The 72,089-nt window shown below is 44.3% G+C and overlaps 1 protein-coding gene across 1 annotated transcript; it reads right to left on the bottom strand.

Moving 5' to 3' along the window:
- Positions 1-12,903: 12,903 nt before the first annotated feature.
- On the bottom strand, positions 12,904-65,195 carry LOC125535438 (putative serpin-Z5). The gene is made up of 2 exons (XM_048698489.1): positions 64,938-65,195; positions 12,904-13,710 (listed from the first exon to the last, which is right to left on the bottom strand). The coding sequence occupies exons 1-2, from the start codon at positions 65,193-65,195 to the stop codon at positions 12,904-12,906; spliced, it is 1,065 nt and encodes a 354-aa protein (XP_048554446.1).
- Between the last annotated feature and the right edge of the window lie 6,894 nt (positions 65,196-72,089).

Here is a 72,089-nt window from a genome sequence, read left to right as displayed (position 1 = left end):
TTCAGTTAGAGCCCAACGCCTCGCTCGGGTTCAGTTAGAGCCAACGCCTTGCACACACGCACGTATGTGTATGAGAGAAACGCGCATTGCTCAGCCCCCGACCTCCCACCGTAATCGGGAACTCCCTGAAATTTTCCTCGCCCTCGCTTCTACCATGGTTTTTTCCATCATGGACGGCCCAAAGAATGTCATACATCTGCGTCTCCGGCCCGCCCAGGACGAAAAGCCCATTTTCTGTCATGATTTTTTTTCATAGAAGTAGGAGCCCACCACATCTATGATGATACCGAGTTTTGTCACAATTATCGTCATAGAAGTGTCATATGTATGACAGAAAAAAATTCGTTCGGCCCAAAATGTCACGGATGTGTCTTTTTTTTTGTAGTGAAAGGCCCAAATAAAAAATAAAAAATAAAAAAAGAGAAAAAAAAGAGAGAAGGGACAATGTTACTATCCTTTTTCCACACTTGCTCTTCAAAGTAGCACCATGATCTTCATGATAGAGAGTCTCCTCTTTTGTCACTTTCATATACTAGTGGGGAATTTCGTTATAGAACTTCGCTTGTATATTCCAATGATGGGCTTCCTCAAAATGCCCTAGGTCTTCGTGAGCAAGCAAGTTGGATGCACACCCACTTAGTTTCTTTTGTTGAGCTTTCATACACTTATAGCTCTAGTGCATCCGTTGCATGGCAATCCCTACTCACTCAAATTGATATCTATTGATGGGCATCTCCATAGCACGTTGATACGCCTAGTTGATGTGAGAATATCTTCTCCTTTTTGTCTTCTCCACAACCACCATTCTATTCCACCTACAGTGCTATGTCCATGGCTCACGCTCATATATTGCGTGAAAGTTGAAAAGGTTTGAGAACATCAAAAGTATGAAACAATTGCTTGGCTTGTCATCGGGGTTGTGCATGATTTGAATATTTTATGTGATGAAGATGGAGCATAGCCAGACTATATGATTTTGTAGGGATGGACTTTCTTTGACCATGTTCTTCTGAGAAGACATGATTACTTTGTTAGTATGCTTGAATTATTATTATTTTTATGTCAATATTAAACTTTTGCCTTGAATCTTTCAGATATGAACATTCCTGCCACAATACAGAAAATTACATTGATAATTATGTTAGGTAGCATTCCACATCAAAAATTATGTTTTTATCATTTACCTACTCGAGGACGAGCAGGAATTAAGCTTGGGGATGCTTGATACGTCTCCAACGTATCTATAATTTTTGATAGTTCCATGCTATTATATTATCCATCTAGGATGTTTTATATGCATTTATATGTTATTTTATATGACTTTTGGGACTAACCTATTAACCTAGAGCCCAGTGCCAGTTTCTGTTTTTTCCATGTTTTTGAGTTTTACAGAAAAGGAATATTAAACGGAGCCCAATTGACCTTAAAATTTACAGGGATTATTTTTGGACTAGTAGAAGCCCACGGAGTATTGGAGATGGACCAGGAGTCCCGAGGCACCCACGAGGGTGGGGGGCGCGCCCTACCCCCCTAGGCGCGCCCCCTACCTTGTGGCCGCCTCGGAGACCCCCCCTGACTTGTTCCCGGTGCCAAAAACTCCTATAAATACAGAAACCCACGGAAAGAAACCTAGATCGGGAGTTCCGCAGCGGCAAGCCTCCGTAGCCACCGAAAACCAATCTAGATCCGTTCCGGCACCCTGTCGGAGGGGGGGTCCCTCTCCGGTGGCCATCTTCATCATCCCGGCACTCTCCATGATGAGGTGGGAGTAGTTCACCCTCGTGGCTGAGGGTATGTACCAGTAGGTATCTGTTTGATCTCTCTCTCTCTCTTTCTCTTGTTCTTGATTCGCCATGGTCTTGATGTATCGCGAGCTTTGCTATTATAGTTGGATCTTATGATGTTTCTCCCCCTCTACTCTCTTGTGATGAATTGAGTTTTCCCTTTGAAGTTATCTTATCGGATTGAGTCTTTAAGGATTTGAGAACACTTGATGTATGTCTTGCATGTGCTTATCTATGGTGACAATGGGATAATTACGTGATCCACTTGATGTATGTTTTGGTGATCAACATGTGTGTTCTGTTGATACGTCTCCAACGTATCTACTTTTCCAAACACTTTTGCCCTTGTTTTGGACTCTAACTTGCATGATTTGAATGGAACTAACCCGGACTGACGCTATTTTCAGCAGAATTACCATGGTGTTATTTATGTGCAGGAGCAAACGTTCTCAGAATGACCTGAAACTTCACGGAGCCACTTTTCAAAAAATAAGAAAAATACCTGCAAAAGATGAAGTCCAGGGGGGCCACCACCTGCCCACGAGGGTGGGGGCACGCCCCCCTACCTCGTGGGCCCCCTGTTGCCTCTCCGACTCCAACTCCAACTCCATATATTGAGTTTCGGGGAGAGAAAAAACAGAGAGAAGAAATCATCATGTTTTACGATACGGAGCCGCTGCCAAGCCCTAAAACCTCTCGGGAGGGCTGATCTGAAGTCCGTTCGGGGCTCCGGAGAGGGGAATCCATCGCCATCGTCATTGTCAACCATCCTCCATCACCAATTTCATGATGCTCACCGTCGTGCGTGAGTAATTCCATCGTAGGCTTGCTGGATGGTGATGGGTTGGATGGGATCTATCATGTAATTGAGTTAGTTTTGTTAGGGTTTGATCCCTAGTGTCCACTATGTTCTGAGATTGATGTTGCTATGACTTTGCTATGCTTAATGCTTGTCACTAGGGCCTGAGTGCCATGATTTCAGATCTGAACCTATTATGTTTTCATCAATATATGAGTGTTCTTGATCCTATCTTGCAAGTCTATAGTCACCTATTATGTGTTATGATCCGTTAACCCCGAAGTGACAATAATCGGGATACTTACCGGTGATGACCGTAGTTTGAGGGATTCATGTATTCACTATGTGTTAATGCTTTGTTCCGGTTCTCTATTAAAAGGAGGCCTTAATATCCCTTAGTTTCCGTAAGGACCCCGCTGCCACGGGAGGGTAGGACAAAAGATGTTATGCAAGTTCTTTTCCATAAGCACGTATGACTATATTCGGAATACATGCCTACAATATATTGACGAACTGGAGCTAGTTCTATGTCACCCTAGGTTATGATTGTTACATGATGAACCGCATCCGGCATAATTCTCCATCACCGATCCATTGCCTACGAGCTTTCCATATATTGTTCTTCGCTTATTTACTTTCCCATTGCTATTGCTATCATCACTACAAAATACCAAAAACATTGCTTTTACTACCGTTACCTTTTGTTACTGTTATCACTACTATCATATTACTTTGCTACTAAATACTTTGCTGCAGATATTAAGTTTCCAGGTGCGATTGAATTGACAACTCAGCTGCTAATACTTGAGAGTATTCTTTGGCTCCCCTAGTGTCGAATCAATAAATTTGGGTTGAATACTTTACCCTCGAAAACTGTTGCGATCCCCTATACTTGCGGGTTATCAAGACTATTTTCTGGCGTCGTTGCCGGGGAGCATAGCTCTATTCTTTGAGTCACTTGGGATTTATATCTTCTTATCATTATGAAGAACTTGAAAGATCCAAGAACTAAGATTTATCCCTCAACTATGAGGGGAGGTAAGGAACTACCATCTAGCTCTGCACTTGATTCACCTTCTGTTTTGAGTAAGCTTGCGACACCTACGCCTGCTTCTGCTATTCGTTCTGATATGTCGCATGTTATTGATGATGCCACTTCTACTACGCATGATACTTATGATGAAACTACCTCTATGCCTGATACTACTATGCCACTTAGTGATTTTCTTGATGAACAACTTGCTAGGGCTAGAGAAATTGAAAATATTGAATCTGATGATACTGATGAAAGTGATGATGAAGAATCACTTGTTATTCCTAAGGGTTATGTTTTTGATCAAGAAGCTTCTTTAGCTATTTTAGCTTGCAAAAATAGAAATGAACTCAAAAGGTTATTAGCTAAATGGAGTAAGCAATCTCTAAATGCTAGAATGAAACCTGACCCTTCTTTTGCTACTTCACCTATCTTTGTTACTGATAAGGATTATGAATTCTCTCTTGATCCTGATATAATTACTTTGGTTGAATCTGATCCTTTTCATGGTTATGAATCTGAAACTGTTGTGGCACATCTTACTAAATTGAATGATATAGCCATCCTGTTTACTAAAGATGAGATAACTCGCTACTTTTATATCCTTAAAATATTTCCGTTCTCATTAAAGGGTGATGCTAAGACATGGTTTAATTCTCTTGATCCTAGTTGTGTGCGTAGTCCCCAGGATATGATTTATTACTTCTCTGCTAAATATTTCCCTGCTCATAAGAAACAAGCTGCTTTAAGGGATATATATAATTTTGTGCAAATTTAAGAAGAGAGTCTCCCACAAGTTTGGGGGAGGCTTCTCCAATTACTTAATGCTTTGCCTGCCCTCTTAAGAAAAATGAAATACTTGATATCTTTTATAATGGACTAACCGATGCCTCCAGAGATTACCTGGATAGTTGTGCTGGTTCTGTTTTCAGGGAAAGAACACCGGATGAAGCTGAAATTATTGAATAATATGTTGACAAATGAAAATAATTGGACACCTCCGGAGCCAATTCCTGAGCCTATTCCTAAACCAACTCCGAAGAAGAGGGGTATTCTATTTCTCAGTCCTGAAGATATGCAAGAGGCAAAGAAATCTATGAAAGAAAAAGGTATTAAAGCTGAAGATGTTAAGAATTTACCTCCTATTGAAGAAATACACAGTCTTAATGTACCGCCTGTTGAAGAAACATATAATCTTAATCCATTACCTATTGAAGAAACTCATGGTCTTGATAACCCGACACAGGTAGTAAAGGTAAATTCTCTCTACATATATGATAAAGTTGAAATCCCATTTACTAAGTTTGCTAGCCCATGCTTAGATGAGTTTGATAAATTTATGGCTAAGCAAGAAGACTTTAATGCTTATTTTGGTTGACAATTGAAATACAATTAAAATATGCTTAAACACTTGGGTGATTATATGGCTAATGTTAAAGGTGAACTTAAAATTATTAGTAAACATGCTTCTATGGTTACCACTCAAGTAGAACAAGTACTTAAAGCTCAAAATGATTTGCTCAATGAATTTAATAGTAAATATAATGATAATGTTGTTAGAGTGGCTACTAGAACTAGTAGAATGACTCAGGAACCTTTGTATCCTGAAGGCCACCCTAAGAGAATTGAACAAGATTCTTAGAGAAATAATATAGATGTACCTAGTTCTTCTAAAAAGAAGAAAAAGAAAAATGATAGGACTTTGCATGCTTCTAGTGAACCTATTACTGAAACACCTGAGAATCCAAATGATATTTCTATTTCTGATGCTGAAACTCAATCTGGTAATGAACCTGAAACTGGTGATAATGTTAATGATAACGTTCATAATGATGCTCAACCTAGTAATGATAATGAGATATAAATTGAACCTGTTGTTGATCTCGATAACCCACAACCAAAGAATCAACGTTATGATAAAAAGAGACTTTGTTGCTAAGAAACATGGTAAAGAAAGAGAGCCTTGGGTTCAGAAACCCATGCCTTTTCCTCCCAAACCATCCAAGAAAAAGGATGATGAGGATTTTGAGCACTTTGTTGAAATGATTAGACCTATCTTTTTGCGTATGCGATTAACTGATATACTCAAAACCAATCCTTATTCTAAGTACATGAAAGATATTATTACAAATAAAAGAAACATACCGAAAGCTGAAATTTCCACCATGCTTGCTAATTATACTTTTAAGGGTGGAATACCAAAGAAACTTGGAGATCTAGGAGTACCCACTATACCATGCTCCATTAAAAGAAATTATGTTAAAACTGCTTTATGTGATCTTGGAGCCAGTATTAGTGTTATGCCTCTCTCTTTATATCGTAGACTTGATTTGAATAAGTTGACACCTACTGAAATATCTTTGCAAATGGCTGATAAATCAACTGCTATACCTGTCGGTATTTGTGAGGATGTGCCTGTTGTAGTTGCAAACGTTACTATTTTAACGGACTTTGTTATTCTTGATATTCCCGAGGACGATAGTATGTCTATTATTCTTGGAAGACCCTTTTTGAATATTGCAGGGGCTGTTATTGATTGCACTAAAGGCAATGTCACTTTTCATGTTAATGGTAATGAGCATACGGTACACTTTCCGAGGAAACAACCTCAAGTTCATAGTATCAACTCTATTGGAAAAATTCCATCGATTATATTTGGAGGTTTTGAATTTCCTCTTCCCATTGTCAATAAGAAATATGATATTCTTATTATTGGGGATGTGCATATCCCGTTGAGATAACATAGTGTTATTCGAAATTTCTCTGGTTCCATGTTATTCGGAATGAGTTCGTTAACAAGACTTGATCAACCTTGTTAGTGGATTCCTTTTGATGATCATGAGATGGATGAAACTAGAAGGCACAACCTTTTGTACCCCACTTTCACTTTCTGTTATTTAAATTAAATAAAATAAAAATGAATATTTTTCTGTCTGTTATCTGATTATCCGTGCAATATAAAAATACCTCGAAAATAAAAGTTCTCCAAATGCCCTAAAATTTAAATATGATTTTTTCCAGAATATTTGGCACAAAGAACACAGCAGGGGGGGCAACCACCTGCCCACGAGGGTGGAGGGTGCGCCCTACCCCCTGGGCGCGCCCCTGCCTCGTGGGCCCACGGTGGCCCTCCTCCACTTATCCTTTCACCCATACACTCCTTCCTCCCCCAAACACGAATATCCAGCCCAAACCCGAGTCCAAGCTCGTTTTGCTGCCATTTTCAATCTCCTTGCTCAAAGCACCTCTCACAAAACTGCTTGGGGAGATTGTTCCTTGGTATGTGACTCCTCCATTGGTCCAATTAGTTTTTGTTCTAGTGATTTATTCATTGCAAATTTTTGCTGCTTAGGTCACCCTGTTCTTGAGCTTGCATGTCAAATTTATATGGTCAAAAGTAGTTTTGATGCATGATATAGGCCCTAGGCACTTGTAGGAGTAGTTGCTATCAATATTATTGAGTTTCGTTTACTTTTATTTTGAAGTTACTAAAAATTTCAGAATTTTTCAGAAAATTATGAGGAGACTTTTGAGGGGCTCATCGAGCCAAAGCTCGAAGGAAAAGGCACCAAAGCCTAAGTATAATCTGCCTCGCACCGCGGAGATTCGGGCGTGTGAATGGCCTTCCGATGATTTCTTGAGAGGAGCCGGGATTTATGAAGATTTTCATGAATTGGCTAAAAATGTAGGCCTCACCGCTTTCCTCCACGACCAATGCGATCAGTATCTCTTACTCACAAATACCTTTGTGCAAAACTTTCATTTCCATTCTAGGAGCTCACCACCTACGGTGGAGTTTCTTTTATATGATGAGCATAAGGGATGTCACTTTATGATTTTTGCCGGGTTTGTTTAGTGCCTTTTGAGGGCAAGACAGAAGAACCACATCAAGATGATGTGGAGGGGTTTATTGATACTATCACTATAGGGAAAACAAGGAAGGTTTCCAATGCACGAATCACTAGCATACATTTTCCTGTTTTACGTTATTTTGCATTATTTGCTAGTCGTTGTTTAATTGGTCGCGGAAACTGTTGAAACCTTAGTATCCCTGATATTATTATTTTGCTCCACATTTTATATGGTGATAACTCTGTTAGTATGGGCGGCATTATTGCTAAACGGTTAAGTCTGAACCGTACAAAGGTCCCCATCTTTGGATTCACGCCTAGCTGCACATTTTAACATACCTGTTAGGCATTATGAGAAGGAAGAAAAAGTGCTGCCTCGTGTTTATCTAGATTATAAAAGTATGGTGGCACATAATTTTATTATTAAGAATAGGGAAGGAGAGCTTAAATATCAATTGTTCTTTAATAAACATCATCCTGAGACTATTACCCTGCCTGCTCCTTCTTTGTTTGATTTATCTGTAGGCATGTACCTTGTTCCGCTGAAGGCTATTCATGCCTACCGGAACCCTGCACCAGCCGTGGAGCCAGAGCCGGAACCACAAGTTGATCCTTCACGACAGTCTAATTACCAGTGGGATCCGGAGATGATCGTCATCCAGTGGCAAGCGGAGTCTTCCTCTTCTTCTTCTCAGTACGACCCCAACTATTATTATGGATATCCGCCAGGCCAGCCGTGGCCATAGACCAACTTAGGCCAAAAGCCTAAGCTTGGGGAGTACGTATTTCCCACCGACATTACATTTATGTTCACACACTCATTGCTAGATGTCGGTGCTCATACTTTTTCATTGTATCATCCATGCTAGTTTATTTTCCTTTTTATGCTTTCTTCTTGTGTGTTTGATAAACCTTAAGAAAAACCAAAAAAAATAGTTGTAGCTTTTAATTAGTTTACTTTCCATGCTTGTAGTAGTAATTAAAAAGAAAATCCAAAAAGATTTCTTGTTCTTCTTTTGCTTGTTGGGGGCTTTCCCTGTAAATAGTTTTGTTTCTTTTCTTTTCTTTGGGGATCGATAGGAGAAGACCATAATTAAATTGTTGAAGTGGCTCTTTTATGCATTATTGTTTATCTGAAAAAAGAGCCCATATTGCCTTGTCTTCTCCTGTTTATTGAATGCCTGCAGATTCTAGCTTAGTCCAATGCACGTGCACTATTATTATTCACACCATTCGGTCGTGCAAGTGAAAGGCAATTATGACGATATATGATGGACTGACTGAGATGAGAAAGGCTGGTATGAACTCGACCTCTTTTGTTTTTGTAAATATGACTAGTTCATCGTTCTTGATTCGGCCTATTATGAATAAACATGTTTGCAATGACAATTAGAGATCATAGTTTCTTGTGCCATGCTTGATTAGCTATGAGTTATAATGGTTTACCTTGCGTGCCAACATGCTATTGAGATAGTTATGATGTGGTATGATAGGGTGGTATCCTCCTCTGAATGATTTAAGTGACTTGACTTGGCGCATGTTCACGCATGTAGTTGAAACAAAATCAACATAGCCTTCACGATATTTATGTTCATGGTGGATTATATCTTACTCATGCTTGCATTCGGTGTTGATTAATTTTAATGCATGTTCATGACTGTTGTCGCTCTCTAGCTGGCCGCTTCCCAGTCTTTTGCTAGCCTTCACCTGTACTAAGCGGGAATACTGCTTGTGCATCCAATCCCTTAAACCCCAAAGTTATTCCACATGAGTCCACCATACCTACCTATATACGATATCTACCTGCCATTCCAAGTAAATTTGTATGTGCCAAACTCTAAGCCTTCAAATAAATATCCTATTTTGTATGCTCGAATAGCTCATGTATCAACTAGGGATGTCCGTATCTTCCATGTTAGGCGGGTTATTCTCAAGAGGAGTGGACTCTGCTCCTCACTCACGAGATAAATGGCTGGTCACCGGGATGCCCAGTCCCATGCTTTATGCAAACTAAATCAAAATAATTGCAAACAAAACTCCCCCTGGGACTCTTGTTAGTTGGAGGCACTCGTTGTTTCGAGCAAGCCATGGATTGATGCTGGTTGGTGGAAGGGGGAGTATAAACTTTACCATTCTATTTGGGAACCGCCTATAATGTGTGTAGCATGGAAGATATCGCCATCTCTTGGTTATTATGTTAACAATGAAAGTATACCACTCAAAATATTATTCACCTCTTTTTCAAAACCGAGCTCTGGCACCTCTACAAATCCCTACTTCCCTCTGCGAAGGGCCTATCTATTTACTTTTATGTTGAGTCATCACCCTCTTATTAAAAAGCACCAGCTGGAGAGCACCGCTGTCATTTGCATTCATTACTGTTAGCTTACATTGAGTATGACTTGACTGGATCTCTTTTACCATGAATTACAATGTCTAGTAAGTCCTTGGTCTTTAAAGGTGCTCTGCATTTATGTTTTGCGGTCTCGGAAAGGGCTAGCGAGATACCACCTTGTTATATCATATTATGATTGTTTTGAGAAAGTGTTGTCATCCGAGATTTATTATTATGGCTCGCTAGTTGATTATGCTATTGATATGAGTAAACTTGAGATCTATGCGTTATTGTGAATGTGGTTAGTTATAATCTTTGCTGAAAACTTGAATGCTGGCTTTACATATTTACAACAACAAGAGCAAACAGAGTTTGTAAAAGTTTTTCTTTATCACTTTCAGTTTGTCATCCGTGACCTCGTGAACTTATGCATAGAGGTTGGCACACATTTTCTTCTTGACTCTCTGGTAGAAACTTTGGGGCACTTTTGAAGTTCTTTGTGTTGGTTCAATAGATGAATCTGAGATTGTGTGATGCATATCATATAATCATACCTGCGGATACTTGAGGTGACATTGGACTATCTTGGTAACATTAGGGTTTTGGTTGATTTGTGTCTTAAGGTGTTATTTTACTATGAACTCTATGGTTGTTTGTGACACTTATAGGAATAGCCCAACGGATTGATCGGAAAGAATAACTTTGAGGTGGTTTCGTACCCTACAATAATATCTTCATTTGTTCTCCGCTATTAGTGACTTTGGAGTGACTCTTTGTTGCATGTTGAGGGATTGTTATATGATCCAATTATGTTATTATTGTTGAGAGAACTTGCACTAGTGAAAGTATGAACCCTAGGCCTTGTTTCAATGCATTACAATACCGTTTTCGCTCACTTTTATCGTTAGTTACCTTGCTATTTTTATATTTCCAGATTACAAAAACCTATATCTACCATCTATATCGCACTTGTATCACCATCTCTTCGCCGAACTAGTGCAGCTATACAATTTACCATTGTATTGGGTGTGTTGGGGACACAAGAGAATCTTTGTTATTTAGTTGCAGGGTTGTTTGAGAGAGACCATCTTCATCCTACGCCTCCCACGGATTGATAAACCTTAGGTCATCCACTTGAGGGAAATTTGTTACTGTCCTACAAACCTCTGCACTTGGAGGCCCAACAACGTCTACAAGAAGAAGGTTGTGTAGTAGACATCAAAGAATAGATGTTTACTCAGCAAGTGGTTGTTTAAGCTATCTGTAGAGACGGATGCCACGTGGGCACAAATCCTGCGAAACAAGTACCTTAATTCCAAAACATTATCCCAGGTGACAGTGAGGCCGACTGATTCGCCTTTTTGGAAAGGACTGATGAGAGTGAAATTAGCCTTTTTCAACAGGACAAAATTTGTAGTTGGAAATGGTACTGCCACGTGGTTTGGGGAGGACACATGGCCAGGGGGAGATGCCCCTTGCACTCCAATATCCCTCTGTCTATAATATTGTGCAGCGAAGAGAAGCTTACGTTGCAACAGTATTATAGTCCAGTCCTCTGAATATCCAATTCGGGAGGACTCTAGTGGGAAATTGTTGGGAAGCTTGGCTCCACTTAGTGCAAAGATTGATGGAGGTCCACCTTTCTCAACAACCCGACTGATTGAGCTGGAAACTAACAAAGAATGGAGAGTTTTTGGTTAAATCCATGTATTTGGATGTTATCAACTCTAGTGCTATTCCTCGTTCGAAACATGTGTGGAAAGTCAAAGTGCCTTTAAAAATCAAAGTGTTTATGTGGTTTGTACATAAAAAGTCATTCTAACTAAGGACAATTTGGAAAAACACAATTGGACAGGATCTACAAGATGTAGTTTCTGTGATAAGGACGAATCCATCAAACACCTCTTTCTTGACTATCCCTTGGCAAAAAAATTGTGGCAGACAGTGCACTTAGCATTTAATATTACTCCTCCGAATACCATAAACACGTTATTTGGGACGTGGTTAGATCGGTTAGATCCCGAAACTGTGAGACATGTCCATGTAGGAGTATGTGCTTTATTGTGGGCAGTCTGGAACTGCAAAAATGATTTGGTTTTTAATAGAACAACAAAAATTCATTTCTTGCAGGTTATCTTTCGGGCCACTACTCTCATCCGTATGTGGTCGCTACTCACTCCGACAGAGGACAGGGAGAGTTTGGTTACTGGATGTATCCGATGGGAGACGGTAGCTCGGGATATCTTCAACCGGTTTGGATGGCGGTCATGTAATAGGGTAGGTTTTTAGTTTCCTATCTTATATTTTTGCCTGCCAGTTGTGGCTTTCCTGTCATGTTGCTTATGCTCTTTGTGAGAATTTTTTGCTTTTGAGACCTAAAGACCTTTGTAGAACATTTTGCTTATTATTAATAATATGGTCGTATGCATCGTTCTGATGCAGAGGCCGGGGCCTGACCCCTTTTTCAAAAAAAAGAAAAAAAAAGATGAAACAGAGGGAAACCCATTTGTGTGTTTGAGTTAATATAATTGCAGTAGGAGCCTATTTATTCGGGGTGAAACTGGAAAAGTATGTCGAGCTTCAAGAAAAATGACGTGGGGGGGGTTAACATATCATGACATATATTTCATGTGCTTTTCCATTCCGAGTGTATGAAATCATGGGAACTTAGGAAACCCTACACCATGTCACATTACCTGTCAGTTCTCCTTTCCGATCACGCCTTACATATTGGTAACTCCACTCAATACATTGATACATCATTGGAGGTGAAGGGGCACAGAAACAAATTAATAAAAGTCGTCATAATGCTACCGTTCTATTGTTCTTTTCAAATGAACAAAAAGCACTAGAACATTAAGCAAATTTTGAACCACGACTGCATATCATGATGACATGGTACTGGGTGGGTGACACAAAAAATGTGAGAAAAGCTGCTTGACGCCTTGAACAAGCTTTGTTCTGGCGTCGTATTGAACAAGCTAGGCATATAGATCACAGAATTAACTATGGAAATGAAATGGCAGTTGTAGCACAAACATAGAAATATACCTAATTAAAAAGTAATAGATATTACTCGATGCAAAGGCTGGTCATTAGTGTCACTCCATTGATGGGTCAAGGACGTGGCCCGCGAACAAGATTGCACCCGACACCTCCTCCCTCACAAAGAAGACAAACGGGTGATCAGCGACAAAGTCCACCCTCGGTGGCCGTCGGTAGCCCTGTGCACATCCCACCATCCCCTTTCCATAGGTAACATCAGCCGCCTCGGTGCCTTCCTCATTCACCTCGATGACTGCCTTATGCAATACGTCCTGCAGCGATAGAGGCCTTCCGGGGCCCTCCGCCATGTCAGACAGGTCGGCCTTCCCCGGATCGAAAGCGTCCTTGAGTCCCAATTCCTGGAGATCGCTGGACAATTTAGTGGAGAATTTGAGCTTGAACTTGGGCACATGAAAGTCACCGACCAAGACAGTGCTCGTCGGCAGGTGCTCGTCTAGAAAGTCGGGGTTGCGCGCGATCTTGTTGACCAGTCGCCACAGTCCATCATAGGCGTTGGGGAGGAAGACGCACATCGAGTAGCGCGCCCGCGGCTGAGTGGGAAATAGCCGGCCTCTCTGGTAATAAAGCTGGAGCACCTTGAACCCGTGGTGGCAGGCAATGAGCTGCCTGTTTCCGTCTTGCATGAAGGGCACATCCATGGTGCTGCCGTCGAGGCAGTGGAACTTCTCCTCCTTGGTGAGTCTCTTGTTGAAAGGCTTTCCCCACTTTCCCTTGAAGTAGATGGCGTTGGCGACCACCAGGTCAGTCAGGCGGGATAGCTCGCCTGGATCAATGACTGAGGGGATGAGGTCGTTCGTCAACATCACCACCAATGCGTTGATCTGCTCTGCTGCTTCCTCGGGCTGCCACACAACGTAAACATATATGAAGGCGCGCGCACGCACACACACATATATATAGGGTGGGTCTATTCTAACAACACTCCTTAAGATCTTATTCTAACAACACCGGCCTTATTCTGCTAACACCCCCGCAGCCCCGACCAAAAAAAGCAGGTCAACCCCAACCTAGACACACCCGGCCACCCCCACTCCTCCCACATCTCTCTCGCACCCACCTTCGTCTCCCCCCCACCACACTGCCATGATTCCTCCCACCAAACCCCACCTGCCTCCTCCGGCGCACCCCACTGCCATGATTCCCGTCCCCCCGATCCACCTTGTGCCCTGCTTTGCCGTGTCGCGCCGCCCCACACCACCCGGCTTCTTTCGCCGCCGGCGCCGCCCCACCAGCATCCGTCTTCTTCTGCCGCTGGTGCCCTGCACGAGTCGTCCCCTCCGCACCTTCTTCCACCTCAAGGCGGCGGATCCGGGCCGGCAAAAACATGCCCCTGCGCGGCCACGACCAGCCCCATCCGCAACATCCGGTGATGACGGCCCGGTCCATGGAGGCGTGCTAAGGACTAGATCTCGACTGGGCGGCGGATGTCCACGGCGCGGCGACGCGGGGTCGTGCTCCTCCTGGAGATCAGCCCGGTCGGCGGCGCCGGCCAAACCTCGCCTAACCCTGGATCCACACCGCCCCCACGGGAATCAGGTGGAGGGAAGCCAGGTTGATACGGCGGTGGCTGCTTTCCACTGCAGATCCCACAGCGGTCCCTCCCCACGTCGACGAGCACCATGACAGCGAGATCTTGCCTGGTCCTCCCTTCCCACGACTTCCAGCAACGCGCTTGCAGTTCACCGCCCTTAGACAGTCCCACGGAGGAGCTATGCTATCCGCGCCGTCCCGCTCCCCTCTCTTCTCACTACCTCCGGCTATGCAGCTCACCTCGTCCGTACGGGTGATTTTTTTATTCAAATTGCAGCTCACTTCGTCCGTAGCGTCTCGGAACAGCGTGAGGGTACGGGTGCCCCTTCCCTGCAGCCCGGCGACTGCACCCATGCAGTCCACGAACGAGGTCGTCAAGTTGAAGAGCGGCCGATATGGCGCCCCTATCCAACGAGCACATCATGCAGTGCTGTTGAGCATGGCGTGTAGTGCAGCTCGACCCTAGTGTGCAGTATACAACCCTCACCTTTAGCTCTCTCCGGGTGGCCGGTGACATACTTATTTTTTTAGTAGTTCATCTTTCCTGTATACATTTTAATTTCCTCATCCGTTTTGTGGTTCCCTTGTGGCATCCTGCAGTATGGATTGCAGACGCGTGTAGTTTTTTAAATGCAGAGATCGAAATGATGGTTAGAGCATCGTTAATAAAAAAGCATAAATGCAATTAAATTAATGAAGTTCACTTGTCTTGTCAAGCAGTTTGGACGCGGTAATATAAAAAGTTTGCCGAAGGGCTGCTGTGCCCGCCAGCGCCGCCGTGCAGTTCGCTGGCAACACCAGAAAATGCCACGTACGTGAGCAGTACATATGGCCCTGGTGTGCAGCTCGGATGGGCAGCGTGCGCGATTCAATTAGATTTTTATTTTGTTCTGATGATTGTTTTGTAAAACTATTCAAGGATATGTTTATTAAAAATGAAAAAAAATCCCTAACGCAGTCGATTCGTAAAATGGCTCATGATTCACTTCATTAAAAAAATGTTCCTACTGTTTCAGCAAAAAGAGAACATTAAAAAAGAAATATTTTATGTATGTTTTGAAGCTCACTTTGTTCTCTCATGCGGTTTGCTATAAAACTCCTCTGTGGTTCTGATACGTCCATTTTGCATCATGCTTTTATATCAATATTTGTTGCATTATGGGCTATTATTACACATTATGTCAAATACTTATGCCTATTCTCTCTTATTTTACAAGGTTTACATAAAGAGGAAGAATGCCGGCAGCTGGGATTCTGGCTGGAAAAGGAGCAAATATTAGAGACCTATTCTGCACAGCTCCAAAAGTCCTGAAACTTCACGGATGATGTTTTCCAAATATATAAAAAACATTGAGCGCAAGAACTTCACCAGGGGGGCACACCCTGCCCACGAGGGTGGGGGCGCGCCCTACCCCTTGGGCGCGCCCCCTACCTCGTGGGCGCCCTGGTGGCCCTCCGGTGACCATCCTCTACTATATGGACTCTTTCGATGGGAAAAAATCATAAGCCATCTTCTCGGACGAAACTCCACCACCACGAGGCGGAACCTTGGCAGAACCAATCTAGGGCTCTGGTGGAGCTGTTCTGCCGGGGAAACTTCCCTCCCGGAGGAGGAAATCATCGCCATCGTCATCACCAATGCTCCTCTCATCAGGAGAGGGCAATCTCCATCAACATCTTCATCAGCACCATCTCATCTCAAAACCCTAGTTCATCTCTTGTATCCAATTCTTGACTCCAAGTCTGGGATTGGTGCTAGTAGGTTGCTAGTAGTGTTAATTACTCCTTGTAGTTGATGCTAGTTGGTTTAATTGGTGGAAGATCATATGTTCAGATCCTATATGCATATTAATACCCCTCTGATTATGAACATGTTTATGCTTTGTGAGTAGTTACTTTTGTTCCTGAGGACATGGGAGAAGTCTTGCTATTAGTAGTCATGTGAATTTGGTATTCGTTCGATATTTTGATGAGATGTATGTTGTCTCTCCTCTAGTGGTGTTATGTGAACGTCGACTACATGACACTTCACCATTATTTGGGCCTAGCGGAAGGCATTGGGAAGTAATAAGTACATGATGGGTTGCTAGAGTGATAGAAGCTTAAACCCTAGTTTATGCGTTGCTTCGTAAGGGGCTGATTTGGATCCATATGTTTCATGCTATGGTTAGGTTTACCTTCATACTTTTGTTGTATTTGCGGATGCTTGCAATAGAGGTTAATCATAAGTGGGACTTTTGTCCAAGTAAGGGCAGCACCCAAGCACCGGTCCACCCACATACCAAATTATCAAAGTACCGAACTCGAATCATATGAGCGTGATGAAAACTAGCTTGACGATATTCCCATGTGTCCTCGGGAGAGCTTTACATCATATAAGAGTTTGTCCAGGCTTGTCCTTTGCTACAAAAGGATTGGGCCACTTTGCTGCACTTTATTTACTTTTGTTACTTATTGCTCGTTACAAATTATCTTATCAAAAAACTATCTGTTACCACTTATTTCAGTACTTGCAGAGAATACCTTTCTGGAAACCGCTTATCATTTCCTTCTGCTCCTCGTTGGGTTCGACACTCTTACTTATCGAAAGGACTACGATAGATCCCCTATACTTGTGGGTCATCAAGACTCTTTTCTAGCACCGTTGCCGCAGAGTGAAGCGCCTTTGGTAGGTGGAATTTGGTAAGGAAAAATTTATATAGTGTGCTGAAATTTACTGTCACTTGTTACTATGGAAAGTAATCCTCTGAGGGGCTTGTTCGGGGTATCTTCACCCCGACCAGTAGAGCAAAGAGTTGCTCCTCAACCTATTGAACCTACTGAAAATGAAAATGCTTGCTTTGAAATTCCTTTGGGTATGGTAGAAAAACTGCTAGCTAATCCTTTTTTAGGAGATGGAACAAAACATCCTGATGAGCATCTAATATATGTGGATGAAGTTTGTGGATTATTTAAGCTTGCAGGTGTACCTGGAGATGTTGTTAAGAAGAAGGTCTTCCCTTTATCTTTGAGGGGAGATGCATCGACATGGTATAGGCTATGTGATGATATGGAGTCTTGGAATTACAAGCGATTGAAATCGGAATTTCATCAAAAGTTTTATCCTATGCATCTTGTTCATCGTGATCGCAATTATATATAATTTTTGGCCTCACGAAGGAGAAAGCAACGCTCAAGCTTGGGGGAGGCTTAAATCAATGTTATATTCATGCCCCAATCATGAGCTCTCAAGAGAAATGATTATTCAAAATTTTTATACTCGGCTTTCTGATAACAATCGCACCATGCTTGATACTTCTTGTGTTGGCTCTTTTATGATGAAGACTATTGAATTCAAATGGGATTTATTGGAAAGAATTAGACGTAACTCCGAAGATTGGGACCTCGACAATGGTAAGGAGTCAGGTATGACACCTAGTTTTGATTGTGTTAAATCTTTTATGGATACCGATATTTTTCGTAAATTTAGCACTAAATATGGACTTGACTCTGAGATAGTAGCTTCTTTCTGTGAATCTTTTGCTGCTTATGTTGATGTCCCCAAGGAGAAGTGGTTTAAATATCATCCTCCCATAGAAGTAAAAGTAGTTGCACCTATTAAAGTTGAAGAAAAGACTATTACTTATAATGATCCTATTGTTCCTACTTCTTATGTTGAAAAACCACCTTTCCCTATTAGGATAAAGGACCATGCTAAAGCTTCAATTGTGGTTCGAAAAAGCAATATTAAAACATATATACCTCCTGGGCAAGTTAAAGTTGAACCTAATATGCTATTGTTAAAGATCTCTTGTCTGATAATATAGATGGGCATGTTATTTATTTCTGTGATGAAACTGCTAGAATTGCTAAACCCCGTGATACAGATAAACCTAGACCTGTGGTAGGCATGCCTGTTATTTCTGTTAAAATAGGACATCATTGTTATCATGGCTTATGGGATATGGGTGCTAGTGCTAGTGTAATACCTATTGACTTATACAATGAAATTATGCATGACATTGCACCTATTGAGTTAGAAGATATTGATGTCACAATTAAACTTGCTAATAGAGATACTATTTCACCAATGGGAATTGTTAGAGATGTTGAAGTCTTGTGTGGGAAAACTAAATATCCTGCTGATTTTCTTGTTCTTGGTTCCCCACAAGATAGCTTCTGTCCCATTATATTTTGTAGACCCTTCTTAAATACTGTTAATGCTACCATAGATTGCAAGAGAGATGTTGTTACTGTCGGTTTAGATGATATGACTCATGAATTTAATTTTTCTCAATTTAGTAGACAACACCATGAAGAAGAATTATCTAGTAAAGATGAAATTATTGGTCTTGCTTCTATTGCCGTACCCCCTAGTGATCCTTTAGAACAATATTTGCTAGACCATGAAAATGATATGTTTATGAATGAAAGAAGGGAATTAGATGAAGTATTCTTTAAACAGGAACCTATTCTGAAACATAATTTACCTATTGAAATCCTAGGAGATCCTCCTCCACCCAAGGGTGATCCCGTGTTTGAGCTTAAACCGTTACCGGATACTCTTAAATATGCTTATCTTGATGAGAAAAAGATATATCATGTTATTATTAGTGCTAACCTTTCAGAACATGAAGAAGAGAGATTATTGAAAATTCTGAAGAAGCACCGTGCTGCTATTGGGTATACTCTTGATGATCTTAAGGGCATTAGTCCCACTCTATGCCAACATAAAATTAATTTGGAAGAAGATGCTAAACCAGTTTGTGATCATCAACGCCGTCTGAATCCTAAAATGAAAGAAGTGGTAAGAAAGGAGATACTAAAGCTCCTTGAGGCAGGTATAATTTACCCCGTTGCTGATAGTCAGTGGGTAAGCCCTGTCCATTGTGTCCCTAAGAAGGGAGGTATTACTGTTGTTCCTAATGATAAAGATGAATTGATTCCTCAAAGAATTATTACTGGTTATAGGATGGTAATTGATTTCCGCAAATTAAATAAGGCTACTAAAAAATATCATTACCCTTTACCTTTTATCGATCAAATGCTAGAAAGATTATCCAAACATACACATTTTTGCTTTCTAGATGGTTATTTCGGTTTCTCTCAAATACATGTGTCAGCTAAAGATCAATCAAAGACTACTTTTACATGCCCTTTTGGTACTTTTGCTTATAGACGTATGCCTTTTGGTTTATGCAATGCACCTGCTACCTTTCAAAGATGCATGATGGCTATATTCTCTGGCTTTTGTGAAAAGATTTGTGAGGTTTTCATGGACGATTTCTCCGTCTATGGATCTTCTTTTGATGATTGCTTGAGCAACCTTGATCGAGTTTTGCAAAGATGTGAAGAAACTAATCTTGTATTGAATTGGGAAAAGTGCCACTTTATGGTTAATGAAGGTATTGTCTTGGGGCATAAAGTTTCTGAAAGAGGTATTGAAGTTGATAAAGCCAAGGTTGATGCTATTGAAAAGATGCCATGTCCCAAGGACATCAAAGGTATAAGAAGTTTCCTTGGTCATGCCGGTTTTTATAGGAGGTTCATTAAGGACTTCTCAAAAATTTCTCGGCCTCTGACTAATTTATTACAAAAAGATATACCATTTGTTTTTTATGATGATTGTGTAGAAGCATTTGAAATACTTAAGAAAGCATTGATCTCTGCACCTATTGTTCAGCCACCTGATTGGAATTTACCCTTTGAAATTATGTGTGATGCTAGTGATTATGTTGTAGGTGCTGTTCTAGGACAAAGAGTTGACAAGAAATTAAATGTTATTCAATATGCTAGTAAAACTCTAGACAATGCTCAAAGAAATTATGCTACTACTGAAAAAGAATTCTTAGCAGTTGTATTTGCCTGTGATAAGGTTAGACCTTATATTGTTGATTCTAAAGTAACTATTCACATTGATCATGCTGCTATTAAATATCTTATGGAAAAGAAAGATGCTAAACCTAGACTTATTACATGGGTTCCCTTGCTTCAAGAATTTGATTTACACATTGTTGATAGAAAAGGAGCTGAGAACCCCGTTGCAGACAACTTGTCTAGGTTAGAAAATGTGCTTGATGACCCACTACCTATTGATGATAGCTTTCCTGATGAGCAATTAAATGTTATAAATACTTATCTTACTGCTCCATGGTATGCTGATTATGCTAATTACATTGTTGCTAAGTTTATACCACCTAGTTTCACATACCAGCAAAAGAAACAGTTCTTCTACGATTTTAGGCATTACTTTTGGGATGACCCACATCTTTATAAAGAAGGAGTAGATGGTGTTATTAGACATTGTGTACCTGAGCATGAACAGGAACAGATCATGCGTAAATGTCACTCCCAAGCTTATGGAGGGCACCATGCTGGAGACAGGACTGCACATAAGGTACTGCAATTTGGTTTTTATTGGCCTACTCTCTTCAAGGATGCCCGTAAGTTTGTCTTATCTTGTGATGAATGTCAAAGAATTGGTAATATTAGTAGACATCAAGAAATGCCTATGAATTATTCACTTGTTATTGAACCATTTGATGTTTGGGGCTTTGACTATATGGGACCTTTTCCTTCTATAAGTGCATCTAGTGCCACCCCTAGTTGGTTTTGGAGTATTGACGACAAACCTAGTTGAGGGACTAATGTGTTTGTGAGAATTGCAGGATAACACAGGTAGAAGTCCCGCATTGATTCGGTTTTCCTACCAGAGATGACCCCTAAAAATGTATGAAGACATTGAAGTCAAACGTGGTATGTGAAGACATTCACATTGAAGACTGTGACAAGAGAAGACATCGCATAAAGACTATGGAGCGCGAAGACTTAGATCTTTCGTAGTTCTTTTTCTTCTTTGTTGAGTCATAGGAACCACCGTACTGTTAAGTGGGGTCCAAGAAAACCATTCAGAATGACTGAAGTGATGCTTAACCAAAATCCTATGTCTTCGAGTGAAGACTATGAGAGCGAATCTTGTTCAGAGTTGGACAAGTCAGCTTTGCTTGTAGCCCAAGTAAAGTTGCCGTGTGTGTTTGAAATCTGACCATTGGAACACGTGTTAGTTCCTTAGTGACCCAGGGTCATTTTGGACAAATCAGGTCGGGTTGCCTAGTGGCTATAAATAGCCCACCCCCTACAACCATAAACGGTTGGCTGCTCAGAGTTAAAGTACGGCTTTTGTCGTTTGAGAGCAACCCACCTCGAAGCCTTTGAGAGAGAATTCCTTGAGAGGATAAAGCCCTAACCACCCAGAGCCAAAGAGTGTTAGGCATCACTTAATCTTCTTGTCTGTGTGATCTGAAGACTTATTACACTTGAGGAATGTGAATCCTCCAGCCGGTTAGGCGTCGCGTTCTGAGCATCCAAGAGTCCTTGTGGATCGCCGGTGAACGAAGGCTGTGAAGGTTTGGAAGTCTACCTTGAAGACTTACCAGAGTGATTGGGCGAGGACTGGGTGTCCTTAGCTCAAGGGGAATAAGGTGAAGACGAGGTCTTCTGAGTTGAATCTCAGCCTCCCTAACCAGATGTACAGTTGTCACAGCAATTGGAACTGGTCCAACAAATCATTGTCTTCAACGAGTCACTGGTTTCATCCTTCCCTTCCCTTTACTTACTGTTGGTCCGTGTGAAATCATTGTACGATTGCATCACCATTTGGCTTCACTAAGTGATTACTTGTTCTGATTGGCTTTACAATATCTTCCTACCTGATCCTTACTGCCTAGCTGCTATTAGTCATTGCGCTTTTACTTCATTGAATACTTGACTATGGTTTGCCTAGTGTAGTCTACCTTCCGCTGCATGGTAATAGGTTTATTTCTATCATTTGTCTTTGAAACATCCATGTTTTGAAGACTTTCATAAAAATCGCCTATTCACCCCCCCCCTCTAGTCGAACACTAGCACTTTCAATTGGTATCAGAGCAAGGTACTCCCTTGTTCTGTGTGATTCGGTTTAACCACCTGGAGTTTTAGCTATGTCGACTGCAGGGATAACCAAAGTCTCCGTTGCGTGCCCCGTCTTCGATGGAACTGAATATCCCTACTGGAAGAATAAGATGCGCATGCATCTTGAAGCCATTGATGTCGACCTATGGTATGCGTACGGCGTTCCCAAGGCTGGAGAAGGTGTCACTGCTGCTGATGTCAAGAAGTTCGTTCAACAGGACTCTACTTCCAAGAATATCATCTGTGGTCATCTGACCAAAGGACAATATGGCCGGGTGAGTGCTTTGGAAACATCTAAGCTAGTCTGGGACTGGCTCTCCAAAGTCAACGAAGGCGTCTCAACCCAGAGAGATCAGAGAATCAGTGTCCTTCGCAACCTCTTCAACCGCTTCAAGAGAAATGACAATGAGAATGTCCAGCTCACGTTTGATCGACTCACTGACATCACAAATGAGCTTCAAGCCCTCGGCGCTACTGAGATCACCAAGCATGAAGTCGTCAAGACACTCCTGAGATCACTTGACAGTTCGTTTGACACCCTAGCCCTGATGATTCAAGAACGTCCTGATTTCAAGACACTCGATCCGTCTGACATACTTGAAGGCTCTAACACACACGAGTTTCAGCTTTCTGAGAAAAGAGACATCTACGGTCCCAACTATGGGCGAACTCGTGCCTTGAAGGCAAAGGCTGTCTCCTCATCTGAAGAAGAATCTGACAGCAGTTCTGATGATCCTGAAGACATTGGAAGGGAGCTTGCTATGCTTGTGAAGAAGTTCCAAAAATTCACCAAGAAGAAAGGCTTCAGAAAGTCTTCACGATCAAGCTCAAGGAATGATGAAGCTTCTGCTCATGACTACAAGAAGAGAACATGTCACAAGTGCAAGAAACCTGGTCACTACATCTCTGAGTGTCCACAGTGGGACAATGAGAACAAGAAGAAGAAGAGCAAGGAGTATGACTCTGACGACAAGAAGAAGAAGAAATACTCAAAATCTTCTTCCAAGTCTTCCTCCAAGTCTTCATCACACAAGAAGAGCTCATCTGGCAAGGCACGTGCGTTTGTTGGCAAGGAAATGGACTCTGAGGATGAGTCCGCTTCTGAGGAGGCGGAGGTGGAGTCTGAGGAGGAGTCCGATTCTGGCGTTGCAAGTCTGGCTACAGCATACGTTGCCAAGTCCATCTTCAACACTGAAGACAATGACTTCATCACCGACACCGATGCAAATGACAAGGACTACTCCGCTCCTTCCTACTGCTTCATGGCACGCGGTGCCAAGGTAAACACACGCACTACTCACTATCAAACATCTAGTGACGATGACTCTGATAGTGGTTCCAAACCCAGCTACAAAACACTTGCTAAAATTGTAACTGAACAACAGAAAACCATGGAACACATTCAAAAACTATTAGACAAAAGCGATGATCTGTTAGACGCTGAAATGACTTGATCTCAGTCCTTAATTGAAGACATAAAAAATCCTCACGCTAAGTATGAGGAACTTGAAAGTCGTCATGAAACGCTCTCAACAGCTCATGAAAGGCTTTCCTATGATTATCTTCAAAGGAAGCAAGATCTTGAGAAATTGAGAGCGGCTCATGAAGATCTTCAAAAGGAAAACGAGTCACTTCGCGCCGAACAGATCAGTTCAGTCAGGAAGGATTTGAACCACCATGTCTTAAATGCATTGAGCATGATAACGCTACTTCTGTTGCTGAATGCTCTACTGCTGCTACTGTTGCAATATCTTCAACTGTTGATGTGGAAACTAACCCCTCTGCTGAGGACACCACTGCTATTGCTGATGAGAATGCTAGGTTGAAGACACTGCTTGAAACAGGGATGTACAAAAGTCTCAAAGGGCATCAGACACTTTGTGATGTCCTCAAAAGGCAGATCCTGAACCGAAACCCTAGGAAAGAGGGTGTTGGGTTCGTAAGGAAAATGAATGCTGATGGCTCTTACTGGAAACCTGAGCAGTACCCCAAAACCACATGGGTTGCTGCAAAGGAACCTTCAGCAAATCCATCCACTCTATCTGGCTTCACTTGTGCTAACCCCATTGTTATTGATGAATCCTTTGATGCAAACTATAAACTGTTTAAGAATCAGAATGGTGAAGTGTTTGCCAGGTACATTGGTACTAATTGCAGGAATGGACCGCCTATGAAGAAGATCTGGGTGCCGAAAAGGTGTTTGGAGAATCTTCCTGTGAATGTCATCATGACACCACATGTGAAGAAGACAAACCCCAGACCACAGGCATCATACGGTCCAAAGGCTTCATACAGATAGAGGACTCACCAGAGTCAAACTAACACAAATGTTTTGCAGGGAAGCCACACTCAGGCCTATGAATATGAGCGCGGTCCTTTAAACCGCCATGTTCATAAGACCAAGAACTATTCTGCTTATTCTTATGAGTACTATTGTCCACCTGCAAGACTTTTTGCTAGGGCTCCAAAGCCAAAGTTCTCAGATGCTACACTTAGACTCATTGCTTCGAAGCCACCCCTGAAGATGTGGGTGAATAAGAAAGCTTAACTCTCTTTTGCAGGGAAAGGTCTCCAGCAGAAAACCAAAATCGTCTGACACTATTGCACGTGCGCAAGATCAAATGCCCAAATGGTCTTACTATGTACTTGTTTCTAAATCGCTTGCAACTTGCCCTATCAGTCCTAATCTCGACCCAAGCTTTAATAATCCACTGGTTCGTCAAATGTTTTTGCTTCACAATTCTCTTCGTGAAGCCTATCCCCCTAACTGCACTGTAGGGTACGACACCAGCTGCTTCAGAATGGATTATTGATAGTGGGTGTACAAATCACATGACTGGCAAGCGAAGCCTTCTCATGGACTCAACTTTACGTCCATCAGACAAAAGTCACATCACATTTGCTGACACTGGTAAAAGCAAGGTATTGGGTCTAGGTAGAGTTGCAATCTCAAAGGATCAACACATGGATAAAGTCATGCTTGTTGAATCCCTTGGTTTCAACTTAATGTCTGTCTCAATGCTTTGCGATTTAAACATGATTGTGATGTTCGGAAAATATCGTTGCCTTGTACTAATGGAATTTGACAAGTCTCTAGTGTTTGAAGGGTATCGAAAAGATGATTTGTATGTGGTAGATTTCTCAGCAGGACCACAACTTGCAGTATGTCTTATAGCAAAAGCTTCTGAATGCTGGCTCTCGCATCGAAGGCTAGGGCATGCTGGCATGAGGAACCTCCACACCCTTGCAAGGAAGAAGCATGTCATAGGCATCAAGGGCGTCAAGTTCAAGAAGGATCACTTATGCGGTGCCTGTGAAGCAGGAAAGATGACGAGGGCCAAGCATCCCTCGAAGACAATCATGACAACGACTCAACCCTTCGAACTGCTACACATGGATCTTTTCAGTCCCACTCATTACTCAACTCTTACTACTACTGCTTGTCTCTATGGCTTTGTCATTGTTGATGATTATTCAAGATATACTTGGGTGCATATAATCCTTTACAAGACTGAAGTGCAGGATGTCTTCAGACGCTTCGCCAATCGAGCAATGAACAACTATGGCGCCAAGATAAAGCACATCAGGAGTGACAATGGCACTGAATTCAAGAACACTGGCCTTGATACATATCTTGATACTTTGGGAATCACACATGAATTCTCAGCTCCGTACACGCCACAATAGAATGGCGTCGTCAAACGCAAGAATAGAACACTTATTGAGATGGCTCGAATGATGCTTGATGAATACAAGACTCCAAGAAAATTCTGGCCTGAAGCCATTGACACTGCATGCCATATCATCAACCGTGTTTATCTTCACAAGCTTCTGAACAAGACATCCTATGAGCTCCTTACTGTCAAGAAGCCAAATGTCAGCTACTTCAGAGTATTTGGCGCCAAGTGCTGGATCAAGGATCCACATCACACGTCAAAATTTGCACCAAAAGCACATGAGGGTTTTATGCTTGGATATGGAAAGGATTCACACTCCTATAGAGTCTTCAATCTCTTTCATTACAAAGTGGTTGAAACAGTGGATGTGCGGTTCGATGAAACTAACGGCTCACAAAGAGAGCAGCTGCCAAATGTGCTAGATGAAGTTCCATCCAGTGAATCAATTAAACTTATGGGAACTGGAGAAATCATACCTTCTGAAGCTCAACCCGAAGAAGAACTCATCATCTCCGCACCTGATCAACCTGAAGATAATGCTCAGCCTGAAGACAATCCCTCTAACAATGACAATGATCAGCAAGGGCAAAATCTTCGTCCTGTACATCCTCGTGTTGCAAATGAAGTGCAGATTGAGAGAATAATCGATAGCATCAATGCACCAGGTCCACTCGCTCGTTCAAGGGCAACTCAGCTAGCAAATTTCTGTGGGCACTTCGCATTCGTCTCAATAACAGAACCCAAGAAAGTTGAAGAAGCCTTCATGGAACCTGAATGGATTCAAGCTATGCAAGATGAGCTTCAACAGTTTGAGCTGAATAATGTATGGGAACTGGTTAAGCGTCCTGATCCTCGGAAGCACAATATAATAGGCACCAAATGGATATATCGCAACAAGCAAGATGAGCATGGTCAAGTTGTCAGAAACAAAGCTCGTCTCGTTGCTCAAGGATACACTCAAGTTGAAGGGATTGACTTCGATGAAACATTTGCTCCTGTGGCTAGACTTGAAGCCATACGCATACTGCTGGCCTATGCAAATCATCATAACATACTTCTGTATCAAATGGATGTGAAGAGCGCTTTTCTCAATGGCAAGATTGAAGAAGAAGTGTATGTCGCACAACCACCTGGCTTTGAAGATCCAAAACATCCTAACATGGTATACAAGCTCAACAAGGCACTGTATGGCCTCAAACAAGCCCCTCGGGCTTGGTATGACACACTCAAAGATTTCCTGAAGAGCAAAGGCTTCAAATATGGTTCCCTCGACCCCACTCTCTTCACGAAGACATATGATGGTGAACTGTTTGTGTGCCAAATATATGTGGATGACATTATCTTCCTTGGTCTTCAAATACAGTGAAGAGTTTGGATATATGATGCAAGAGCAATATCAGATGTCCATGATGGGTGAGCTGAAGTTCTTCCTTGGTCTTCAAATACGTCAGCAACACAACGGCATATTTATATCTCAAGAGAAGTATCTCAAAGATTGCCTGAAGAAGTTTGGTATGCAAGACTGCAAAGGTTTCATGACGCCAATGCCAGCCAAACATCATCTGGGTCCCGACGACAATGGTAAAGAGTTCGATCAAAAGGTATACCGCTTCATGGTTGGTTCCTTACTTTATCTATGTGCATCTAGGCCAGATATTATGCTTAGTGTTTGCATGTGTGATCGATTCCAAGCGACACCAAAGGAGTCGCATCACTTAGCTGTGAAGCGAATTCTTTGATATTTGGCTTACACCCCAACTCTAGGATTATGGTATCCAAAGGGCTCAGAGTTTGATCTGGTTGGTTTCTCGGATGCTGATTATGCTGGTGACAAGGTGGATCGCAAGTCTACATCAGGCACATGTCATTTTCTGGGACGATCACTTGTCTGTTGGTCTTCAAAGAAGCAGAACTGTGTATCTCTCTCCACTGCTGAATCTGAATACATTGCCGCTAGATCTTGTTGCACTCAGCTTCTGTGGATGAAGCAAGCCCTCAAAGACTATGGCATTCATCTGAAGCAAGTGCCACTCTACTGCGACAACGAAAGCGCCATCAAGATTGCCAACAACCCAGTTCAGCACTCGAAGACAAAGCATATTGAAATTTGTCATCACTTTCTCAGAGATCATGTTGTGAAGGAAGATATTGATAGCATACACGTCAACACTGAAGAGCAATTGGCAGATATCTTCACCAAGCCCTTGGATGAGAAGAGATTTTGCAAGTTACGGTGTGAGCTAAATATCTTGGAATCCTCAAATGTCCTGTGATCAGGCACACATCCTAACACTTATGCATATTGATGACTTAGATGTGCAACACACGAAGTAAAGTATATCTTCAATCAATGAAGACATACATTCCAAGTGTGAATACATTAATGTGGAATTTGACTTTGGAGCGCCACGATAATTGTGTGCCATGTCTGGGTCTAATACTTCCTATACGGTGGGTAACGCCACCACCAAATTCTTCTGTTTGAAGTGTTTTACCCATGGCATTACATTTGCTATGTCTTCACATTTTGTTTGTCTTCATTCTCAACTTGTCCTCATGATTATCTTCACTATGTTGATTTGATTGTCTTTTTCAAATATACATAGTGTTTTGTCCTCTACAGCATTCACTTATAGCTATGTCTTCTTGTTGAATCTTTTGAACTAAGTGAATGTGATCGGACCCTAACCTCTCTATGCTTTCTATCTCAAACTCTATCTCTCCAAATCATATGCATTCTATTGAAACTGTCAAATGTCTTCTCTGCGTCCTTGTCAGCAGAAGATACAGAGACAAACATTAAGTCCGTTTTCAATGCCAATTCCTTCACCTGAAACCCGGAGAAGTGGGAACGACCACCCGACAATCCAGGCGTGCGTGGGAATGTGGAACAACCTTCGATAGGTTGCATGATGGCCACGTGTTCTCCAGATGTGAATCGCCAAGGGCACCTGTGTAATAACGTTGTGCCGTCCCTGTCCCTATAAATACACGCCTCACCACAGTCATTATCCTTCTTCCACTCTCGCACGAACCCTAGCACCACCGCTAGCCCTCGACAACGCCGGTGACGAAGCGCTTAGCTGCCGCGACCTCTCCGACACCGTCTTCTCGCCGGCCGCGGACGTCGTCTTCTCCGCCGTCACCGTAGGTGTCCTCCGTTGCCAAGTTAGGGCACGGACGATCGAACTGCTCGGACTCCTCTTCCACTCCGTCTAGCAGTTTCTTGTGTGGTAAATAAAACTTCCTTTTTACGGCCTCTATGATCCTATAGATTCGTCACTTTCTACCACAAGCAGTTTCTGTTCACACAAGTTGGATCCACTTCATATTGCATCTCATATTATGCCTAGTATGTGTTGGAAATATGCCCTAGAGGCAATAATAAATTAGTTATTATTATATTATATTTCATTGTTCATGATAATCGTTTATTATCCATGCTAGAATTGTATTGATAGGAAACTCAGATACATGTGTGGATACATGGACAACACCATGTCCCTAGTAAGCCTCTAGTTGACTAGCTCGTTGATCAATAGATGGTTACGGTTTCCTGACCATAGACATTGGATGTCGTTGATAACGGGATCACATCATTAGGAGAATGATGTGATGGACAAGACCCAATCCTAAGCCTAGCACAAGATCGTGTAGTTCGTTTGCTAAAGCTTTTCTAATGTCAAGTATCATTTCCTTAGACCATGAGATTGTGCAACTCCCGGATACCGTAGGAGTGCTTTGGGTGTGCCAAACATCACAACGTAACTGGGTGGCTATAAAGGTACACTACGGGTATCTCTGAAAGTGTCTGTTGGGTTGGCACAAATCGAGACTGGGATTTGTCACTCCGTGTAAACAGAGAGGTATCTCTGGGCCCACTCGGTAGGACATCATCATAATGTGCACAATGTGACCAAGGAGTTGATCACGGGATGATGTGTTACGGAACGAGTAAAGAGACTTGCCGGTAACGAGATTGAACAAGGTATCGGGATACCGACGATTGAATCTCGGGCAAGTACAATACCGCTGGACAAAGGGAATTGTATACGGGATTGATTGAATCCTCGACATCGTGGTTCATCCGATGAGATCATTGTGGAACATGTGGGAGCCAACATGGGTATCCAGATCCCGTTGTTGGTTATTGGCCGGAGAGTTGTCTCGGTCATGTCTGCATGGTTCCCGAACCCGTAGGGTCTACACACTTAAGGTTCGGTGACGCTAGAGTTGTTATGGGAAATATTATGTGGTTACCGAAGGTTGTTCAGAGTCCCAGATGAGATCCCGGACATGACGAGGAGCTCCGGAATGGTCCGGAGGTGAAGATCGGTATATTGGACGAAGGGTATTGGAGTCCGGAATTGTTCCGGGGGTACTAGGTGATGACCAGCATGTCCGAAAGGGGTTTCGGAGGCCCCGACAAGCGTTGGGGGGCCTTATGGGCCAAGGGGAGAGGGCACATCAGCCCACTAAGGGGCTGAGCGCCCCTCCCACCCCATCTCACGTAACCAGGAGAGGTGGGGGCGCCACCCCTAGGGCAGCCGCCCCTCCCGGCTTGGGGGGCAAGTTTCCTAGGGGGTGGGGGCGCCCAAACCCATCTAGGGTTTCCCCTGTGGCCGCCGCCCCTCCCCTAGGGAACCCTAGGGCACCTCCCCCTCCTCCCTTCCCCCTATATATAGTGAGGGAGAGAGAGGGCAGCCGAACCCTTCCCCTGGCACAGCCCTCTTCCTCCTCCAACACCTCATCCTCCTCCGTAGTGCTTGGCGAAGCCCTGCCGGAGAACCACGAGCTCCATCACCACCACGCCGTCGTGCTGTCTGAGTTTTCCCTCAACTTCTCCTCTCACCTTGCTGGATCAAGAAGGAGGAGACGTCTCCCAACCGTACGTGTGTTTAACGTAGACGTGCTGTCCGTTCGGCGCTAGGATCATCGGTGATTTGGATCACGACGAGTACGACTCCATCAACCCCGTTCACTTGAACGCTTCCGCTTAGCGATCTACAAGGGTGTGTAGATGTACTCTCCTTCCCCTCGTTGCTAGATTACTCCATAGATTGATCTTGGTGATGCGTAGAAAATTTTGAATTTCTGCTACGATCCCCAACAGTGGCATCATGAGCTAGGTCTATGCGTAGTTTCTATGCACGAGTAGAACACAAAGTAGTTGTGGGCGTCGATATTGTCAATTTGCTTGCCGTTACTAGTCTTATCTTGATTCGGCGACATCATGGGATGAAGCGGCCCGGACCGACCTTACACGTACACTTACGTGAGACTGGTTCCACCGACTGACATGCACTAGTTGCATAAGGTGACTAGCGGGTATCTGTCTCTCCCACTTTAGTCGGATCGGATTCGATGAACAGGGTCCTTATGAAGGGTAAATATAAATTGGCAATTCACGTTGTGGTTTTGGCGTAGGTAAGAAACGTTCTTGCTAGAAAACTATAGCAGCCACGTAAAAACTTGCAACAACAATTAGAGGACGTCTAACTTGTTTTTGCAGCATATGCCTTGTGATGTGATATGGCTAAAAGGATGTGATGAATGATATATGTGATGTATGAGATTGATCATGTTCTTGTAATAGGAATCACGACTTGCATGTCGACGAGTATGACAACCGGCAGGAGCCATAGGAGTTGTCTTAATTTATTTATGACCTGCGTGTCAACATAAACGTCATGTAATTACTTTACTTTATTGCTAAACCGTTAGCCATAGTAGTAGAAGTAATAGATGACGAGACAACTTCAAGAAGACACGATGATGGAGATCATGATGATGGAGATCATGGTGTCATGCCGGTGACAACGATGATCATGGAGCCCCGAAGATGGAGATCAAAAGGAGTAAAATGATATTGGCCATATCATGTCACTATTTGATTGCATGTGATGTTTATCATGTTTTACATCTTATTTGCTTAGAACGACGGTAGCTTAAATAAGATGATCCCTCGCAATAATTTCAAGAAAGTGTTCCCCCTAACTGTGCACCATTGCGAAGGTTCGTCGTTTCGAAGCACCATGTGATGATCGGGTGTGATAGATTCTAACGTTCTAATACAACGGGTGTAAGCCAGATTTACACACGCAATACACTTAGGTTGACTCGACGAGCCTAGCATGTACAAACATGGCCTGGGAACACGGAAGACCGAAAGGTCGAACATGAGTCGTATAGAAGATACGATCAACATGAGATGTTCACCGTTGATGACTAGTCTGTCTCACGTGATGATCGGACACGGCCTAGTCGATTCGGATCATGTTTCACTTAGATGACTAGAGGGATGTCTATCTGAGTGGGAGTTCATTAAATAATTTGATTAGATGAACTCAATTATCATGAACATAGTCTAAATTGTCTTTGCAAATATGTTGTAGATAAATAGCTCACGTTGTAGCTCCCTGTTTCAATACGTTCCTAGAGAAAGATTAAGTTGAAAGATATTGTAAGCAATGATGCGGACTAGGTCCGTAGTCCGAGGAGTGTCCTCACTGCTACACAGAAGGCTTACGTCTTTGATACACCGCTCGATGTGCAAACCCCTAGAACGTCATCTGTGGATGTTGTGAACACCTGACAGACACATCCTGATGACTACTTGATAGTTTAGTGCACCATACTTTACGGCTTAGAATAGGGATTCCAATGACGTTTTGAACGCCATAGAACATATGAGATGTTCCAAGACCTGAAATTGGGATTTCAGGCTCATGCCCGTGTTGAGAGGTGTGAGACCTCTGACAAGTTCTTTTGCCAACAAGATGGAGGAGAATAGCTCAGCTAGTGAGCATGTGCTCAGAATGTCTGGGTGCTACAATCACTTAAATCAAGTGGGAGTTAAACTTCCAGATAAGATAGTGTTTGATGGAGTTCTCTAGACACTATCACTAAGCTACTAGATCTTCGTGATGAACGATGACATGCAAGGGATGGAGTTGATCCCAGAGCTGTTCGCGGTGCTTAGGAACGCAAAAGGTAGAAATCAAGAAGGAGCATCAAGTGTTGATGGTTTAACAAGACCACTGGTTTCAAGAAGGGCAAGGGCTAGAAGGGAAACTTCATGGATGGCAAACCAGTTGCCGCTCCAGTGAAGGAACCCAAGGTTGAACCCAAACCCGAGACTAAGTGCTTCTATTGTAAGGGGAACGGTCACTGGTAGCGGAATTACCCCAAATGCATGGTAGATAAGAAGGCTGGCAACTTCAAAGTATATACGTGTTATTAATGTGTACCTCACTAGTACTCCTAGTAGCACCTGGGTATTGGATGCCGGTTCAGTTGCTATTATAGGTGACTTTAAGCAAAAGCTATGGACTAAACGGAGACTAGCTAAGGGCGAGGTGACGATGTGTGTTGGAAGTGTTTCCAAAGTTGATGAGATCACCATCGCACGCTCCATCTGCCTTCGGGATTAGTATTGAACCTAGATAAATGTTATCAGGTGTCTATGTTGAGCATGAATATGATTAGATCATGTTCATTGCAATACGGTCATTCATTTAAGTTAGAGAATAATGGTTATTCTGTTTACATGAATGATACCTTTCATGGTCATGCACCCTATGTGAATGGTTCATTGAATCTCGGTCGTGGTAATACACATGTTCACGCCAAAAGATGTAGAGTTAATAATGATAGTACCACTTTCTCGTGGCACTGCCGCTTAGGTCATATTGGCATAAGATGCATGAAGAAACTCCATGTCGATGGATGTTTGGAGTCACTTGATTTTGAATCACTTGACACATGCGAGCCATGCCTCATGGGCAGGATGACTAAGACCCCGTTTTCAGGTACAATGAAACGGGCAAGTGACTTGTTGGAAATCATGCATGCTCATGCATGTGATCCAATGAGAATTGAAGCATGCAGTGGATATCGCTATTTTCTCATCTTCACTGACGATTTGGGTAGATATAGGTATATCTACTTAATGAAGCACAAGTCTGAAACGTTTGAAAAGTTCAAGCAATTTCAGAGTGAAGTTAAGAATCATCATAACAAAGAAGATCATGTTCTTACGATCTGATCAAAAGGGGATTTTCTGAGTTATGAGTTTGGCAATCACTTAAGACATTGTGGAATTGTTTCGCAGTTGAAGCCACCTGGAACACCACAAGGTAATGGTGTGTCCGGACGTCGTAATCGAACCTTATGAGATATGGTGCGATCTATGATGTCTCTTACCGATCTACCGCTATTATTTTGAGGTTATGCATTAGAGACAGCTGCATTCACTTTAGATAGGACACCATATAAGTCCGTTGAGACGACGTCATATGAACATTGGTTTGGCAAGAAACCAAAGTTGTCGTTTCTTAATGTTTGGGGCTGCGATGCTTAAGGCTTCAGCCGGAGAAGCTCGAACCCAAAGCGGACAAACACATCTTCATAGGATACCCAAAGGTGACAGTTGGGTATACCTTCTATCTCAGATCCGAGGGCAAATTGTTTGTCACTAAGAACGGGTCCTTTCTCGAGAAGGAGTTTCTCTCGAAAGAATTGAGTGGGAGGAAGATAGAACTTGATGAGGTTGTCGAACCTTTATTTCAACCAGAGAGTGATGCAACACAGAAAGATGTTTTCTGTGGATCCTACATCTGTTGAATAGGAAGTTAATGATAGTGATCATGAAGCTTCAGATCAAGTTGCTATCGAACCCCGTAGGTCGACAAGGATATGTACTACTCCTGAGTGGTACGGTAATCCTGTCTTGGATATCATGTTGTTAGACAACAATGAACCTACGAGCTATGGAGAAGCGATGGTGGGCCCGTATTCTGACAAATGGTTAGAAGCCATGAAATCTGAGATAGGATCCATGTATCGGAACAAAGTATGGACTTTGGTGGACTTGCCCGATGATCGGCAAGCCATTGAGATAAATGGATCTTTAAGAAGAAGACGGACGTGGGTGGTAATGTTACCGTCTATGAAGCTCGACTTGTGGGAAAGAATCTTTTCACAAGTTCAAGGAGTTGACTACGATGAGAATTTCTCACCCGTAGCGATGCTTAAGTCCGTCGGAATCATGTTAGCATTAGCTGTATTTTTCGATTATGAAATCTGACAGATGGATGTCAAAACGAGTTTTCTTACCAGTTTTCGTAAGAAAGAGTTGTATGTGATACAATCAAAGTTTTGTCGATCCTAAGGATGCTAAAAGGTATGCTGGCTCCAGTGATCCTTCTATGGACTAGAGCAAGCATCTCGGAGTCAGAATATATGCTTTGATGGAGTGATCAAAGCTTTTAGGTTTATACAATGTTTGCTAGAAACTTGTATTTACAATAAAGTGAGTGGGAGCACTACAACATTTCTGATAAGTATATGCGGATGACATATTGTTGATTCAAAATGATGTAGAATTTCTGGAAAGCATAAATGGTTGTTTGAAGAGTGATTTTCAAAGTAAGACCTGGACAAAGCTGCTTACATATTGGGCATCAGGATCTATAGAAATAGATCAAGACGCCTGATGATACTTTCAAGGACGCACACCTTGACATGTTTTTGAAAGAGTTCAAAATAGATCAGTCAAAGAAGGGGTTCTTACCTGAGTTGTAAGGTGTGAAGTTGAGTAAGACTCGAAGATTGACCACGGCAGAAGAAAGAGGAAGGACGAAGGTCGTCCCCTATGCTTTTGTCATAGGCTCTCTATGGTATGCCATGCTGAGTACCGCACCAGATGTGTGCCTTGCCACATGTCTGGAAAGAGGGTACAAAGGTGATCTGGGAATGGATCACCAGATAGCGGTCAAAATTATCCTTAGAGGAATAAGGAAATGTTTCTCGGTTATGGAGGTGATAAAGAGTTCGACGTAAAGAGTTACGTCGATGCAAGCTTAACACCTATCCGGATAGCTCTGAGTAGAGATACCGGATATGTATAATGGAGCAACAATTTGGAATAGCTCCAAGTGGAACGTGGTAGCAGCATCTATGATATGACATAAAGTTTTACGAAATACATAGGGATTTGAATATGGCAAGACCCGTTGACTACAACCTCTCTCACAAGCATAACATGATCAAACCCAGAACTCGTTGAGTGTTAACCACATAGTGGTGTGAACTAGGTTATTGACTCTAGTAAACTCTTTGGATGTTGGTCACATGGCGATGTGACCTGTGAGTGTTAATCACATGGCGATGTGAACTAGATTACTGACTCTAGTGCAAGTGGGAGACTATTGGAAATATGCCCTAGAGGCAATAATAAATTAGTTATTATTATATTATATTTCATTGTTCATGATAATCGTTTATTATCCATGCTAGAATTATATTGATAGGAAACTCAGATACATGTGGATACATAGACAACACCATGTCCCTAGTAAGCCTCTAGTTGACTAGCTCGTTGATCAATAGATGGTTACGGTTTCCTGACCATGGACATTGGATGTCGTAGATAACGGGATCACATCATTAGGAGAATGATGTGATGGACAAGAACCAATCCTAAGCCTAGCACAAGATCGTGTAGTTCGTTTGCTAAAGCTTTTCTAATGTCAAGTATCATTTCCTTAGACCATGAGATTGTGCAACTCCCGGATATCGTAGGAGTGCTTTGGGTGTGCCAAACGTCACAACGTAACTGGGTGGCTATAAAGGTACACTACGGGTATCTCCGAAAGTGTCTGTTGGGTTGGCACGAATCGAGACTGGGATTTGTCACTCCGTGTAAACGGAGAGGTATCTTTGGGCCCACTCGGTAGGACATCATCATAATGTGCACAATGTGACCAAGGAGTTGATCACGGGATGATGTGTTATGGAACGAGTAAAGAGACTTGCCAGTAACGAGATTGAACAAGGTATCGGGATACCGACGATCGAATCTCGGGCAAGTACAATACCGCTGGACAAAGGGAATTGTATACGGGATTGATTGAATCCTCGACATCGTGGTTCATCCGATGAGATCATCATGGAGCATGTGGGAGCCAACATGGGTATCCAGATCCCGCTGTTGGTTATTGGCCGAAGAGTTGTCTCGGTCATGTCTGCATGGTTCCCGAACACGTAGGGTCTACACACTTAAGGTTCGGTGACGCTAGAGTTGTTATGGGAAATAGTATGTGGTTACCGAAGGTTGTTCAGAGTCCCGGATGAGATCCCGGACATGACGAGGAGCTCCGGAATGGTCCGGAGGTGAAGATCGGTATATTGGACGAAGGGTATTGGAGTCCGGAATTGTTCCGGGGGTACTACGTGATGACCAGCATGTCCGAAAGGGGTTTCGGAGGCCGCGACAAGCGTTGGGGGGCCTTATGGGCCAAGGGGAGAGGGCACATCAGCCCACTAAGGGGCTGAGCGCCCCTCCCACCCCATCTCACGTAACCAGGAGAGGTGGGGGCGCCACCCCTAGGGCAGCCGCCCCTCCCGGCTTGGGGGGCAAGTTTCCTAGGGGGTGGGGGCCCCCAAACCCATCTAGGGTTTCCCCTGTGGCCGCCGCCCCTCCCCTAGGGAACCCTAGGGCGCCTGCCCCTCCTCCCTTCCCCCTATATATAGTGAGGGAGAGAGAGGGCAGCCGAACCCTTCCCCTGGCGCAGCCCTCTTCCTCCTCCAACACCTCATCCTCCTCCGTAGTGCTTGGCGAAGCCCTGCCGAAGAACCACGAGCTCCATCACCACCACGCCATCGTGCTGTCAGAGTTTTCCCTCAACTTCTCCTCTCACCTTGCTGGATCAAGAAGGAGGAGACGTCTCCCAACCGTACGTGTGTTGAACGCGGAGGTGCCGTCCGTTCGGCGCTAGGATCATCGGTGATTTGGATCACGACGAGTACGACTCCATCAACCCTGTTCACTTGAACGCTTCCGCTTAGCGATCTACAAGGGTATGTAGATGCACTCTCCTTCCCCTCGTTGCTAGATTACTCCATAGATTGATCTTGGTGATGCGTAGAAAATTTTGAATTTCTGCTACGATCCCCAACAGTATGTTCACTTATGCTTCACAAAGTAGTTAGATTCCTCACTTGTACTGATCTGTGGATTCGTACAAATCTGGAACCAACTCCTTATCTATGAGTGAATGTCTTCGCACGATGAGGTCAATGTCTTCTAAACTGATTTATCTTCAAGATCTTTTGAGAATGCATATGACCTCTTCCCCTTCCCTCGCACCTTAATACTGTCACGGGTACATGTCCGTGGGAGAATCCCTTGGTTCTCATAGTCTGCATTCATTTGCAGAATTCTTACAGCATCACACAAATTCTCCCGAAGCCAGTTCCTGTTTTTCCAGCAAGCGAAAGCCCTTGAAGCCTTTGAACGTATTGAAGCCATTCAGTTTAAAGTTCATGGCTGCAGGAAAATCGGCAAGGAAGGGTGGTAGAAAGCGTCGAGGTGAGACATCAAGAGATCTGCCCGATGACCTCTCAGAACTGTACAAGACAGATCCAGAAGAGGATTACAATCAGCGCAAGACACGAATCCAATGGATTCGACGATATTGGGCAGAACAGTGGTTCAAGTACAGATTTGTGACAAAGGAATATGCTGAAAAGAATGCCATCAAGCGACCATGGGGAGACATCCTATACAAAAATCTTCAACCCAGGTCCAAAGATGAAGCCATTGAACAAGGATTCTATCCCTGCATGGTCCGTGGACCATAGCCTGCGGATGCTGACCCATTGTCACTGCTTTGGTGTCGTGACGACAATCTGTTCAAGCGCAACTTCCAGTTTGCCCAGAATTCGGCGAAGCAGAACAAGAAGTTATTGGGACTAGACTTCAACCCTGGTCCCTCTGCTCCCCGTGCAGATGGCACCTGCAATGCCGAACCCAATGTCATCGGTCCGTTCTACAACCTGGATGGCCTCATTGAAAGTGCGTTATTTCGACTAGAGGGGGGGTGAATAGGCGATTTTTATGAAAGTCTTCAAAACATGGAAGTTATGAAGACAAACGATAGAAATAAACCTATTACCCTGCAGCGGAAGGTAGACTACACTAGGCAAGCCATAGTCAAGTATTCAATAGAGTGAAAGCACAATGACTAATAGCAGCAATGTACTAAGGATCAGGTAGGAAGATATTATGAAGCCAAACAGAACACGCAGTCACTCAGTGAAGATAAAAGATAGTGCAATCATACAATGACTTCACAAGGAGTAACAGTACGTAAAGAGAAGGGAAGGATGAAACCAGTGACTCGTTGAAGACAATGATGTGTTGGACCAGTTCCAGTTGCTGTGACAACTGTACGTCTGGTTAGGGTGGCTAGGTATTTAAACCTGAGGACACACAGTCCCGGACACCCAGTCCTGAACACGCAGCTCAGGACACCCAGTCCTCACCGTATTCCCCTTGAGCTAAGGTCACACAGACCTCGCCCAATCACTCTGGTAAGTCTTCAAGGTAGACTCCCAAACATTCACAGACTTCGTTCACCGGCAATCCACAATGTCTCTTGGATGCTCAGAACGCGACGCCTAACCGGCTGGAGGATTCACAGTCCTCAAGTGTAATAAGTCTTCAGATCACACAGACAAGAAGACTTAAGTGATGCCTAATTCTCTTTGGCTCTTGGTGCTTAGGGCTTTATCCTCGCAAGGAATTCTCTCTCAAAAGCTTCGAGGTGGGTTGCTCTCAAATGACAAAATCCGTATACTAACTCTGAGCAGCCAACCATTTTTGGTTGTAGGGGGTGGGCTATTTATAGCCACTAGGCAACCCGACCTGATTTGTCCGAAATGACCCTGGGTCACTAAGGAACTGACACATGTTCCAACGCTCAGATTTCAAACTCACACGGCAACTTTACTTGGGCTACAAGCAAAGTTGACTTGTCCGACTCTGGACAAGATTCGCTCTCATAGTCTTCACTCGAAGACATAGGTTTTGGTTAAGCATCACTTCAGTCATTCTCGCTGGTTCTCTTGGACCCCACTTAACAGTACGGTGGTTCCTATGACTCAACAAAGAAGAAGAAAAAGAACTACGAAAGATCTAAGTCTTCGAGCTCCATAGGCTTCATGCGATGTCTTCTCTTGTCATAGTCTTCAATGTGAATATCTTCATATACCACCTTTGACATCAATGTCTTCATACATTTTTAGGGGTCATCTCTGGTAGGAAAACCGAATCAATGAGGGACTTCTACCTGTGTTATCCTGCAATTCTCACAAACACATTAGTCCCTCAACTAGGTTTGTCGTCAATACTCCAAAACCAACTAGGGGTGGCACTAGATGCACTTACAATCTCCCCCTTTTTGGTGATTGGTGACAAACTAGTTGAAGTTTTCAACGGGGAATATAATATGTGAAATTGTAAAGGATAAGGAATTGTCTTCATAAGTTGCAAGGGCTCCCCCTGAAGATGTGCATATAAGTAGTTTGCTTTTGGAATGCAAATGCACATGGCAGGTTGTGCTTGTGGAGATCCTCTTCAACTTATGATGACAATCCACTATGCATGTGAAGGTATGTGAAGTTAATGACATGCATAATGGAAAATGGACGTCTGCAAAATGATCTAAGTGCGAATTTATCGTTGCACATGCGGAATTTATCATCGCATCACAAAATGGCAAATAGGTAGCAGACGACCATCGAGTTTAAGTGTTACAACTCAAGAAAAACCAAATGTATCAAAACGAGAGTTGTAAACACGAAGCAAAATATGAAGCACCCGCCCATATGGACCCGCTTGAAGACTATTAAAGTCATATGCTTCTCCCCCTTTTGTCAGTAAGGACCAAAAAGGTTTGAAGACATAGAGCCTCTACTCGTTCCCATGAAGAGTAGGTGAAGCAGCAGGGTCGTTGGTGGTGTTCGGCGGTGCAGAAGAGCTTGGAGCAGTGTCGAAGCGTGCTGAAGGAGGCGGCGGTGAAGTAGCATCATCGTCATCCTCGATCACTCTGGCATTTACAGTTGCAGCAGAGGAAGAGAACTCAGAGTCTTCAAGAGATGGAGTTCGTCGCAGCACTGCCCTTCGAGGAGGTGTGGAGTCAAACTTGAAGCGCTCAGAGAAGCCATCCTCTTGAAGATCATCTTCAGAACACATCAGCGTCAGCCCTTTCCATGTGCGTCGAGAGGTTTCATGAGCAACAAAGGCATTCTTGGTGGCAAGATTGCGAATGCGATTAACATCCACCAAGAGGCTTTGCATTTGACGCTTCAGCCAGTCATGATGCCTATCCTGTTTCTGATGAAGAGCCACAAGAAGCTCTCGGTCATTGAGAACACAAGTGCACTTATTGGGTCGTGGGGCAGTTGTACTGTTAGTGGCTTCAGTGAGAGCAGGATGCGGTGCACGTGTAGTGCCAGCCAAAGGATACACATGAGTGACTGCTTCAACTCCTTCAATGTTCTGAGAAAAACTTTGATGCTCTGCATTATGAAGACTTACAGGTTCCTTGGCAGGCTCAAGATAGATGGCTTCAATAGACATATCCACATCAGGCAGAAAAATCCGATGATTGCGAGCAGATGGCTGATATGAGATAGCGAAGTGAAGTTTGATTAGCCGCATTACCCATGGGGCGTAGAACTTCAAGCCAAATAGATCAGAGCCTGATGCAGCAAGTTGGAGAATGAAGAAGTCCTGTGCATTGAAGCATTTTCCATGAAGAATATAGAAGACCAAAGTCTTCATTGCACCTTCCAGCTTGGCATGTGGAGAGTGCCCTTTGATGGGCCAGAGAGTTCGCCTTATGATGTGATAAATAGTCCTTGGCAGATACTCTAGGTCTTCAACAAAGAACTCTTTGGGATATGCAGCATCTTGGGGTAATGGCTTCATCATACTGAGCATCTGACTCATGTTAGGTTCAGGCTTCTGAAAGATGCTCTCCACAGCTTCACTGTGAAGTTGACAGCCAGATTCATAGAGATCGCCGAGAGTGGGTAGACCAGTGAGCTCAATGATGTCAAAGGCTTTGGCTTCGTGATGAACGTTTCCTGTCATCCACTCCAGGACCCAAGTCTTCGGATCTCTGTTATACCCGCGGATATGAAGTGTGGCATAGAATTGGAGCAGCAACTCTTCATTCCGATGCTCTTGGTCAGTGACGAACGGCAGCAATCCAACCTCTTTGAAGCAATCCAGAGCTTCTTCCAGACAGGGCAGACCAGCTATTGCTTCAATGTCAAGACGCTTGTGTGGGAAGATGCGACCTTGATTGTATAGAATGCAAGAGTAATAGCTTCGCTGCGGATAGCTCCAGAACCGATCAGATGATATTCTTTCCCTTGAGTAGGGGTTCCTGGAGCTATTGAAGAATGTGTTGTCTGCTCTGAAGCCATTGATATTGAAGGATCTAGGTGCTGATGCAGAACCTGGGAACCTGGGCAATCTTGGGATTGGCTTCTGTACCTGAGGCCTGTGCTCAACATGATAGTCGAACTGAGGACCGGCAGCAGGCGCAGGAACAGAAGCAGTGGGATCAGTGGCTTCACTGACTTCTGGTGCTTTTGTTGGTGAGGGCTCCACATTAGCTTCAGCCATGACAACGTCAGTGGCTTCATTGGTGTTGGTGGTGGCAGACTCAAGATTTTCAACCTCCACTTGACGAGCTGGAGGGTCAGTCACAACCACGTTCTCCTCGAGAACCGCTTCTTGGTGTGACAGGGGAGTAGTAGCTTGTGGGACTTCTTCTTCATTGGCTGATGCAGCCGGAATGTCTTCAGCAGCTTCAGCTTCAGACGCAGAGACTGGAGGCCTTGGTCCTTTGCGAAGCCTGCGCAACGCAGGCGACGCCTGTGTAGTTGGAGTTGGCTGGGCCTCAAAGTCTTCTTCCTCTTGTGGGCGATCAGCCCATGAAGCATCCTGAGCAATTGGCGTCAGAGGACGACCAATGCTGATGAGTTCGCTGTGCTCGGGCTGAGGAAGGACTGCACCACCTTCTACATGGTCATGGTGACCAATGTCGTCAGCAGCAATGGGATCAGCTGCTGGAAAGTCTTCAGCTTCATGAGCCTCTGTGAAAGCAGGCTCATGGATTGTCAGTTGGTGTTCAGCGTCAGGACGAACCATGGAAATGGGTTCAACAATCAAAGGCTATGTCTTCTGTCACAATGGGATCGGCTTCCTGCCTTGGTGCGAGAGGTTCGGTCACAATGGGCTTCTTCTTCTGCTTAGCAGCCATCCTGGGATCAATGCCCGGACGCCCAAGGGCCTTGCGCTTCTCAGCTTCGTTGTAGCCTTGCACACACTTGTCAGCCAGGTTCTTCATACGCTCCCGAGAACCCTGAGCTTCTGTGCGTTTCTTGAGAAAGGCTTCTTTGAGCTCGTGCAGCATAATCTTGAAGTTTTTCACCTCTTGCACGCTAAGCTTGGCCATATGCTTCTTGAACTGAGCCTTTTCATAGTCAATCTTTTGCTTTAGTTCGACGATGCGCTGAGCGAGGGCTAGCTCTGAAGCAATGGCGCCATGGAAGGCGACACTGAGGCCAATGGGTAGTTGCAGATCTTCGAAGCTGATGTTTGGCGTGTCAAACCACTCATCAATGAAGTTGTGGATGATTGTTACATCAAAGAGAGGCAGATCATTGAAGATTTCTGCTTCTTCTTTGCTCTTGATGAGTTGCTCAAGAGCGTCATCTGCAAGATCTTCATCACTTGACAGATCAATGGCATCATTGCACAGAATGGCCGCAGCTATTAGCTCTTGGCTGGTGTGTGGCAGAGGCATCTTGACCTTCTGGGGCTTGGAGATGCGTGACAAATCTTCAGACTGCACACTGTCTTCAGGAGGTGCAGTTGCCAGTGGCTTCGCCCGTGAGATTTTTGGTGCAGAGGCCGGCTTTGAAGCTTTTGGCTGCTTCAGCTTCTTTGGCTTCGGCGCTGCAGGCGCTTCATCTGATTCAGCGTCATCTGCAAGCTCATTCATGGCTGTCCCTTGAACCACGATGTGAGTGATGAGGCCTTCAAGATTGTAGAAGGGCCCAAGAAGATTGGGTTCAGCTTCGCGAGTTCCATCGGCACGGGGAGCAGAGGGACCAGGGTTGAAATCTAAACCCAAAGTCTTCTTGTTCTGCTTCCCTGAGTTCTGGGCAAACTGGAAGTTGCGCTTAAACAGATTGTCGTCACGACACCATAGCAGGGACGATGGGTCAGCATCCGCAGGCTGCGGTCCACGGACCATGCAGGGATAGAAGCCTTGTTCAATGGCTTCATCTCTGGTCCTGGGTTGAAGATTTTTGTAGAGGATGTCTCCCCATGGTCGCTTGATGGCATTCTTTTCAGCATATTCCTTTGTCACAAATCTGTACTTGAACCACTGTTCTGCCCAATAGCGTCGAATCCATTGGATTCGCGTCTTGCGCTGATTGTAATCCTCTTCAGGATCTGTCTTGTACAGCTCTGAGAGGTCATCGGGCAGATCTCTTGATGTTTCTCCTCGATGCTTTCTGCCACCCTTCCTTGCTGATTTTTCTGAACCCATGAACCTTAATCTGAAAGGCTTCAATACGTTCAGAGGCTTCAAAGGTTTTCACTTGCTGGACAAACAGGAACTGGCTTCGGGAGAATTTATGTGATGCTGTAAGAATTCTGCAAATGAATGCAGACTATGAGAACCAAGGGATTCTCCCACGGACATGTACCTGTGACAGCATTAAGGTGCGAGGGAAGGGGAAGAGGTCATATGCATTCTCAGAAGATTTTGAAGATAAATCAGTTAAGAAGACATTGACCTCATCGTGTGAAGACATTCACTCATAGATAAGGAGTTGGTTCCAGATTTGTACGAATCCACGGATCAGTACAAGTGAGGGATCTAACTACTTTGTGAAGCATAAGTGAATATACTAGGCATGTTATGAGATGCAGTATGAAAGAGATCCAACTTGTGTGAATAGAAACTGCTTGTGGTAGAAAGTGATAAAGCTATAGGATCAAAGAGGCCGTAAAAAGGAGGTTTTATTTACCACACGAAGAACTGCTAGACGGAGTGGAAGAGGAGGCCGAGCAGTTCGATCGGCCGTGCCCTAACTTGGCGACGGAGGACACCTACGGCAACGACGGAGAAGATGATGTCCGCGGTCGGCGTGAAGACGGCGTCGGAGAGGTTGCGGCAATGAAGCGCTTCGTCGCCGGCGTCGTCGAGGGCTAGCGGTGGCGCTAGGGTTCATGCGAGAGTGGAAGAAGAGATAATGACTGCTGTGAGGTGTGTATTTATAGGTACAGGGGCGGCACTGTGTTATTACACAGGTGACCCTGGCGATTCGCATCTGAGGAACACGTGGCCATCATGCAGCATATTGGGGTTTGTTCCATGTCCCACGCACGCCTGGATTGTCGGGTGGTCGTTCCCACTTCTCCGAGTTTCAGGTGGAGGAATGAGCATTGAAAACGGACTTAATGGTTGTCTCTGTATCTTCTGCTGACAAGGACGCAGAGAAGACATTCGACAGTTTCAATAGAATGCATATGATTTGGAGAGATAGAGTTTGAGATAGAAAGCATAGAGAGGTTAGGGTCCGATCACATTCACTTAGTTCAAAAGATTCAACAAGAAGACATAGCTATAAGTGAATGTTGTAGAGGATAGAACACTAGTATATATATATATAATCAACATAGTGAAGATAATCATGAAGATATGTTGAGATTGAAGCCAATACCAAATGTGAAGACATAGCAAATGTAACGCCATGAGTGAAACACTTCAAACAGAACATTTGGTGGTGGCGTTACCCACCGTATAGGAAGTATTAGACCCAGACACGGCGCACAATTATCGTGGCGCTCCGAAGTCAAATTCCACATTAATGTATTCGCACTTAGAATGTATGTCTTCATTGATTGAAGATATACTTTACTTCGTGTGTTGCACATCTAAGTCATCAATATGCATAAGTGTTAGGATGTGTGCCTGATCACAGGACATTTGAGGATTCCAGGATATTTAGCTCACACCGTAACTTGCAAAATCTCTTCTCATCCAAGGGCTTGGTGAAGATATCTGCCAATTGCTCTTCAGTGTTGATGTGTATGATATCAATATCTTCCTTCACAACATGATCTCTGAGAAAGTGATGACGAATTTCAATGTGCTTTTTCTTCGAGTGCTGAACTGGGTTGTTGGCAATATTGATGGCGCTTTCATTGTCGCAGTAGAGTGGCACTTGCTTCAGATGAATGCCATAGTCGTTGAGTGTTTGCTTCATCCACAGAAGCTGAGCGCAGCAAGATCCAGCAGCAATGTATTCAAATTCAGCAGTGGAGAGAGATACACAGTTCTGCTTCTTTGAAGACCAACATACAAGTGATCGTCCCAGAAAGTGACATGTGCCTGATGTAGACTTGCGATCCACTTTGTCACCAGCATAATCAGCATCCGAGAATCCAACCAGATCAAACTCTGAGCCCTTTGGATACCATAATCCTAGAGTTGAGGTGTGAGCCAAATATCGAAGAATTCGCTTCATAGCTAAGTGATGCGACTCCTTTGGTGTCGCTTGGAATCGATCACACATGCAAACACTAAGCATAATATCTGGCCTAGATGCACATAGATAAAGCAAAGAACCAATCATGGAGCGGTATACCTTTTGATCGAACTCTTTACCATTGTCGTCGGGACCCAGATGATGCTTGGATGGCATTGGCGTCGTGAAGCCTTTGCAGTCTTGCATACCGAACTTCTTCAGACAATCTTTGAGATACTTCTCTTGAGATATGAAGATGCCGTTGCGTTGCTGTCGTATTTGGAGACCGAGGAAGAACTTCAGCTCTCCCATCATGGACATCTGATATTGCTCTTGCATCATATATCCAAACTCTTCACTGTACTTCAGGCCCGAGGGGCTTGTTTGAGGCCATACAGTGCCTTGTTGAGCTTGTATACCATGTCAGGATGTTTTGGATCTTCAAAGCCAGGCGGTTGTGCAACATACACTTCTTCTTCAATCTTGCCATTGAGAAAGGCGCTCTTCACATCCATTTGATATAGAAGTATGTTGTGATGATTGGCATAGGCCAGCAGTATGCGTATGGCTTCAAGTCTAGCCACAGGAGCAAATGTTTCATCAAAGTCAATGCCTTCCACTTGAGTATATCCTTGAGCAACGAGACGAGCTTTGTTTCTGACAACTTGACCATGCTCATCTTGCTTGTTGCGGTATATCCATTTGGTGCCTATTATGTTGTGCTTCCGAGGATCAGGACGCTTAACCAGTTCCCATACATTATTCAGCTCAAACTGTTGAGCTCTTCTTGGATAGCTTGAATCCATTCAGGTTCCATGAAGGCTTCTTCAACTTTCTTGGGTTCTGTTATTGAGACGAATGCGAAGTTCCCACAGAAATTTGCCAGCTGAGTTGCCCTTGATCGAGTGAGCGGACCGGGTGCATTGATGCTGTCAATTATTCTCTCAATCTGAACTTCATTGGCAACACGAGGATGTACAGGGCGAAGGTTTTGCTCTTGCTGATCATTGTCATTGTTAGTGGGATTGTCTTCAGGCTGAGCATTGTCTTCAGGTTGATCAGGTGCGGAGATGATAAGTTCCTCTTCAGGTTGAGCTTCAGAGGGTATGATTTCTCCGGTTCCCATAAGCTTGATTGATTCGCTGGATGGAACTTCATCTAGCATATTTGGGAGGTGCTCTCTTTGTGAACCGTTAGTCTCATCAAACCGCACATCCACTGTTTCAACCACTTTATAAAGAAAGAGATTGAAGACTCTGTAGGAGTGCGAATCCTTTCCATATCCAAGCATAAAACCCTCATGTGCTTTTGGTGCAAATTTTGAAGTGTGATGTGGATCCTTGATCCAGCACCTGGCACCAAATACTCTGAAGTAACTGACATTTGGCTTCTTGCCAGTAAGGAGCTCATAAGATGTCTTGTTCAGAAGCTTGTGAAGATAAACACGATTGATTGTATGGCATGCAGTATCAATGGCTTCAGGCCAGAATTTTCTTGGAGTCTTGTATTCATCAAGCATCGTTCGGGCCATCTCAATGAGTGTTCTGTTCTTGCGTTCGACGACGCCATTCTGCTGTGGGGTGTATGGGGCTGAGAATTCATGTGTGATGCCCAAGGTATCAAGATATGTATCAAGGCCAGTGTTCTTGAATTCAGTGCCATTGTCACTTCTGATGTGCTTTATCTTGGCGCCATAATTGTTCATTGCTCGATTGGCGAAGCGTCTGAAGACATGCTGCACTTCAGTCTTGTAGAGGATTATGTGCACCCAAGTATATCTAGAATAATCATCAACAATAACAAAGCCATAGAGGCAAGCAGTAGTAGTAAGAGTTGAGTAATGAGTGGGACCGAAAAGATCCATGTGGAGCAGTTCGAAGGGTCGAGTGGTTGTCATGATTGTCTTCGAGGGATGTTTGGCCCTCGTCATCTTCCCTGCTTCACAGGCACCGCACAAGTGATCTTTCTTGAACTTGACGCCCTCGATGCCTATGACATGCTTCTTCTTTGCAAGGGTGTGGAGGTTCCTCATGCCAGCATGCCCTAGCCTCCGATGCCAGAGCCAGCATTCTGAAGCCTTTGCTAGAAGACATACGGCAAGCTGTGGTCCTGCCGAAAAATCTACCACGTACAAATCATCTTTCCGATACCCTTCAAACACTAGAGACTTGTCAGATTCCATTAGTACAAGGCAGCGATATTTTCCAAATATTACGATCATGTTCAAATCGCAAAGCATTGAGACAGACATTAAGTTGAAGCCAAGGGATTCAACAAGCATGACTTTATCCATGTGTTGATCCTTTGAGATTGCAACTCTACCTAGACCCAATACCTTACTTTTACCAGTGTCAGCAAATGTGATGTGACTCTTGTTGGATGGACATAAGGTTGAGTCCATAAGAAGGCTTCGTTTGCCAGTCATGTGGTTGGTACACCCACTATCAATAATCCATTCTAAAGACGTTGGTGTCGTACCCTACAGTGCAGTTAGGGGGATAGGCTTCACGAAGAGAATTGTGAAGCAAAAACATTTGACGAACCAGTGGGTTATGAAAGCTTAGATCTAGATTAGGACTGATAGGGAGAGTAGCAAGCGATTCAGGAACGAAGTACATAGTAAGACCATTCGGGCATTTGATCTTGCGCCCTACAAGATGTTTAAGGTCCCCAGCAATAGCGTCAGACGATTTTGGTTTTCTGCTGGAGACCTTTCCCTGCAAAAGAGAGTTAAGCTTTCTTAGCCACCCACATCTTCAAGGGTGGCTTAGAAGCAATAAGTCTAAGTGCAGCGTCTGAGAACTTTGGCTTTGGAGCCCTAGCAAAAAGTCTTGCAGGCGGACAATAGTACTCATAAGAATAAGCAGAATAGTTCTTGGTCTTATGAACATGGCGGTTTGATGAACCGCGCTCATATTCATAGGCCTGAGTATGGTTTCCCTACAAAACATTTGCGTTAGTGCGACTCGGGTGAGTCCTCTGTCTGTATGAAGCCTTTGGACCGTATGAAGCCTGTGGTCTGAGGTTTGTCTTCTTCATGTGTGGTGTCATGATGACATTCACAAGAATATTCTCCAGACACTTTTTCGGAACCCAGATCTTCTTCATAGGCGGTCCATTCCTGCAGTTAGTACCAATGTACCTGGCAAACACTTCACCATTCTGATTCTTAAACAGTTTATAGTTTGCATCAAAGGATTCATCAATGACAATAGGGTTTGCACAAGTGAAGCCAGATAGATTGGATAGATCTGCTGAAGATTCCTTTGCAGCAACCCATGTGGTTTTGGGGTACTGCTCAGGTTTCCAGTAAGAGCCATCAGCATTCATTTTCCTTACGAACCCAACACCCTCTTTCCTCGGGTTTCGGTTCAAGATCTGATTTTTGAGGACATCACATAGTGTCTGATTCCCTTTAAGACTTTTGTACATCCCTGTTTCAAGCAATGTCTTCAACCTAGCATTCTCATCAGCAATAGAAGTGGAATCCTCAGCAGAGGGGTTAGTTCCCACATCAACAGTTGAAGATATTGCAACAGTAGTAGCAGCAGAACATTCAGCAACAGTAGTAGCATTATCACGCTCAATGCACTTAAGACATGGTGGTTCAAATCCTTCCTGAGCGGAACTGGTCTGTTTGGAGCGAAGTGACTCATTTTCCTTTTGAAGATCTTCATGAGCCGCTCTCAATTTCTCAAGATCTTGCTTCCTTTGAAGATAATCATAGGAAAGCTTTTCATGAGTTGTTGAGAGCGTTTCATGACGACTTTCAAGTTCCTCATACTTAACGTGAAGATTTTTATGTCTTCAATTAAGGACTCAGAATGATTCATTTCAGCGCCTAACAGATCATCGCTTTTGTCTAACAGTTTTTGAATATATTCCATGGCTTTTTGTTGTTCAGTTGCAATTTTAGCAAGTGTTTTGTAGCTGGGTTTTGAACCACAATCAGAGTCATCGTCACTAGATGTTTGATAGTGAGTAGTGTGTGTGTTTACCTTGGCACCGCGTGCCATGAAGCAGTAGGTAGGAGCGGAGTGGTCCTTGTCATTTGCATCGGTGCCGGTGATGAAGTCATTGTCTTCAGTGTTGAAGATGGACTTGGAAACGTATGCTGTAGCCAGACTTGCGACGCCAGAATCGGACTCCTCCTCAGACTCCACCTCCGCCTCCTCAGAAGCAGACTCCTCCTCTGAATCCATTTCCTTGCCAGCAAACGCACATGCCTTGCTAGATGAGCTCTTCTTGTGTGATGAAGACTTTGAAGAAGACTTTGAGTATTTCTTCTTCTTCTTGTCGTCAGAGTCACATTCCTTGCTCTTCTTCTTCTTTTTGTTCTCATTGTCCCACTGCGGACACTCAGAGATGAAGTGGCCAGGTTTCTTGCACTTGTGACATGTTTTCTTCTTGTAGTCATGAGCAGAAGCTTCATCATTCCTTGATCTTGATCGGGAAGACTTTCTGAAGCCTTTCTTCTTGGTGAATTTTTGGAACTTCTTCACAAGCATAGCATGTTCCCTTCCAATGTCTGCAGGATCATCAGAACTGCTATTAGATTCTTCTTCAGATGAGGAGACAGCTTTTGCCTTCAAGGCACGAGTTCGCCCATAGTTTGGACCGTAGATATCTCTTTTCTCAGAAAGCTGAAACTCATGTGTGTTGAGCCTCTCAAGTATGTCAGACGGATCGAGTGTCTTGAAATCAGGACGTTCTTGAATCATCAGGGCTAGGGTGTCAAACGAACTGTCAAGTGATCTCAGTAGTGTCTTGACGACTTCATGCTTGGTGATCTCAGTAGCGCCAAGGGCTTGAAGCTCATTCGTGATGTCAGTGAGTCGATCAAATGTGAGCTGGACATTCTCATTGTCATTTCTCTTGAAGCGGTTGAAGAGGTTGCGAAGGACACTGATTCTCTGATCTCTCTGGGTTGAGATGCCTTCGTTGACTTTGGAGAGCCAGTCCCAGACTAGCTTAGATGTTTCCAAAGCACTCACGCAGCCATATTGTCCTTTGGTCAGATGACCACAGATGATATTCTTGGCAGTAGAGTCCAGTTGAACGAACTTCTTGACGTCAGCAGCAGTGACACCTTCTCCAGCCTTGGGAACGCCGTTCTTGACGACATACCATAGGTCGACGTCAATGGCTTCAAGATGCATGCACATCTTATTCTTCCAGTAGGGATATTCGGTTCCATCGAAGACGGGGCACGCAGCGGAGACTTTGATTATCCTTGCAGTCGACATAGCTAAAACTCTAGGTGGTTAAACCGAATCACATAGAACAAGGGAGTACCTGGCTCTGATACCAATTGAAAGTGTGTTATATCGACTAGAGGGGGGTGAATAGGCGATTTTTATGAAAGTCTTCAAAACATGGAAGTTATGAAGACAAACGATAGAAATAAACCTATTACCCTGCAGCGGAAGGTAGACTACACTAGGCAAGCCATAGTCAAGTATTCAATAGAGTGAAAGCACAATGACTAATAGCAGCAATGTACTAAGGATCAGGTAGGAAGATATTATGAAGCCAAACAGAACACGCAGTCACTCAGTGAAGATAAAAGATAGTGCAATCATACAATGACTTCACAAGGAGTAACAGTACGTAAAGAGAAGGGAAGGATGAAACCAGTGACTCGTTGAAGACAATGATGTGTTGGACCAGTTCCAGTTGTTGTGACAACTGTACGTCTGGTTAGGGCGGCTAGGTATTTAAACCTGAGGACACACAGTCCCGGACACCTAGTCTTGAACACACAGCTCAGGACACCCAGTCCTCACTGTATTCCCCTTGAGCTAAGGTCACACAGACCTCGCCCAATCACTCTGGTAAGTCTTCAAGGTAGACTCCCAAACCTTCACAGACTTTGTTCACCGGCAATCCACAATGTCTCTTGGATGCTCAGAACGCGACGCCTAACCGGCTGGAGGATTCACAGTCCTCAAGTGTAATAAGTCTTCAGATCACACAGACAAGAAGAGTTAAGTGATGCCTAACACTCTTTGGCTCTCGGTGGTTAGGGCTTTATCCTCGCAAGGAATTCTCTCTCAAAAGCTTCGAGGTGGGTTGCTCTCAAACGACAAAAGCCGTATACTAACTCTGAGCAGCCAACCATTTTTGGTTGTAGGGGGTGGGCTATTTATAGCCACTAGGCAACCGACCTGATTTGTCCGAAATGACCCTGGGTCACTAAGGAACTGACACGTGTTCCAACGGTCAGATTTCAAACTCACACGGCAACTTTACTTGGGCTACAAGAAAAGCTGACTTGTCCGACTGTGGACAAGATTCGCTTTCACAGTCTTCACTCGAAGACATAGGTTTTGGTTAAGCATCACTTCAGTCATTCTGACTGGTTCTCTTGGACCCCACTTAACAGTACGGTGGTTCCTATGACTCAACAAAGAAGAAGAAAAAGAACTACGAAAGATCTAAGTCTTCGAGCTCCATAGGCTTCATGCGATGTCTTCTCTTGTCATAGTCTTCAATGTGAATATCTTCATATACCACCTTTGACATCAATGTCTTCATACATTTTTAGGGGTCATCTCTGGTAGGAAAACCGAATCAATGAGGGACTTCTACCTGTGTTATCCTGCAATTCTCACAAACACATTAGTCCCTCAACTAGGTTTGTCGGCAATACTCCAAAACCAAATAGGGGTGGCACTAGATGCACTTACACTCATCACTCACATCTCTGTTCAAGGTGCCAAAGTGGACCATTCTGATGATGATGATGCTGACACTGATGAAGCCCCAGCTCCTACTCCAAAGCCGCAGAAGTCAAAGCTGCCTAAAGCTTCAAAGCCTGCCTCAGCACCAAAAATCTCACGGGCGAAGCCACTAGCTACTGCACCTCCTGAAGACAGTGTGCAGTCTGAAGATCTGTCATGCATCTCCAAGCCCCTGAGAGTCAAGATGCCTCTGCCACATACCAGCCAAGAACTGACTGATGCTGCTATTCTGTGCAACGATACCATTGATCTATCTAGTGATGAAGATCTTGCAGATGACGCTCTTGAGCAACTGATCAAGAGCAAAGAAGAAGCAGAAATCTTCAACAATTTTCCTCTCTTTGACGTGGCAAGCATCCACAACTTCATCGATGAGTGGTTTGACACGCCCAACCTTAGCTTTAAAGATCTGCAACTTCCCATTGGCCTCAGTGTCGCTTTCCATGGCACCATTGCTTCAGAGTTAGCTATAGCCCAGCGCATCGTTGAACTGAAGCAGAAGATTGACTTTGAGAAAGCTCAGTTCAAGAAGCATATGGCCAAGCTTAGTGTGCAAGAGGTCAAGAACTTCAAGATCATGCTGCACGAGCTCAAAGAAGCCTTTCTCAAGAAGCGTGAAGAAGCTCAAGGTTCTCGTGAGCGCATGAAGAGACTGGCTGACAAGTGTGTGCAAGCCTACAATGAGGCTGAGAAGCGCAAGGCTCTTGGCCGTCCTGGCATTGACCCCAGGATGGCTGCAAAGCAGAAGAAGAAGAAGAAGAAGAAGAAGAAGAAGAAGAAGAAGAAGAAGAAGAAGAAGAAGAAGAAGAAGAAGAAGAAGAAGAAGAAGAAGAAGAAGAAGAAGCCCGCCATGGCCGAACCCGACGCACCAAGGCAGGAAGCACATCCCATTATCTTCCCAACCAGCATGACTGGCTCGAAGCCAAAGGCCAGGTCTACCACTTCAGACCTGAAGAAGACGAGGACAGCTGAGGCTGAAGCCAGAAAGAGAAAACATCCTGAAGCCTCTGCTGCTGCTCCCTCCAAAAAGAAGCGCAAGACCAAGAGGGAACGGGCTGATCCCAAAGAGCCCTTAATTGTTGAACCTATCTCCATGATTCATCCTGCCACTGAACATCAAGAGCGCCAACTGACTGTCCATGAGCCTGCTTTCACAGAGGCTCATGAAGCTGAAGACATACCAGCAGCTGATCCCACCGCTGCTGAAGACGTTGGTCATCATGACCATGTTGAAGATGATGTAGTTCTTCCTCAGATCGAGCACCAACATGTATCATCGCCTGTGCTTACGCACAGCGAACTCATCAGCATTGGTCGTCCTCTGATGCCAATTGCTCAAGATGCAACATGGGCTGATCACCCACAACAACAACAAGTCACACCACCCCGGCAAGAAGAAGAAGATGACCTTGAGGCCCAGCCAACTTCATCTCCAAAGGCGTCGCCTGCATTACGCAGGCTTCGCAAAGGACCAAGGTCTCAAGTCTTCGAGTCTGAAGCTAAAACTGCTGAAGACATTCCGGCTGTATCAGCCGATGACACCCAAGAAGAAGAACGTGTTCCTACTCCCCCAACTACTAAAGAAGCTATTCTCGAGGAGAACGTGTTTGTGCCCGACCCTCCAGCTCATCAAGTGGAGGTAGAAAATCTTGAGGCTGCCACCACCAACACAAATGAAGCCACTAATGTTGCCATGGCTGAAGCAAATGTGGAGCCTGCACCAACCCAAGAACCAGAAGTCAGCGAAGCCATTGATACTACTGCTTCTGTTCCTGGGCCTGCTGCTGGTCCTCAGTTTGACTATCATATTGAGCATAGGCCTCAGGTACAGAAGCCAATGCCAAGGTTGCCCAGGTTTCTAGGTCCTGCAACAGCACCTGGATCCTTCAATCTCAACGGCTTCAAAGCAGACAACACCTTCTTCAATAGCTCCAAGAACCCCTACTCAAGGGAACGAATATCTTCTGATCGGTTCTGGAGCTATCCACAGCGAAGCTATTACTCCTGCATTCTGTACAATCAAGGTCGCATCTTCCCACATATGCGTCTTGACACCGAAGCAATAGCTGGTCTGCCCTGTCTGGAAGAAGCTCTGGATTGCTTCAAAGAGGTTGGATTGTTGCCCTTCATCACCGACCAAGAGCACTGGAATGAAGAGTTGCTGCTCCAATTTTATGCCACACTTCACATACGTGGTTACAACAGAGATCCGAAGACTTGGGTCCTGGAGTGGATGATAGGAAATGTTCATCACGAAGCCAAAGCCTTTGATATCATTGAGCTCACTAGTCTGCCCACTCCTGGAGATCTCTATGAACCTGGATGTCAACTTCACAGTGAATCTATGGAAAGCATCTTTCAGAGGCCTGAACCGAACATGAGTCAGATGCTCAGTATGATGAAGCCTTTGCCACAAGATGCTGCATATCCTAAGGAGTTCTTTGTTGAAGACCTTGAGTATCTGCCAAGGACTATCTATCACATTATAAGGCGAACTCTCTGGCCCATCAAAGGACATTCTCCACATGCAAAGCTGGAAGGTGCAATGAAGACTTTGGTCTTCTATATTCTTCATGGAAAATGCTTCAATGCACAAGATTTCTTCATCCGCCAACTTGCTACATCAGGATCTGATCTTTTTGGCTTGAAGTTCTACGCTCCATGGATAATGTGTCTGATTAAACTCCACTCAGCTATCTCATATTAGCCATCTGCTCGCAATCATCGGATCTTTTTGCCTGATGTGGATATGTCTGTTGAAGCCATTTATCCTGAGCCTGCCAAGGAACCTCTCAGTCTTCAGAATGTGGAGCATCAAAGTTTCACTCAGAACATTGAAGGAGTTGAAGCAGTCACTCGTGTTTATCCTCTGGCTGGTACTACACGTGCACCTCATCGTGCTCTTACTGAAGCCACTGACAGCACTATTGCCCAACGACCCAAGAAGCGATCTCGTGTTCTCAATGACCGAGAGCATCTGGTTGCTCTTCATCAGAAATAGGATAGGCATCATGACTGGCTGAAGCGTCAAATGCAAAGCCTCTTGGTGGATGTCAACCGCATTCGCAATCTTGCCACCAAGAATGCCTTTGTTGCCCATGAAACTTGTCGGCGTACATGGAAAGGGCTGACGCTTATGTGTCCTGAGGATGATCTTCAAGAGGATGGCTTCTCTGAATGTTTCAAATTTGACTCCACACCTCCCAGAAGGGCTGTGCTGCGACGAACCCCTTCTCTTGAAGACTCTGAGTTTTTTTCCTCTGCGGCAACTGTGAATGCCAGAGTGATCGAGGACGAAGATGATGCCACTTCACCGCCCCCTACTTCTGCACGCCTCGACACTGCCCAAAGTTCTTCTTCACCGCCGGACACCACCGACGACCCTTCTGCCTCACCTACTCTTTGTGGGAACGAGTAGAGGCTCTATGTCTTCAAACCTTTTTGGTCCTCACTGACAAAAGGGGGAGAAGCTTATGAGTTTGATAGTCTTCAAGCGGGTCCATATGGGCGGTTACTTTATGTTTTGCCTAGTGTTTACAACTCTCGTTTTGATACATTTGGTTCTTTGAGTTGTAACACTTGAACTCGATGGTCGTCTGCTACTTATTTGCTATTTTGTGATGCGATGATAAATTCCGCATGTGCGACGATAAATTCCGCACTTAGATCATTTTGCAGACGTCCATTTACCATTATGCATGTTCATTATCTTCACATACCTTTCATGCATGATGAATTGTCATCATAAGTTGAAGAGGATCTCCACAAGTACAACCTGCCATGTGCATTTTCATTTCAAAAGCAAATTACTTATATGCACATCTTCAGGGGGAGCCCTTGCAACTTATGAAGACAATTCCTTATCCCTTACAATTTCATATATTATATTCCCCATTGAAAACTTCAACTAGTTTGTCATCAATCACCAAAAAGGGGGAGATTGTAAGTGCATCTAGTGCCACCCCTAGTTGGTTTTGGAGTATTGACGACAAACCTAGTTAAGGGACTAATGTGTTTGTGAGAATTGCAGGATAACATAGGTAGAAGTCCCGCATTGATTCGGTTTTCCTACCAGAGATGACCCCTAAAAATGTATGAAGACATTGAAGTCAAAGGTGGTATGTGAAGACATTCACATTGAAGACTGTGACAAGAGAAGAAATCGCATGAAGACTATGGAGCGCGAAGACTTAGATCTTTCGTAGTTCTTTTTCTTCTTTGTTGAGTCATAGGAACCACCGTACTATTAAGTGGGGTCCAAGAAAACCAGTCAGAATGACTGAAGTGATGCTTAACCAAAATCCTATGTCTTCGAGTGAAGACTATGAGAGCGAATCTTGTTCAGAGTTGGACAAGTCAGCTTTGCTTGTAGCCCAAGTAAAGTTGTCGTGTGTGTTTGAAATCTGACCGTTGGAACACGTGTCAGTTCCTTAGTGACCCAGGGTCATTTCGGACAAATCAGGTCGGGTTGCCTAGTGGCTATAAATAGCCCACCCCCTACGACCATAAACGGTTGGCTGCTCAGAGTTAAAGTACGGCGTTTGTCGTTTGAGAGCAACCCACCTCGAAGCCTTTGAGAGAGAATTCCTTGAGAGGATAAAGCCCTAGCCACCCAGAGCCAAAGAGTGTTAGGCATCACTTAAGTCTTCTTGTCTGTGTGATCTGAAGACTTATTACACTTGAGGAATGTGAATCCTCCAGCCGGTTAGGCGTCGCGTTCTGAGCATCCAAGAGTCATTGTGGATCGCCGGTGAACGAAGTCTGTGAAGGTTTGGAAGTCTACCTTGAAGACTTACCAGAGTGATTGGGCGAGGACTGGGTGTCCTTAGCTCAAGGGGAATAAGGTGAAGACGAGGTCTTCTGAGTTGAATCTCAGCCTCCCTAACCAGACGTACAGTTGTCACAGCAACTGGAACTAGTCCAACAAATCATTGTCTTCAACGAGTCACTGGTTTCATCCTTCCCTTTACTTACTGTTGGTCCGTGTGAAGTCATTGTACGATTGCATCACCATTTGGCTTCACTAAGTGATTACTTGTTCTGATTGGCTTTACAATATCTTCCTACCTGATCCTTACTGCCTAGCTCCTATTAGTCACTGCGCTTTTACTTCATTGAATACTTGACTATGGTTTGCCTAGCGTAGTCTACCTTCCGCTGCATGGTAATAGGTTTATTTCTATCGTTTGTCTTCGAAACTTCCATGTTTTGAAGACTTTCATAAAAATCGCCTATTCATCCCCCCTCTAGTCGATCACTAGCACTTTCACCTTCCTCTAATGGTTATACACATATTTTAGTTGTTGTTGATTACGTAACTAAGTGGGTAGAGGCTATTCCAACTAGTAGTGCTGATCATAACACTTCTATTAAAATGCTTAAAGAAGTTATCTTTCCAAGGTTTGGAGTCCCTAGATATTTAATGACTGATGGTGGTTCACATTTTATTCATGGTGCTTTCTGTAAAATGCTTGCTAAATATGATGTTAATCATAGAATTTCATTCCCTTATCACCCTCAGTCTAGTGGTCAAGTAGAATTGAGTAATAGAGAACTCAAATTAATTTTGCAAAAGACTGTTAATAGGTCTAGAACGAATTGGTCCAAGAAACTTGATGATGCATTATGGGCCTATAGAACTGCATATAAAAATCCTATGGGTATGTCTCCGTATAAAATGGTCTATGGAAAAGCATGTCACTTACCTCTTGAACTAGAACACAAGGCTTATTGGTCTATTAAATAACTAAATTATGATTTTTAAACTTGCCGGTGAGAAGAGGTTATTTGATATTAGCTCACTTGATGAATGGAGAAACCAAGCCTACGAAAATGCCAAGTTGTTTAAAGAAAAAGTTAAAAGATGGCATGACAAAAGGATACAAAAGCGTGAGTTTAATGTAGGTGATTATGTATTGCTATACAACTCTCGTTTAAGATTTTTTGCAGGAAAACTTCTCTCTAAATGGGAAGGCCCCTACGTTATCGAGGAGGTATATCGTTCCGGTGCCATAAAAATCAACAACTTCGAAGGCACAAATCCGAAGGTGGTAAATGGTCAAAGAATCAAACATTATATCTCAGGTAATCCCATAAATACTGAAACCAATGTTATTGAAACCATAACCCCGGAGGAGTACATAAAAGACACTTTCCGGAACGTTTCAGACTCCGAAAAGGAATAGGTATGTGGTACGGTAAGTAAACCGACTCCAAAACAGTTTTTAAGGCAATATTTCTCTGTTTTGGAATATTTAGAAAAATAGAAAAATAAGCAGCAGTCCGGAAAGGACACGAGGGCCCCACGAGGGTGGAGGGCGCGCCCCCTACCTTGTGAGCACCTTGTGTGCTCTCCGGGCTCCGTTTTCTTACAGAACACGTATTTTGGTCGGTAAAAATTCATTATATAACCTCCCAGGGGTTTTGACTCCCGTATCACACAAAATCCTCTTGTTTTTGTTTCGAGCTGTTTTCTGTCAGGGTTGTCAAGGTCAGGCACTATGTCGTCTCCCTCCTCCTCCAACCATGAGGGCAACGATGCTTGGCTAATGAAGATAGAGCTGAAGAGACAAGAACCTATGGAGATCAACAAGGATGAAGGGATCAAGAAGGCTATGGAGGACCAAGTTCCAGCAACAGAAGATACCCTTCAACTGGATCACAATCTTCTTACCCCAACGGAAATCGAAGCCTTCAAGATGATTGAGTTGGCTCATATACAAAATAAGTATCTCACACGTGAAAATATTTTGTTGAAGGAGCATATCATCGCACTCGAGGGCATTATCCGCAAGCTAGAAGACCTCTTACGCTCGATGTGCGACTATCCATCATCAACAACCCCCCCTTCTTCACCAACAAAGGAGACATAATCACCTGGGTATGGGCACTCCACTTGGCAACTGCCAAGCTTGGGGGAGTGCCCCGATATCGTATCACCATCACCTTTATCTTTACTATTTTTCTTAGTTCTATCCTTTTGGTAATATCTTGATCTAGTGGAATAAAAGTTCTTAGTATGATCTAGTTGTGAGTTTTGCTTTATTACCCTTCTATGTAATTGAGTCCGTGAGCTATATAATAAAGATTAGTGTTGAGTCAAGGGATTGCTTATTTTTGCCATGATCCCAAATAAAATAAAATAAAAGAGAAAGAAATAAAAAGAAACAAAGAGATCATGTGAGTCTTATGGAGAGTAATGAGCTCACATAGAAAGAGTATGATGAATAAAAGTTATTGAGGGTTGACAAACATAGTTGTGGTCATCGTTGCAATTAATAGGAAGTAATAAAGAAAGAGAGTTCTTCACATATAAATATACTATCTTGGACATCCTTTATGATTGTGAGCACTCATTAAAATATGACATGCTAAAGAGTTGACATTGGACAAGGAAGACAATGTAATGGGTTATGTTTTCTTACATCTGAGATAAATTATATTGTCTTGGATCCTCCAACATGTTGAGCTTGCCTTTCCCCCTCATGCTAGCCAAATTCATTGCACCAAGTAGAGATACTACTTGTGCTTCCAAATACCCTTAAACCAATTTTGCCATGAGAGTCCACTATATCTACCTACGGATTGAGTAAGATCCATCAAGTAAGTTGTCATCGGTGCGAGAAATAAAAATTGCTCTCTAAATATGTATGATTGATTGGTGTGGTAGAAATAAGCTTTATACAATCGTGTGATATGGAAGTAATAAAAGTGACAGACTGCATAATAAAGGTCCATATCACAAGTGGCAATATAAAGTGATGTTCTTTCACATTAGGATTTTGTGCATCCAACCATAAAAACACATGACAACCTCTGCTTCCCTCTGCGAAGGGCCTATCTTTTAATTTTATCTCCTACATTGCATAAGAGTCATGGTGATCTTCACCCTTCCTTTTTACATTTTATCCTTTGGCAAGCACAATATGTTGGAAAGATCCGGTATATATGGCTAATTGGATGTGGGTTTTCATGAACTATTACTGTTGACATTACCCTTGAGGTAAAATGTTGGGAGGCAAAAACTATAAGCCCCCATCTTTCTCTGTGTCCGATTAAAACTCCATACCCATAAGTATTGCGTGAGTGTTAGCAATTGTGAAAGACTATATGATAGTTGAGTATGTGGACTTGGTGAAAAGCTCTTATACATTGACTCTTTCCTATGTTATGATAAATTGCAATTGCCTCAATGACTGAGATTATAGTTTGTCAGTTTTCAATGAAGTTTACGATTCATACTTGATATTGTTATTGAATTATTACTCTAGCATAAGATGTCATATGACAAGAATTATATAAGTTGCTGCTCTAAGAATGATCATGATGCCCTCATGTCCGTATTTTATTTTTATCGACACCTTCATCTCTAAACATGTGGACATATTTTCCGATTTCGGCTTTTCGCTTGAGGACAAGCGAGGTCTAAGCTTGGGGGAGTTGATACGTCCATTTTGCATCATGCGTTTATATCAATATTTATTGCATTATGGGCTATTACTACACATTATGTCACAATACTTATGCCTATTCTCTCTTATTTTACAAGGTTTACATAAAGAGGGAGAATGCCGGCAGCTGGGATTCTGGCTGGAAAAGGAGCAAATATTAGTGACCTATTCTGCACAGCTCCAGAAGTCCTGAAACTTCACGGATGATGTTTTCCAAATATATAAAAAACATTGAGCGCAAGAACTTCACCAGGGGGGCCACACCCTGCCCACGAGGGTGGGGGCGCGCCCTACCCCCTGGGCACGCCCCCCTACCTCGTGGGCCCCTGGTGGCCCTCCGATGACCATCCTATGCTATATGGACTCTTTCGATGGGAAAAATCATAAGCCATCTTCTTGGACGAAACTCCGCTGCCACGAGGCGGAACCTTGGAGGAACCAATCTAGGGCTCTGGCGGAGCTGTTCTGCCGGGGAAACTTCCCTCCCGAAGGGGGAAATCATTGCCATCGTCATCACCAACGCTCCTCTCATCGGGAGAGGGCAATCTCCATCAACATCTTCATCAGCACCATCTCATCTCAAAACCCTAGTCCATCTCTTGTATCCAATTCTTGACTCCAAGTCCGGGATTGGTGCTAGTAGGTTGCTAGTAGTGTTAATTACTCCTTGTAGTTGATGCTAGTTGGTTTAATTGGTGGAAGATCATATGTTCAGATCCTATATGAATATTAATACCCCTCTGATTATGAACATGTTTATGCTTTGTGAGTAGTTACTTTTGTTCCTGAGGACATGGGAGAAGTCTTGCTATTAGTAGTCATGTGAATTTGGTATTCGTTCGATATTTTGATGAGATGTATGTTGTCTCTCCTCTAGTGGTGTTATGTGAACGTTGACTACATGACACTTCACCATTATTTGGGCCTAGAGGAAGGCATTGGGAAGTAATAAGTAGATGATGGGTTGCTAGAGTGACAGAAGCTTAAACCCTAGTTTAAGCGTTGCTTTGTAAGGGGCTGATTTGGATCCATATGTTTCATGCTATGGTTAGGTTTACCTATTTTGTTGTATTTGCGGATGCTTGCAATAGAGATTAATCATAAGTGGGATGTTTGTCCAAGTAAGGGCAACATCCAAGCACCAGTCCACCCACATACCAAATTATCAAAGTACCGAACGCGAATCATATGAGCGTGATGAAAACTAGCTTGACGATATTCCCATGTGTCCTCGGGAGCGCTTTACATCATATAACAGTTTGTCTAGGCTTGTCCTTTGCTACAAAAGGATTGGGCCACTTTGCTGCACTTTATTTACTTTTGTTACTTGTTGCTCGTTACAAATTATCTTATCACAAAACTATATGTTACCACTTATTTCAGTACTTGTAGAGAATACCTTGCTGGAAACCGCTTATCATTTCCTTCTGCTCCTCGTTGGGTTCGACACTCTTACTTATCAAAAGGACTACGATAGATCCCCTATACTTGTGGGTCATCAGGTTCATTTGATAAACTGAAACAAAAAACATCTCAAAGAAGTTAACTTCTTATTAGATGTAGATCACTGCAGTTCATTATTAAAAATATTTTCAGAAAGGTTCTTGCAGAGCACTCTATTTTAGTAAATGACTTTAAAAAGTATTTGCAGCTCACTTCGGTTCCCTAGCATCTCACTTTGGTTTCACTTGCCTACGGCGCATGCAGTTCATTGCAGCTCACTACAGTGGTAAAATTTTAGGGTACACACGGTGGTGGATAAGAAAAAACAACTAAAAAATAGTGTGGTTCACTCGCCTTGTTCTAGCGGTTCACTCGCCTTGTCCTCAAAGTGTGGAAGAATTTCAAAAATTAAACAGAAAACAAAAAATGTGTGTGGTTCATTTTGTAGTGCGTTTGGTCCTCGGATGTGGTTCACTTTTGAGAGTGATGTTGTTCACTTGACCCCAACATGAAAATGCAAAAAAAATAGTGGAACAACAAGATGCTAATGCGGTTCACTTTGATATATGTCGCAGCTCACTTGCCCTTGTCTTTGCGGTCCACTCTCGTTCATAAAAGAAAGTTAAAAAAAAGACAACAAAAACAAAAACTCGTATGGGAAAATTTACATCCCACAAAAAAGAAACCATGCAGTGCACTTGTCTGTCCAATGAAGTGCGGTTTTTAATCTAAATAAGTGTGGTTTTCTATCTGATGCAGTACGGCCCTTTTACGGTAGTCTCGAGGTTCACTTTTCATAGTATTGTGGTTCACCAACAATCGACATGAAGTGCACTACACCTCATTTCGGAAAATTTACGTCTCACAAAAAAAGAAATCATGCCGTGCACCTGTTTGTTCGATGAAGTGCAGTTTTTAGTCTGAAAGAAGTGCGACTTTCTGTCTGATGCAGTAGATACGACGATTTTGGTGTCGCGAAAAAACAGAGTGTCCGCATTTCGTTAAAATCAAAATTGCTCATAAACCGTAAGGATTGGAGAGAGTGTTCTACATGAAAAATTTGCGCCTCATCGGCATATTTTTAATGGCGTATAATTTGAATCATTTCGACCAGCGTTTTGTAAGTTTTTTGTGAAAAACGGCCGCTGCCTCTCGTCGTCAGCTGCACGATTTTCAAAATTAACTAAAAACCGTAAGGAATCTCAAAAACATTTCAACATATGAAAGTTGCGCCTCGTCCGTAGCTTTCCAACGGCGTATCATACGCCTCATTTCGACAAACGGTTGGAAAACTGGAGCGAAAATAGTACCGAAAATTTCAAAAAAAATGAAAATAGAATTCCGTGATTTAGTAAATTTGAAACTATTTTTAAACCGCAACGAATTAGAGAAAATAATAGATATTAAAAAGATGCGCCTCGATGATATCTTTCCAACGGTGTATCATTTGCTTCATTCCGATGAGCGGTTTAGAAGAAAGCTCGAAAAAACGCTCGCTGCCACTCGGCATGGGACGCACCATTTCCAAAACTGCTCTTAAACCGTGTGGAATCTCGAAAAGTGTTCAACATGTCGAATTTGTGCCTAATCCATAGCTTTCCAATGGTATATTATACGTCTCATTCCGATAAATGGTTAAGAACTAGAGCGAAAACAGTACCGGAAAAACACAGCGTGCAGTTTTTTTGCGATGGGAAGTTCAGTCGCGTGAGTACTGTAGCACACTTGGTTCAAACAATTACGTGCACTTGTGTTGAGCGTGCAGTACGGAAGTGTTGTTAGAATAACTATTCTGCTAATATTAGCATAATAGACCGGCATCGATCGATCTGCCATGTGTACCCCATACAGATCGATCACGTATGGGAAACGAGAGATTGCTACTGACCTTCTCGTGGAAGTCCACGGCGCCCGTCCACGCCTTGTAGGACTTGACGGCGGCGTCGTTGTAGTCGGGCTTGAGAGGCCTCATCTTGTCGTGCCACACGGCGCACGCGAAGTTGACGCGCGGCCCGCCAGTCTCTGACTGGTCGGTGAGGGCCTGCTCCGCCAGCGCATGGACTGACCCGGCGAGGTCGTCCCGGGACCGCGAGCCAAGGACACCGAGCATCTCTGTGAGTGTGCGCTCGCAGGCGCCGACTGCCATTGTGAAAAGCGAGGCTGAAGCGCATGCATTAGCAGGGGCGCATTGCGTGTTAATATAGGCACCAGCGGCGGGGCAGATGATTACTGGAGGTTAGGATTTAGGTTAGGCATGGATTGATCTCTCAAACTAACTAATAGGATCTTATCTCAACGCCTAACCTATCCAAATATTTACAACACACACCACACAAAACTAGCTAGCATGGTTTATACATACACCGTGAATACAATGTTTAACACCCCCCCTCAATCACAACTATCTAAGTTGAGATTGCGTTGAAAGACCTCCAGCTGCCACAGTGATAGTGGTTTAGTAAAGCCATTTGCCACTTGATCACCAGTAGGAACAAACCTAATGTTTAAAAGCTTGTTAGCAACTCTCTCACGAACAAAGTGATAATCGATCTCAATGTGCTTCGTCCTTGCATGAAAGACAGGGTTGGCAGAAAGATAAGTAGCTCCAAGGTTGTCACACCGAAGTGAGGCTGCAGGTAAGTGACGAATGCCCAACTCTGTTAACAAATTCTGCACCCAAATAATTTTAGCACTGGCATTTTCTAAGGCCTTGTACTGAGCTTCTGTACTTGACCTAGACACGGTAGCTTGCTTACGTGCACTCCAAGAAATCAGGTTACCACCAAAGAATACCGCAAAACCTCCAGTGGATCGCCGATCATCAGGACAACCTGCCCAGTCTACATCTAAAAAAGCAGTAACAAGTGTAGAGTCTGACTTGGCAAGTTTGAGACCATGACTCTTGGTTTCCTGGAGATACCGAAGTATTCTTTTGACTGTTGTCCAATGAGTACTAGTAGGTGATTGGAGGAACTGACAAACTTTGTTGACTGGAAAAAAGATATATGGTCTGGTTAAAGTCAAATACTGCAAGGCTCCTACAACACTTCTGTACCTGGTGGAGTCTTCGGCTCCAAGCACCTCTCCATCATGAAGAGACAACTTCTCTAAAGTAGACAAAGGAGTTGGAGAAGGTTTCCAACCTTTCATGCCCACTCGCTCAAGGATGTCTTGCACATATTTTTCTTGAGATAGAATAATTCCACTGGCCACATGCTTTACCTCAATTCCAAGAAAAAAAGGAAGACTGCCCAAATCCTTGAGCGCAAAATCCACGCGCAGATCCTAAAGAAGGGCTTCAACTGCTCTAGAGGAGGAACTGGTGACAATAATATCATCAACATAAATAAGCATAAAAATGGTTACTCCATGTCGATGATAAAAGAACAACAAGGTATCTCCCTTGGAAGCAGCAAAACCAAGACACTGTAACTTGGAGTACAAACGATAGTACCATGCTCTGGGTGCTTGTTTTAAACCATAGATTGCTTTATCAAGCTTGCAAACGTGTCGTGGTGAAGTTGAACTTTCATACCCAGGAGGCTGCCTCATAAACACCTCTTCTTCCAGAACGCCATGCAAAACATGTTCTTTACATCTAGTTGTCGCATGTACCAATTTCTAGATATTGCAACTGAAAGAATCAATCTGATAGTAGCAGCTTTTACCACAGGGCTAAAGGTATCCTCATAATCAATTTTGTACCTTTGCTTGAAACCTTTGGCCACAAGACGTGCCTTGTACCTGTCAATCGTGCCATCACACTTGCGTTTTACCTTGTACACCCATTTGCAGTCAATCACGTTTCTCCCTCTGACCAGTGGAACCAAGCGCCATGTCTTGTTTGCTACGAGGGCTGAAAATTCTTCATCCATGTCCTGCTTCCACTTGGGATCACCAAGAGCATCTTGCAGATTCTTCAGTTCACCTATGGCACAAAAAGAGCCCCAACGAACACAACCATCTTTATATATCTTGGGTTTGGCAATACCACTTTGTGACCGAGTATGTGATCGGGCAGGAGGAGGTGGAGCTGGTCGAGTTTGCTGTAGTTGTAGGTGATTTTGCGTAGAGGAGGCAGCAGAGTCGGATGCAGTAGCGGAAGATCCCTAATCCCCCTCCTGCAGTGGCCCAGGGGAATCTGGTGCGGCAACCGGTGACGAACTTCCACTTGGCAGTTACGAAGTGGCCACGGGGTGAGAGGGGGACCACGTCGTGCCAGAGTCCGCGTGCCCCGCCTCGCGGAGGCCACGTGGGCCGTGCCCAGCCGGCCCACTAGGGGACCGCACGCCCTCCCATGCAGGAGACGACGCGGTAGCGCGCCCGGCCGGCCCACGGGGAGACAGCGTGCTGGGGCGCCCGCCTGGCCACCCGCCTGCCGGCGTGGATCCCGGCGAGGATTCGCCTGGCGCTGCTGCGGACGTGGATCCCGCGGCTGATTCGCCTGGCGCTGCTGTAGCTGCCGATCCCAAGGCAACCTGTGGATCTTCTATGGCTGCATGAGAGTTCTCAGTTTGCTGCATAAAATCGTAAGAATTTTCACCAAAATCTTCAATGTTTGGCTGCCCTGTTTCCTACACACTTTCAGCTGGGTCATTAGCATTAGACAAGGACATATTGTCAGCAGCAAAAGTAGCTCCCCCTTGAGCAAAGCTAGGAGATGGCAAGAGATGAGAGGGCAGAAGAAGCAATTCTTTGCGGAGTTGAGCACATGCATTGGAGTGGAGGCTTGCGAAGGGAAAAACTTGCTCATCAAAAATAACATCACGAGAAACATAGGCACGACCAGAGGAGATGTCAAGACACTTGTAGCCCTTATGAAGAGTACTGTACCCCAGGAAGGTGCATTGCTTGGACCTAAACTCATGCTTATGCTTGTTGAAAGGGCGCAAGTTTGGCCAAACGGTACACCCAAAGATGTGAAGAAAGGAGTAGTTGGGCTTAGTGCTAAAGAGTCGTTCTACAGGAGTTTGGTTCTTGATGACTCTACTAGGAATACGATTAATAAGATAGACCGCAGTGAGGAACGCTTCATCCCAAAACTTGAGTGGCATGAATGCATGAGCGAGTAAAGAGAGGCCAACTTCCATGATGTGTCTATGTTTCCGCTCCGCAGAGCCGTTCTATTGATGAGCATGTGGGCATGAAACATGGTGTGTGATGCCAATGCGTTCAAAAAAAGAGTTCAACCGTTGGTATTCCCCACCCCAATCGGTTTGCATGGCAATGATCTTACGATCAAATATACGTTCAACATGAGCTTGGAAAAGACAAAATTTCTTGAAAACATTAGATTTATTTTTGAGCAAATATATCCAGCTAAACTTGCTGAAATCATCAATAAAACTGACATAATATTTCTGTCTTCTTACAGAGACGGGTCCAGGACCCCAAATGTCTGAAAAAATAAGTTCTAAAGGAGTTGTGGATTCGTTAGTTGAATGAGAATAAGGTAACTAATGGCTCTTGGCCATCTGACATGCATCACACACTAGGAGATGGTCTTGTTTATTTGACACGGGAAGGTTGAAGTCGCGAAGGATCTTTTGAACTATCGGAAGAGCGGGGTGCCCTAGGCACTTGTGCCACCGAGAGGTGGATGGTTTGATGGCACCAAGAACTTGGCGTTGAGGGGCACTTTGCCGTCCGGTCACGGGGAACAAGCCCCATCTACTCTTGTTTTGAAGAATTGCTCTCCGGGTAGCCTGATCCTTGACAAGAAAGAATTCAGGGTGAAGTTCAATAAACACATCATTATCTCGCATAAGATTATAGGAAGAAAGGAGACTCTGGTCGGCACTAGGAGCATGAAGAATGTTGTTTAAGTGTAAGGAACCAGAGGGAGTAGATAGTACTAAATGACCAATATGTGTTATGTCCATACCTTGCCCACTAGCCGTGTGGATTTGGTCGGTGCCGGTATAGCGATCTCGAACGGCTAGCTTCTCCAACTCGCCGGTAACATGATCAGTGGTGCCGGTGTCGAGATACCAGTTGGTATCCATGCCATAGGAGTGAGCAGAGTTGGTGGAGCGAGGGTTGCCACCGTCGCCACCACCACCGCGCCCATCACCGCTGCGTCCGCCGCCACCACCTCCGCCTGCGGGGTTGCACACGTTGTTGTAGTAGCTTTTGTCGAACCGTTTCCTGCAGTGCCATGCACCGTGGCCTTCCTCCTTGCAGATTTGGCAGCGCTCGCGATCACCACGGTCACCACCCTGTTGGCGCGGCGCACCACCACCACCATTGCCCGAGTTGTCGGGGTAGTTGTTACCGTTGTAGCCACCGCGTCCACCACCCTGACCACCACGTCCGCCGCCGTAGCCGCCACGACCACCTTTCGTGGCGAGGTTGGTAGAGTGATGAGCGGTGTAAGCGGCGTGCTGGGTGGCGATCCGGGACTCTATAGAGAGCAGCAGCGAGAAGAGTTCGCTGAGACCAATCGATTGATCGGTGACAGCGCGCGTGAAGATGGCGGTGACGAACCCGTTGTAGTCGGGCTCATGCATGAGACCCTCCAGGATGTGCGACACGACGTCATCTTTATCGAGGGGTTTTACTATAGCAGCAAGCTCGTCCGCTAGCCCCTTCATCTTGGTGAAGTAAGCAGCAGCAGAGAGGTCGCCCTTGTGTGCGTTTCTGATCGTCGATCGGAGCTGAATCTGGCGCGCCCGGGACTGCGCAGAGAAGCTTTCGACCAGGGCTTGCCAGACTCCCGTGGCCGTGGTGTGGTTGGAGACCTGCATCAGAACTTCACGGGACAAGGAGGCAAGCAAAAAAGTAAGCACCTGTTGATCTTGGGTGACCCAGATCGCATGCTCTGGGTTCGGCGTCTCGGTGATCCCCTTCTTCCCAACGGTGTCCTTCTCGGTGACGATTACAACAACAGGTTCCTTGATCGAGCCATCAAGGTAATCCATCATCGCCGCAGCCCTGACGTGCGGGAGAACATGAACCTTCCACACCAAAAAGTTGTCGCGGGTGAGCTTCTCCATGATGGTGTGGCCGAGGGAAGCGAGGGAGGGCATGGCCATGGCGTGGGAGGAGGAGGACGACGACATGACCTAGATGTATTGGAAGAACTAGGCTCTGTATACTATGTGAAAAGCAAGGCTGAAGCGCGTGCATTAGCAGGGGCGCATGCAGTCCTCCCCCCCCCCCCCCCCCCCCCCCCCCCCCCCCCCCCCCCCCCGCGCGCGCCCCTTCCCCGCAGTACTCGTCGTCCTCCTCCCCCGTCTCCAGTCATCCTCACCGACCACCGCCCCCTTTGCCGGTTGACCAGCAGCAAAAAAAGAGATGTTTGCAGCTCCCTGCTCGCCGCGTTCCAAACAATCGCCTGTGAGCTTGCAGCATTCGACGCCGGCGGTCGCTGCTCGCAGGTCCGTGGTCGCAGTTCATAGCTCTGGCCAGACACCGGTTGCAGCACCTCACCTCCGCTCGTCATAGAAAATTTGCTTGCCGGTTGTAGCACTTTTGGTCACCGGTTGTAGCACATTTGGGCGTCACCGTAGAAACACTCTGACGATGCAGCAAAAATGGATGTTGGCTCCAGCCTCCCGCTTTGCGAGTTGTAGCAATTTTTTATGCTGGTTGAAGCAGGATGCATGACGCCGGTTGTAGCGAAAAAATGCAACGGCCGTGCGATGTAGCAAAACACGGCACTAGTTGTAGCCGGATGGGGCACCGGTTGTAGCAATTCATGACACCCGTTGTAGCATGTAGCAAAAAAAATCATGGTTCGTGCAATGTAGCAAAATGCGACGCCGTTTGTAGCTGAGTGGTGTGCCGGTTGTAGAAAATGTGATACCGGTTGTAGCACGTAACAAAAAACGCGACGTCTGCAGTGTTGCTCAGAACAGCGTCGCCGTCCTCGCAGCTCGCGGTCACCATGCTCGCCGTCCATGATGGCAGCTCTCATGGGCACTTGTTGTAGCAGGCCACGACGCGGTTCCAACTTCTGCCAAGGTCGGTTGCAACACATCTCGCTGTGGGCACGTCTTCTACGATGACCGGTCGCCGCCCGTAGCACGGCCTCGTCGGAGCGTGCAGCACGACGCCGTAGGGCAACAAGGTGTGTGGTCACACGGCTAGGCCGTCGCCCCAGGCAAGCGGCTGCCTGGCCTTCTGCCAGCAATGGGTGGCTGGGTGTGTGGTGGGAGGCCATTGCCGGTGAGTGCTTGGGAGGAAAGCCTAGACGCAGGAGGAAGAAGAGCAAAATGAGTGGCTGGAAAAAATGCTAGAGGATAAGGATGGGAAGTGGGCCTACTAGTAGCAACAGCTAGCGCGTGGATGTGACCCGCCCAAGCTTCGGCCGGTGCCCCAGCGTGAAACGTTTTCCTTAATATAGGCACCAGCGACGGCGCAGATGATTACGGAAGGTTAGGAGTGGATTGATCTCTCAAACTAACTGATATGATCTTATCTCAACGCCTAACCTATCCTAACTATTGACAACACACGCCACACAAAACTACCTAGCACGGTTTATACATACACCGTGAATGCAATGTTTAACAGCCACCAGCGCGAGCGCCACGTAGACGGACACCGGCGAGAAGACGAGGTTGCTGTTGTTTCTGCCAGCGTCATCGGCGAGGCGCTTGTTGAGGGCTAGAGCGAGCGCCTGCAGGCCGGACCCGTAGCTCGCGGACTGGGCGGGGAGATGATTAGCCCCGCCGTCCGTCCAGATCCATCGGCGTAGTTTGGGAAAGAGGCGGACGGTGCGCAGCTTCAGGACCATCTTGCGTTTGCGTGGTACTACAGGGCTTGGGAGATTTCTCCGCATGCTTGTATTTTTTTTTTTAGGAATTCCGCATGCTCAGGGTTTTTTTTTTTGAGGCATTCCGCATGCTCAGGTCATCGTTGCCTCGTTGCCCTCATCAAAATGAAAAATATTCAACCTGATCATTGGGCCATTGGCATGGGGCCGTGGCATCCAGGCCCGCTAAACCACTGGCCAATGATACTTACGAGTCATAATCTCCTGTATCCATCCTCGGCGCGAAATCATTAATTAAGAAGTACCCGTTGTAAAGAACAC

Source organism: Triticum urartu, chromosome 2 (assembly GCF_003073215.2).
Source record: "Triticum urartu cultivar G1812 chromosome 2, Tu2.1, whole genome shotgun sequence".
NCBI classification, from domain to species: Eukaryota; Viridiplantae; Streptophyta; class Magnoliopsida; order Poales; family Poaceae; genus Triticum; species Triticum urartu.
This window is presented reverse-complemented; position numbering and strand designations above follow the sequence as displayed.

What these genes read in the sequence shown, in the direction of transcription:
- LOC125535438 (XM_048698489.1), bottom strand. Translation starts at nt 65,195, where the DNA reads ATGGCAGTCGGCGCCTGCGAGCGCACACTCACAGAGATGCTCGGTGTC. An exon ending in CCGTGGACTTCCACGAGAAG is followed by an intron (nt 13,711 to 64,937) that starts GTCAGTAGCAAT and finishes GTTGTGTGGCAG; the next exon opens with CCCGAGGAAGCAGCAGAGCA.